The sequence below is a fragment of the Xyrauchen texanus genome, chromosome 3 (assembly GCF_025860055.1).
Source record: "Xyrauchen texanus isolate HMW12.3.18 chromosome 3, RBS_HiC_50CHRs, whole genome shotgun sequence".
Taxonomy (NCBI): domain Eukaryota; kingdom Metazoa; phylum Chordata; class Actinopteri; order Cypriniformes; family Catostomidae; genus Xyrauchen; species Xyrauchen texanus.
In genome coordinates this window covers 36,645,975-36,718,063 of record NC_068278.1, presented here as the reverse complement: position 1 = coordinate 36,718,063, position 72,089 = coordinate 36,645,975, and the positions used below count along the sequence as shown (strand labels likewise).

Sequence of the window (72,089 nt, the reverse complement as noted above, 5' to 3'; positions counted from 1 at the left end):
GGAGGGAGGGAGGGAGGGCGGTCATCGACAAAATCTCATCTACCGACCTGATGTTTGATTTTTTATTTAATAAATATATTTGTTTGACAGGGAAGCTGTGCATAAACAGGAATATATATATTAATTTATTTATAAAAAAATACAAATAAACACCCCAGAAAAAAGGGCACTTTCTCTCGAGGAAGAAAAAGGGCAGGTGCTCAAGCCCCTTTGATGTCTATGTGTGCACGTGCCTGAGGGTGAGTAAATGATGAGAGAAATATCTTTTTGGGGTAAACTCATTTTATTTGAAAGACTATCTAGGTACATAATAACACTGCATTGCTGTGACTGTTTATAAATTTCAAAATGTACAAACTCACACTTTAAATGGTCAGTGCTTTGATTTTTAAATCATTAAAATAGCAACAGATCAGAGAAAAAAATGGAGATTGAGTGATTATTTTTACATTTTACATGCCATTCAAAAACGTGACATTTTACAGCGTAAGAGAGAAATTAAAAAACTTAAAATAATACCATTTGTACTTTTCAATGACTTGGGATGTCTATGTTCAGGGCTGAAGGCTAAATTGTTACTGTCTCTTTAAGAGGGTTTTATCGCATGTTACGATATTCAAGGCACAGTTCAGTTTAATCTTTTGAGAACTGAGAAGTATCATTATTTTCGTTTTGTGCCGTGCTTGTTGCATCTGTATTCATTGTGAGATGATAAAATACAGACTGCGTGAATGGCTGATTTTGTTCACTTGAATTTTGTGACGTGTTTCAGAAAGATTATCGCGAAGACAGAGACAGCGCAGCCGGTTTATTTTATTTATTTTACAAAAGCACAAGGTTTTGTTGTTATTTTAAGTGTACACAAATAAAAGTACGACTTTCATAGTTTGTGATGATGTATTAAATGTATTAGTATGGGCACAAATAACGCAGTATTTTGTTTAAGTTGTTTCCGCTGTTTCGAGAGAAAAATATAGCAGGACGTCATCTGGAATAATGCCAGAATTTAATATAATTATACCAGATTTCTTTCTCAACTGTTTGTTCACTTGAGACATAACAGACTCCTCAATATATCATGTATTTTTACAATTTGTTGTATGAAACTGTCCGTTCAGACGCTAAGCAGCAGCGAAGCGAAATCTCATCGGCGTTCGAGCGAGCGTTAGACACGACGCTGCTCGATCGCTGTGTCACTCAATCTGCTCGCAAACATGTATTTGAGTTGTTTTCACATTTGTTGAGTTGAATAGTGTAAAATCGCTTGAATGTTCAAACAGGCAAACATTGTATACAACCGACAAACCTTCGTGGAAGATGCGAGCAAAGTTGAAAAGGCAACTTTAAATCGCAACGTTAATTAGCTCTCCTCTCTCGTTCGGCTTAAAGCCAAAATGTTCCCACACCGGAGCTGAAGATTGCGGCTTTGAAATCAATTCCATGTTGGACTCGTTCTTCCTAACTGGCTCGCTGAAGATGTCACGAAACAGAACACTTTAAAATGCAGTTGGTTCACGCCTTCTCTTCACCTGACGGTGTCCGCTCTCTCTCTCTGTGTGTGTGTGGACACGCTGCCTGAGCCCCGCCTCCGACACAGAGTGCAGACAAGATGACAGAGGCAGCGCGATCAACTAAAATGTTGGTGACATTCATTTTAATGTAAAAATGAATCTGATTATTATTTTTAATAATAAAACAAATTATCAGTTGCAATATATCGCGGCACCAAAAATGATCGCGCTCATTTCCATATATCGTGTGATAAGTCGATATATTGACTATCGCGACAGCTCTAGTCAGACAACCCTAAAACAACATCATACTCGGAAGTTTTGATACGTTAGGATCGATAAGCCCATCCCTACTTTCTTTAGACATATGTTTCATAAAGACTCGGAGTACTCATAAAACTCACAGAACGAAATATGCGTCACACTTTACTGCGTTCTCAACAACATGTAAGTCTTCTTCATACGTTAAAACAACGAGAATACAGAAAATAGGCTTAGAACTCCACCTAGTGGTTATATTATAGAATTAAAGGAGAAATTACATGAGACAGCTTTATAACTTAAATGGCTTTAACTGAAATAGACTAAAGTTTAATATAACTATTCTGATAAGTGAATATTTCCAACATCATGTTTGTGTTATCCGTTTCTGTAAGTTTTTGTGACGTGTTTCAGAAAGATAATCGCTTAGAGATGGCGCAGCCAGTTTATTTTCATCTTAACCGGACATCACAGTTGATCACTGCAATAATTCATAATTCAATATATTGATACCCGATTTCTTTATCAACTGTTTGTTCAATTGAGACATAAGGGGGTGATTTCAAAGCATTTTGAAAGTGACACACTTCCTTCTGCCAGTTGGTGGCGTTATAACTTTGACTCACAATAGTCACATCCATGCGACCGGCCTCTTCCCTGCAACACACTGCTGAAGTTTCAGCGAGATCAGTTAATGTATGCAGAAGTTATAACAAAACTTCCTTGCTTTAATGCACCCTTTATGTGCTTTTTGGAGCTTCAAAGTTCATTTGCAATGTGTTCCACATTCAAACCAAAATATCTGACTTTCTGTTGCTCTGTTTGTTCACTTGAGACATAAGAGGGTGATTTCAAAGCATTTTGAAAGTGACACACTTCCTTCTGCCAGTTGGTGGCGCTATAACTTTGACTCACAATAGTCACATCCATGTGACACACTGCTGAAGTTTCATCGAGATCAGTTAATGTATGCAGAAGTTATAACACACTTCCTTGCTATTTGCTCCCTTGATATGCTACCTTTATGGGGTTTTTGGAGCTTCAAAGTTTCCTTTGCAATGTGTTCCACATTCAAACCAAAATATCTGACTCTCTGTTGGTCTGTTTGTTCACTTGAGACATAAGAGGGTGATTTCAAAGCATTTTGAAAGTGACACACTTCCTTCTGCCAGTTGGTGGCGCTATAACTTTGTCTCACAATAGTCACATCCATGTGACACACTGCTGAAGTTTCATCGAGATCAGTTAATGTATGCAGAAGTTATATCACACTTCCTTGCTTTAATGCTACCTTTATGTGCTTTTTGGAGCTTCAAAGTTCATTTGCTATGTGTTCCACATTCAAACCAAAATATCTGACTGTCTGTTGGTCGGAGCTAATGACTGTAAATTAGAAAGTTGTTCGGCTTGACGAGAACAATATACACGCAGAGTTTTGTAACTGTAGATAGAACTAAGTTATAACACATTTTGTGTCCTTTTTTAGTCATAAATTAATTTCCTCGCCACGGCCAAAACGTTCGAGATATCAAAAATCCATCCGGTATGTAGCATCCTCAATGTCTTGACTTCATGCCGACCGAGTTTGGTGGCGATTGGATTCATTCTCTAGGAGGAATATATATAATTCCAGAGCATGTGTTTCCAAACAACCCATAATAGCCGACTTCCTGTTGGGCTGGCGTAAAACTTAGAGCACAAAAGTTGTTCGGCCCGATGAGATCTACAGGTGTACCAAGTTTCATATTATTACATGCAAGCATGTTTGATATATGGACAAGTGTTCGAATCCCATTCCAGGGGGCGCTGTCGAGCCCCCCTGCGACGCCCGGGTACCATCTTCTGCCCGGCCCTGATGGTCGCGGGTTCCGACCCGTGTGCAAAGTTTCAAGAGTTTTCGAGCACGTTAAGGGCCCCAAAACCTTGAAAAACCAAAATAAAAGCATTCTCATTCAACAGCCAAATCACCCCCCTCCCCCCAGACACAGAGAGACGTAGGGTCAGTGAGAGAGGCAGAGAAAATTCTCCAAAACATCCACATTCAAACCAAAATAGCTGACTTTCTGTTGGTCTGAGCTAATGACTGTAAATTAGAAAGTTGTCCGGCTCGATGAGAACAATATAATTACTGAGTTTTGTGACTTTGGGTCAAAGTGTAAAGCAACCCCCCCACTTTTGTCAAAAGGTGGCGCTACTGAGCCCCTGCACCACGCCCGTTTCTGAAACTTTGCACATGTCTACTGGCTAATAAATGTGATGTGTCTGTCGAGTTTCATGCAATTTCAAGTATGCTAAGAGTCTCAAAAGCATCAAAAAATAATATTCGAGTTTGAAGCATTGCCGCGGCAACAGTATCGAAGATATCAATAATCCTTTCACATGTCTACATCTGCCGTGTGTTTACATTATACACCTAAAGTTTTAAGTCAATCGGGTAAAAATAAGAGGGTGATTTCAAAGCATTTTGAAAGTGACACACTTCCTACTGCCAGTTGGTGGCGCTATAACTTTGACTCACAATAGTCACATCCATGCGATTGGCCTCTTACAGCGAACACACTGCTGAAGTTTCATCGAGATCAATTAATGTATGCAGAAGTTATAACACACTTCCTGTTTCTCTTTTCGCGCCATCATTTCGTTTCCTCGCCACGGCCAAACCGTTCGAGATATCAAAAATCCGCTAACTATTTTTCATGCTCAATGTCTTGACTTCATGCTGACCGAGTTTCGTGGCGATTGGTGGAATTCTCTAGGAGGAGTATTTCACATTCCATTGCATGCGTTTTCCAAAAAACCTAAATAGACGATTTCCTGTTGGGCTGAGGTAAAAAGTAAAAGTATGAAGGATATATGAAACGATGAGATCTATATGTGTACCAAGTTTCATATTATTACATGCAAGCGTGTTTGATTTATGGACCAAGATTTCGGACCCTGTTCCAGGGGGCGCTGTCGAGCCCCCCTGCCACACCCGGGTACCAGCTTCAGCCCGGCCCTAATGGCCGCGGGTTCTGACCCGTGTGCAAAGTTTCAAGAGTTTTTGAGCACGTTAAGAGCCCCAAAAGTGCCCCAATAGTCGTAAAAAAAAAAATAATAATAATAATAATAATAATAATAATTCTAACGAAAACAATAGGGCCTTGCCTTTTCAAGGCTTGGGCCCTAAATATTAATCCTAACGAAAACAATAGGGCCTTGCCTTTTCAAGGCTTGGGCCCTAAATATAGCTGCAAGCAGCGATGGCGGGCCCAAGCCGGTGGCACCGCCACCCCTGTGCCTTTAGGGTTGCTGTGCACGATGGGCAATAACGTAACCTCGCTTTGACTGTCGAGAAGATGTGTGCTGTAGAGCTCCAACGAACATTCGCAACGACAGCTCTCGACCTAGTTAGAAGCATTTCTTGTTTGCATGACATGTGGACTTAATAAATCTTGAGCCAAATAAACAAGCTGACATTCAGTACAACCTGTGTCTTTTGTTTAGAACACATACAAATGTTATTTATGTTTTTTAGTTTGTCAAGAGATTTAAAGCACCGTTTTTGAAGACTGCGCATGATGCTGAACGTGCTCTACTATGTAAGAACGAGCCAATTATTGAATCTGGAAATGGGTGGGGCCTGTAACACCTTTAGGAACCAAACGTGCAACACTCATAAATACCGGTTGTAAATCACATTCCCTCACTCGTCTTTGAGATGGCTTCACGTGTTTGGATCGTCGGCAGTTCCATCATCCGCACACTGCATACTCGCTTCTGTGAGCAGCGCCTGGACGGAAACCTCGGTCTTCAGTGTGAGATCACCTGGGACGGCAGAGGAGGCAGACTCTGGGAGCAGCTGTTTCCAGCTCTGCGCTCTCTCAGGGCCTAAGCTACAGCTCCAGATATTCTCATTATTCACCTGGGAGGGAACAGTTTGTGTCGGGTGGGCGCAACCGCCTCGATTTTCTTCGGAAATAAAGAGTGACCTGACCGAAGTCTTACAAATGTTTCCCAGAACCAGGCTGGTGTTTTCTGGCATTTTACCCCGTCTAAATTGGAGAGGACAGACTGGCAGGACTGGCTATGGCATTGAACGAATCCGGCGGTGGATCAACGGCGCCATGTCTGGCTTCTTGGCAGAGAGGCAGATGCGCTGCATTCACCACAGAAACATCGGCTTGTTCCATCTGTGCAGAGACGGAGTCCACCTGAGACCAGAGGGAAACCAGCTTCTGCTGAGCAACCTCCGAGAAGCTCTGCAGGTGGAACTCAGAAGATGAAGCAACAAATGTCCTTTTAAGGGCAGCAACAATGGCTCTTTTAAGAGTCACATTCACTCATTCAAATAAAAAGCATTTTCCAAGTGTGTGAAATTCGTTGTTCCTCACCTTACTTGATGTCAGGTTTCAGATGACTTGTTTTTAAATAAAAATGTCGATTCCTCTTATCCATTCCTTTGTAAGCATTTCAATATAACTTTCAAACCATTTAAGAATCGTGCGCTGTTTTCTGTGCTGACCACAATCCAAAACATGCCATAAAGCAGCGGTTCTCAAACTTTTTGTTTTGGTTTATTTATATAAAGACACAGAGAATATTACTTGCCTTACCTGATTAGAATTATAAAAAGAATAACTAGGGAATCACTAAAACGAGAGAATTATTCTTATTTGATGATACTCTCAAAACATTCCACAACAAATCCTTGAAATTGAATGATATTCAGAACAGAACACGAATAAAAAAAACGCTCTCTTTACAATCAAAATGTTTTTACATTTGCGATGTATTTGGATGCTAAACTATTCTTTATTATAGGCTTTGTACTTTACTCACGCTCCAATACCAACGTAGAGAATCATCCGCTTTACATGCTAAAAATATGCTTGGAAACATTACAGTGGAGCGGTGCTTACTGTGAATGATACTGAATTGTACTACTGACTATTTAAACTAGGGCTGGGCGATATGGCAAAATATATTATCACGATATTTTTTTCCATATTGATCGATATCGATATTTGTTACTGATATATAATTTAATAATGCTGCCCGCTTGAAAAGTATACTGATAATGATGCCTGAAGAAACCAGAAGGTTCAATAGTTGAACTATATAGTTTATTAACATAAATAACAATGCAAACATTTAACTGTGCAAACATGGATTGGTTGAGAATATATTTTGTTATAAAAGAATATTGATAAACTTTAAATCTAAATGTTAACATTTTACTTTTAGCAAACATGCTTTATCTGCCTTGACAAAACAATGCAAGTTAGCTTGCCTTGTAACTGATTATAAAATATCAAACTAAAAGCTGTGACTACAGTACTATCACATCAAATTTCTTTGGCAGGGCAGCAAACATTTCAAAATGTTTGCAGAGGTACAACCAAGACAACAAATGTAAACAAGTGAACCACAAAGTCCCTGGCAGATTTAAGTACTTAACTGTCAGATAAATAAAATATTAATTGTGTACTGGTTTTAAATATCTCAAATGTTTTAGAGGTAGCAATCTGAGTAAAAAGTGCAAAATGTAAACATTGTAAACCAGTCACTATGCTACACCTTTTAGGTAGTGCTCGGTCATATGTAACCCTAATTACCCTATTATAGGTTTTTTGCCAGAAAGACTAGTCTGCAAAACTTTTGGACGGAGTAACATTAACATGGGCCCGCGATTTTCATACTCTCGGTGTGGTCGCTGGGATGGTACCTTTTCAGGTGACCGAAAAGGTTTTATTTGTTGTGTTTCCCGTCTTGGTTATCACCGACCGACGGCATATTTCGCGAGACCGTCTTTATTTGCGCTGTCGTCGCTTTTCAGATATCCAAACCACTTCCATATAATTGACGCCTTGTTACCTTTTTTGTCAACAATTTCCTCAGCTTTGGAAGATAGTTCGAGTTCGTCGCTTTCCACTCATTTTTTCTTTACACTCACTTTCTTCACTGCCGGTAGCTCAAACAGTGCTCTGCTAGCAAATGGGTGTGTACTTAGACGCTACAAGCCAAAATCTGCGTTCTGACTGGCTGTTGTCCGCTTATTTCTGCTTTGTAATAGGCTGTTAGGTCTATCCATATCGAGTAAACATGTCAAAAGTTTATCATCAGTAGTCTAAATAAATATTATCGCGATGCCATATCGAGATCGTTTTATCGGCCAGCCCTAATTTAAATAGAATAATTTTTATATGTTAGGTTTACTATTTTATTATTATATTTTATTGCGGATATAATGAACAGGCTGCGATGTCAAGATTGCAATGCTGGAGTGTGTGTGTGTGTGTGTATTTGTAACCTTAAGTAATCATGGTTTATTTATTCATTTATTTATTCATTTGTTCTTTTATTTATTTATTATTTAACATGCATGTGTGCATTATTAAAAGTACCATTGCAGCAACGAGAACGGGTCTGAGCCAAATTATGTTAAAGATGTGTTCTGGTGACTGGCGTGTTTTAAACCAATCAGATAAGAGTAAATCGAGAGTTAGCGATTAGCTCATCTGATTGGCTACATGAAGAAGGTGGACCCGCCCTCCACTTCGCACTCCCGTTGGAACTACGTCATTTCAACAACAAATGGTAGATTTATCAGAAAATTAATCAGAAAGAAAATCAATCGCAAAGATCGCAAAACAATAATTATAAAAGTGGTTGTTTGATGCCATCTTTTTTTTGTTTTCTTAAAAATGTAAAACACAAGCATCGATGTTTTATCACAGGTTTACAATAAAAATAAGAGTGTGATTTCAAAGCATTTTGAAATTTGATCATCATTCTCGGACGTTTTGATACTTTCGGATCGATCAGCCCATCCCTACTTTCTTTAGACATATGTTTCATGTGTTGGTTTTAATAAAGACTCGGAGTACTCATAAAACTCACAGAACGAAATATGCGTCACACTTTACTGCGTTCTCAACAACATGTAAGTCTTCTTCATACGTTAAAACAACGAGAATACAGAAAATACGCTTAGAACTCCACCTAGTGGTTATATTATAGAATTAAAGGAGAAATTACATGAGACAGCTTTATAACTGAAATGGCTTTAACTGAAATAGACTAAAGTTTAATATAACTATTCTGATAAGTGTATATTTCCAACATCATGTTTGTGTTATCAGTTTCTGTAAGTTTTTGTGACGTGTTTCAGAAAGATAATCGCTTAGACAGAGCAATAGTTTATTTTCATCTTAACCGGACATCACAGTTGATCACTGCAATAATTCATAATTCAATATATTGATACCCGATTTCTTTATCAACTGTTTGTTCAATTGAGACATAAGGGGGTGATTTCAAAGCATTTTGAAAGTGACACACTTCTGCCAGTTGGTGGCGCTATAACTTTGACTCACAGTAGTCACATCCATGTGACATACTGCTGAAGTTTCATCGAGATCAGTTAATGTATGCAAAAGTTATAACACACTTCCTTGCTTTTATGCTTCCTTTGTGTGCTTTTTGGAGCTTCAAAGTTCATTTGCAATTTGTTCCACATTCAAACCAAAATATCTGACTTTCTGTTGGTCTGTTTGTTCACTTGAGACATAAGGGGGTGATTTCAAAGCATTTTGAAAGTGACACACTTCCTTCTGCCAGTTGGTGGCGCTATAACTTTGACTCACAATAGTCACATCCATGTGACACACTACTGAATTTTCATCGAGATCAGTTAATGTATGCAGAAGTTATAACACACTTCCTTGCTATTTGCTCCCTTTATATGCTACCTTTATGGGGTTTTTGGAGCTTCAAAGTTTCCTTTGCAATGTGTTCCACATTCAAACCAAAATATCTGACTTTCTGTTGGTCTGAGCTAATGACTGTAAATTAGAAAGTTGTCCGGCTCGATGAGAACAATATAATTCCTGAGTTTTGTGACTCTAGGTCGAAGTATAAAACCAATACCCCACTTTTGTCAACAGGTGGCACTACTGAGCCCCTGCAAAACGCATCAAAAAAGAATATTCAACTTTGAAGCGCTGCCACGACCACAGTATTTAAGATATCAATAATCCTTTCACACGTCTACATCTGCCGTGTGTTTACATTATACACATAAAGTTTTAAGTAAATCGGGTAAAAATAAGAGTGTGATTTCAAAGCATTTTGAAAGTGACACACTTCCTTCTGCCAGTTGGTGGCGCTATAACTTTGACTCACAATAGTCACATCCATGCGATCGGACTCTTCCAGCGATCACGCTGCTGCGGTTTCATCGAGATCAGTTAATGTACGCAGAAGTCATAACACACTTCCTTGCTTTTATGCGCCCTTTATGTGCTTTTTGGGGCTTCAAAGTTCATTTGCAATGTGTTCCACATTCAAACCCAAATATCTGACTTTCTGTTGGTCTGTTTGTTCACTTGAGACATAAGAGGGTGATTGAAAAGCATTTTGAAAGTGACACACTTCCTTCTGCCATATATTTTTGGGGTAAACTCGTTTTATTTGAAAGACTATCTAGGTACATAATAACACTGCATTGCTGTGACTGTTTATACATTTCAAAATGTACAAGCTCACACTTTAAATGGTCAGTGCTTTGATTTTTAAATCATTAAAATAGCAACAGATCAGAGAAAAAAATGGAGATTGAGTGATTATTTTTACATTTTACATGCCATTCAAAAACGTGGCATTTTACAGCGTAAGAGAGAAATTAAAAAACTTAAAATAATACCATTTGTACTTTTCAATGACTTGGGATGTCTATGTTCAGGGCGAAGGCTAAATTGTTACTTTAGGGTTTTCTACATTTCAAGGCACAGTTCAGTTTAATCTTTTGAGAACTGAGAAGTATCATTATTTTCGTTTTGTGCCGTGCTTGTTGCATCTGTATTCATTGTGAGATGATAAAATACAGACTGCGTGAATGGCTGATTTTGTTCACTTGAATTTTGTGACGTGTTTCAGAAAGATTATCGCGAAGACAGAGACAGCGCAGCCGGTTTATTTTCTTTATTTTACAAAAGCACAAGGTTTTGTTGTTATTTTAAGTGTACACAAATAAAAGTACGACTTTCATAGTTTGTGATGATGTATTAAATGTATCAGTATGGGCACAAATAACGCAGTATTTTGTTTAAGTTGTTTCCGCTGTTTCGAGAGAAAAATATAGCAGGACGTCATCTGGAATAATGCCAGAATTTAATATAATTATACCAGATTTCTTTCTCAACTGTTTGTTCACTTGAGACATAACAGACTCCTCAATATATCATGTATTTTTACAATTTGTTGTATGAAATTGTCCGTTCAGACGCAAGCAGCAGCGAAAGCGAAATCTCATCGGCGTTCGAGCGAGCGTTAGACACGACGCGGCTCGATCGCTGTGTCACTCAATCTGCTCGCAAACATGTATTTGAGTTGTTTTCACATTTGTTGAGTTGAATAGTGTAAAATCGCTTGAATGTTCAAACAGGCAAACATTGTATACAACCGACAAACCTTCGTGAAGATGCGAGCAAAGTTGAAAAGGCAACTTTAAACCGCAACGTTAATTAGCTCTCCTCTCTCGTTCGGCCTAAAGCCAAAATGTTCCCACACCGGAGCTGAAGATTGCGGCTTTGAAATCAATTCCATGTTGGACTCGTTCTTCCTAACTGGCTCTCTGAAGATGTCACGAAACAGAACACTTTAAAATGCAGTTGGTTCACGCCTTCTCTTCACCTGACGGTGTCCGCTCTCTCTCTCTCTGTGTGTGTGTGTGTGTGTGTGGACACGCTGCCTGAGCCCCGCCTCCGACACAGAGTGCAGACAAGATGACAGAGGCAGCGCGATCAACTAAAATGTTGGTGACATTCATTTTAATGTAAAAATGAATCTGATTATTATTTTTAATAATAAAACAAATTATCAGTTGCAATATATCGCGGCACCAAAAATGATCGCGCTCATTTCCATATATCGTGCGATAAGTCGATATATTGACAGTCTATCGCGACAGCTCTAGTCAGACAACCCTAAAACAACATCATACTCTGAAGTTTTGATACGTTAGGATCGATAAGCCCATCCCTACTATCTTTAGACATATGTTTCATGTGTTGGTTTTAATAAAGACTCGGAGTACTCATAAAACTCACAGAACGAAATATGCGTCACACTTTACTGCGTTCTCAACAACATGCAAGTCTTCTTCATACGTTAAAACAACGAGAATACAGAAAATAGGCTTAGAACTCCACCTAGTGGTTATATTATAGAATTAAAGGAGAAATTACATGAGACAGCTTTATAACTTAAATGGCTTTAACTGAAATAGACTAAAGTTTAATATAACTATTCTGATAAGTGAATATTTCCAACATCATGTTTGTCTTATCCGTTTCTGTAAGTTTTTGTGACGTGTTTCAGAAAGATAATCGCTTAGAGATGGCGCAGCCGGTTTATTTTCATCTTAACCGGACATCACAGTTGATCACTGCAATAATTCATAATTCAATATATTGATACCCGATTTCTTTATCAACTGTTTGTTCAATTGAGACATAAAGGGGTGATTTCAAAGCATTTTGAAAGTGACACACTTCCTTCTGCCAGTTGGTGGCGCTATAACTTTGACTCACAATAGTCACATCCATGCGACCGGCCTCTTCCCGCGAACACACTGCTGAAGTTTCACCGAGATCAGTTAATGTACGCAGAAGTCATAACACACTTCCTTGCTTTTATGCGCCCTTTATGTGCTTTTTGGGGCTTCAAAGTTCATTTGCAATGTGTTCCACATTCAAACCAAAATATCTGACTTTCTGTTGGTCTGTTTGTTCACTTGAGACATAAGAGGGTGATTGAAAAGCATTTTGAAAGTGACACACTTCCTTCTGCCAGTTGGTGGCGCTATAACTTTGACTCACAGTAGTCACATCCATGTGACACACTGCTGAAGTTTCATCGAGATCAGTTAATATATGCAAAAGTTATAACACACTTCCTTGCTTTTATGCTTCCTTTGTGTGCTTTTTGGAGCTTCAAAGTTCATTTGCAATGTGTTCCACATTCAAACCCAAATATCTGACTTTCTGTTGGTCTGTTTGTTCACTTGAGACATAAGAGGATGATTGAAAAGCATTTTGAAAGTGACACACTTCCTTCTGCCAGTTGGTGGCGCTATAACTTTGACTCACAGTAGTCACATCCATGTGACACACTGCTGAAGTTTCATCGAGATCAGTTAATATATGCAAAAGATATAACACACTTCCTTGCTTTTATGCTTCCTTTGTGTGCTTTTTGGAGCTTCAAATTTCATTTGCAATGTGTTCCACATTCAAACCAAAATATCTGACTGTCTGGTGGTCGGAGCTAATGACTGTAAATTAGAAAGTTGTTCGGCTTGACGAGAACAATATACACGCCTAGTTTTGTAACTGTAGATAGAACTAAGTAATAACACACTTCATGTGTCCTTTTTTAGTCATAAATTAATTTCCTCGCCACGGCCAAAACGTTAGAGATATCAAAAATCCGTCGGCAATGTAGCATCCTCAATGTCTTGACTTCATGCTGACCGAGTTTGGTGGCGATTGGATTAATTCTCTAGGAGGAATATATATAATTCCAGAGCATGTGTTTCCAAACAACCCATAATAGCCGACTTCCTGTTGGGCTGGCGTAAAACTTAGAGCACGAAAGTTGTTCGGCCCAATGAGATATAGAAGTGTACCGAGTTTCATATTATTACATGCAAGCATGTTTGATATATGGACAAGTGTTCGAATCCCATTCCAGGGGGCGCTGTCGAGCCCCCCTGCCACGCCCGGGTACCAGATTCAGCCCGGCCCTGATGGCCGCGGGTTCTGACCTGTGTGCAAAGTTTCAAGAGTTTTTGAGTACGTTAAGGGCCCCAAAAGTCCCGGAAACCTTGAAAAACAATATCTTAATGCAAATCTCACCCAACAGAGAAATCCCCTCTCCCTCCCCTTCCCCTCCACTCCCCACACACAGAGAATTGGCAGGGGCACGTTGTCAGAGAGAGACAGAGAGAGAGAAAAACATAGAATGGGAGCGGTCACTCTGTCAGTCAGACAGAGAAAAATTCCAAGAAATCCACATTCAAACCACAATATCTGACTTTCTGTTGGTCGGAGCTAATGACTGTAAACTAGAAAGTTGTTCGGCTCGACGAGAACAATATACACGCCGAGTTTTGTAACTGTAGATAGAACTAACTAAGTTATAACACACTTCCTGTGTCCTTTTTTAGTCCTAAATGAATTTCCTCGCCACGGCCAAACCGTTCAAGATATCAAAAATCCATCCGGTATGTAGCATCCTCAATGTCTTGACTTCATGCCGACCGAGTTTGTTGGTGATTGGATTCATTCTCTAGGAGGAATATATATAATTCCAGAGCATGTGTTTCCAAACAACCCATAATAGCCGACTTCCTGTTGGGCTGGCGTAAAACTTAGAGCACGAAAGTTGTTCGGCCCGATGAGATCTACAAGTGTACCGAGTTTCATATTATTACATGCAAGCATGTTTGATATATGGACAAGTGTTCGAATCCCATTCCAGGGGGCGCTGTCGAGCCCCCCTGCCACGCCCGGGTACCATCTTCGGCCCGGCCCTGATGGCCGCGGGTTCCGACCCGTGTGCAAAGTTTCAAGAGTTTTCGAGCATGTTAAGGGCCCCAAAACCTTGAAAAACCAAAATAAAAGCATTCTCATTCAACAGCCAAATCACCCCCCTCCCCCCATACACAGAGAGACGTAGGGTCAGTGAGAGAGGCAGAGAAAATTCTCCAAAACATCCACATTCAAACCAAAATATCTGACTTTCTGTTGGTCTGAGCTAATGACTGTAAATTAGAAAGTTGTCCGGCTCGATGAGAACAATATAATTACTGAGTTTTGTGACTGTGGGTCATAGTGTAAAGCAACCCCCCCACTTTTGTCAAAAGGTGGCGCTACTGAGCCCCTGCACCACGCCCGTTTCTGAAACTTTGCACATGTCTACTGGCTAATAAATGTGATGTGTCTGTCGAGTTTCATGCAATTTCAAGTATGCTAAGAGTCTCAAAAGCATCAAAAAGAATATTCGAGTTTGAAGCGTTGCGCGGCAACAGTATCGAAGATATCAATAATCCTTTCACATGTCTACATCTGCCGTGTGTTTACATTATACACCTAAAGTTTTAAGTAAATCGGGTAAAAATAAGAGGGTGATTTCAAAGCATTGTGAAAGTGCCACACTTCCTTCTGCCAGTTGGTGGCGCTATAACTTTGACTCACAATAGTCACATCCATGCGATCGGCCTCTTACAGCGAACACACTGCTGAAGTTTCATCGACATCAATTAATGTATGCAGAAGTTATAACACACTTCCTGTTTCTCTTTTCGCGCCATCATTTCGTTTCCTCGCCACGGCCAAACCGTTCGACATATCAAAAATCCGCCGGCAATTTTTCATCCTCAATGTCTTGACTTCATGCTGACCGAGTTTCGTGGTGATAGGTGGAATTCTCTAGGAGGAGTATTTCAAATTCCATTGCATGCGTTTTCCAAAAAACCCTAAATAGACGATTTCCTGTTGGGCTGAGGTAAAAAGTAAAAGTATGAAGGATATATGAAACGATGAGATCTATATGTGTACCAAGTTTCATATTATTACATGCAAGCGTGTTTGATTTATGGACCAAGATTTCGGACCCCGTTCCAGGGGGCGCCGTCGAGCCCCCCTGCCACGCCCGGGTACCAGCTTCAGCCCGGCCCTAATGGCCGCGGGTTCTGACCCGCGTGCAAAGTTTCAAGAGTTTTCGAGCACGTTAAGAGCCCCAAAAGTGCCCCAATAGTCGTAAAAAAAATAATAATATAGCTGCAAGCAGCGATGGCGGGCCCAAGCCGGTGGCACCGCCACCCCCGTGCCTTTAGGGTCGCTGTGCACGATGGGCAATAACATAACCTCGCTTTGACTGTCGAGAAGATGTGTGCTGTAGAGCTTGCATCAGTGTGGGCTCTGCAAAATTGCGCATCGAGGGCACATATCAACCACAAAGTATGCAAGAATATGTAACGAGGCACACGTGCCAGGTCTTGTGTGTCACACTTGTATAAGGTTCAGTATAATTCGATATGGGCCAACTGATCAGAAGATAAGGAGCGGCTACTGGAGAGAGGGAAACAACACAGCAGGTAGGTGAAAACCAAGAGCTTTTTTTTACTGGTTGGAATCTTGTATTCGTTGAAGAAATTCCTAATTGCAATTTGTCTGGAGCATGTAAATCTCAATACTGTAATTTGACAACATACAATGTATGATAATGCTTACAATCAAATCTCTTTTTTGAAATTCCAGGAAGTTGGACTCATTAACTCAAACAAATCAACTCAATTGACAACAGTTGTCATATACTTTGTATGAAAATGAAATAATAAAATGAAACTTGGAAAACTCAGACTCAGTTTGGTTATGACCCAATAACATTTTTAGAAACAATAAACAATGTTCTTAAAACAACATATTGCAACTTAATAACTCAAATCACTCTTTCAATTTAAAATGTAACAGTCTTTTCAGCCAAATGAATCAAATGTTCAAAATCCACTGAATTGATTCAGTTAGTGTCAGTTCAGAGTCAAATGACTCGGATCAAAAGAGTTTTTGACTCTTTAGAATCGTTCAGTTCAGAATCGATGTCTCTCCGTTCAAAGCTCGAGGAAAAATATGCAAAAACAAAGTCTCGGTCCAATTTGTCCGAAAACAAAAAGGTTTCTCATACCAGTTTCGATGAGTTCAAGATCAAAGTTCAATCAAATGGTCTCCGTGGGTGGCTCGCCTTTTACATACGCTCATATGCGTTGCACGTATCCAGGATGTTGATCACAATTTCTCGGAAGAAACAAACATACAACAAAAAAAAACAGCCTTGCAAAAACACAAGGCAGAACAATAATTAATCTTCCATTCAAACACTTTCATCAACAAATATCATGTATACACTTCAAACAACGCATTAACTCAATATCTTGACACTTACACACAACATTGTCACATTTCATCGACTCGTTTGCATCTTCACATGTGATTAGCTTTAGCCCAACGTGCAAATTAACACTAGCTCACACACTATGCACAAGCGGCCTATATGAACTCTAATGTCACACTACTGATTTGCCGCTGCGTCTGCAACAGTTTCTTGTAAAATGTCAAGTCAATAAACAAAAAAACAACTCACCAAGGCAAGAATTTCACATCTTATTTTGCAAGAAGATAATTTGCGGTGCTTTTTGGCGCTCCGTGTATCTACATCGGTTTTTATTCTCGACTTCGGCGTCAGCTCTTCAAAGTTATCACTTTCACTCAAATGTAATATTTTGATTGCATTCAAGTTTCTTTTCCTCAATATCTACTTTTTAATGAGGAGTATCTGCTTCGATCAGACTCGCTCGCTCTCTCCCAATGTTTTTTGACAACAGCAGTGTGGCCCAGCGCAGTCTCAGTGCGCTGCTACCATTGGCTCATTGGAGTGTCAGTCAATGCAGCACGATCCATAAGTGGATGAAACACTTTCGCTTCTAAAGCACTCGTTGTTCTCTCTTATTCAGCATTTTCTTAATTTTCCCATCTTTTACACATCTCTCAACTCTTCTACTGGTAGCCTGGATCATCTGGGTTACAAATATCTCAGCTCTGTTGGTCCTTTCAATGTAAGTAAATGAGAAGTGGTGTGAAACAGATCAATAATTAAGTCATTTTTTACTATAAATCTCTACTTTCACTTTCACAAGCTCTTCTCTCTTAAGAGTTCCGTTTCAGTTGTTTTTTGTTTTTTTGGGTGATTTACTTAAGCATATCACCCCTCCTGAGCAGGGTGGACAATTTATAGTAAAAAATATAAAAATACTATATATACTACATACAATATATACTATTTATCTTTTTCACACCCACACCTATAATATCCCTTCTGAAAGTATGGATTAAACCACTGGAGTGTTATGGGTTACTGTTATGTTGCATTTATGTGATTTTTGGAGCTTCAAAGTTCCAACAGAGAAATTCCCTCCCCCTCCCCTCCCCTCCCCACACACACGCACACACAAAAAAAATGGCAGGCCATTCTGTCTGTCAGAGAGAGAGACACAGAGAGAAAAAACACAGAATGGGAGGGGTCACTCTGTTTGTCAGGAATTCCAAGAAATCCACATTCAAACCACAATATCTGACTTTCTGTTGGTCGGAGCTAATGACTGTAAATTAGAAAGTTGTTCGGCTTGACGAGAACAATATACACGCCGAATTTTGTAACTGTAGATAGAACTAACTAAGTTATAACACACTTCATGTGTCCATTTTTAGTCCTAAATCAATTTCCACGCCACGGCCAAAACGTTCGAGATATCAAAAATCCGTCCGGAATGTAGCATCCTCAATGTCTTGACTTCATGCCGACCGAGTTTGGTGGCGATTGGATTCATTCTCTAGGAGGAATATATATAATTCCAGAGCACGTGTTTCCAAACAACCCATAATAGCCGACTTCCTGTTGGGCTGGCATAAAACTTAGAGCACGAAAGTTGTTCGGCCCGATGAGATCTACAAGTGTACCGAGTTTCATATTATTACATGCAAGCATGTTTGATATACTGGACAAGTGTTCGAATCCCATTCCAGGGGGCGCTGTCGAGCCCCCCTGCCACGCCCGGGTACCATCTTCGGCCCGGCCCTGTTGGCCGCGGGTTCCGACCCGTGTGCAAAGTTTCAAGAGTTTTCGAGCACGTTAAGGGCCTCAAAACCTTGAAAAACAAAAATAAAAGCATTTTCACTCATCAGCAAAATCAGCACCCTCCCCACAGACACAGAGACACGTAGGGTCAGTGAGAGAGGCAGAGAAAATTCTCCAAAACATCCACATTCAAACCAAAATATCTGACTTTCTGTTGATCTGAGCTAATGACTGTAAATTAGAAAGTTGTCCGGCTCGATGAGAACAATATAATTTTTGAGTTTTGTGACTGTGGGTCAAAGTGTAAAGCAACCCCCCCCACTTTTGTCAAAAGGTGGCGCTACTGAGCCCCTGCACCACGCCCGTTTCTGAAACTTTGCACATGTCTACTGGCTAATAAATGTGATGTGTCTGTCGAGTTTCATGCAATTTCAAGTATGCTAAGAGTCTCAAAAGCATCAAAAAGAATATTCGAGTTTGAAGCGTTGCCGCGGCGACAGTATCGAAGATATCAATAATCCTTTCACATGTCTACATCTGCCGTGTGTTTACATTATACACCTAAAGTTTTAAGTAAATCGGGTAAAAATAAGAGGGTGATTTCAAAGCATTTTGAAAGTGACACACTTCCTTCTGCCAGTTGGTGGCGCTATAAATTTGACTCACAATACTCACATCCATGCGATCGGCCTGTTACAGCGAACCCACTGCTGAAGTTTCATCGAGATCAATTAATGTATGCAGAAGTTATAACACACTTCCTGTTTCTCTTTTCGCGCCATCATTTCGTTTCCTCGCCACGGCCAAACCGTTCAACATATCAAAAATCCGCTGTCAATATTTCATCCTCAATGTCTTGACTTCATGCTGACCGAGTTTCAGTGGCGATTGGTGGAATTCTCTAGGAGGAGTATTTCACATTCCATTGCATGTGTTTTCCAAAGAACCCTAAATAGACGATTTCCTGTTGGGCTGAGGTAAAAAGTAAAAGTATGAAGGATATATGAAACGATGAGATCTATATGTGTACCAAGTTTCATATTATTACATGCAAGCGTGTTTGATTTATGGACCAAGTTTTCGGACCCCGTTCCAGGGGGCGCCGTCGAGCCCCCCTGCCACGCCCCGGTACCAGCTTCAGCCCGGCCCTAATGGCCGCGGGTTCTGACCAGTGTGCAAAGTTTCAAGAGTTTTTGAGCATGTTAAGAGCCCCAAAAGTGCCCCAATAGTCGTAAAAAAAATAATAATAATAATAATAAATATAGCTGCAAGCAGCGATGGCGGGCCCAAGCCGGTGGCACCGCCACCCCCGTGCCTTTAGGGTTGCTGTGCACGATGGGCAATAACGTAACCTCGCTTTGACTGTCGAGAAGATGTGTGCTGTAGAGCTTGCCTCAGTGTGGGCTCTGTAAAAGTGCGCATCAAGGGCACATATCAACCACAAAGTATGCGTGAGCACCCTTCTGATACCTAAAATGAAAAATGAGACACCATACGGTCTCATGGAGTTAATGGACACATGAAATAAGTACACAAGACTGAAAATTCATATGAAGTGTGCCATTTGGGACAGGGCCTATGACCGTGAACCACAATAGTCACATCTATGAGGTAATTCAAATGTAGAATCATTTTAATGTCATAGGATGTCATAGGTCAATATCTTTTGCAGCACTTAAATGTGTTAATCCAGAAGGCCAGTATTTATCTGGAGGTCTTTGTACAGGTTTATTAATGTAATTATAATTAAATGCACTGCTGAAGTTTCATCGAGATCAGTTAATGTATGCAGAAGTCTGACAGATTTTGACAGACTACCTTGCTTTTAAGCTCCCTTTATGTGCTTTTTGGAGCTTCAAAGTTCATTTGCAATGTGTTCCACATTCAAACCAAAATATCTGACTTTCTGTTGGTCTGTTTGTTCACTTGAGACATAAGAGTGTGATTTGACTCACAATAGTCACATCCATGTGACACACTGCTGAAGTTTCATCGAGATCAGTTAATGTATGCAGAAGTTATAACAAACTTCCTTGCTATTTGCTCTCTTTATATGCTACCTTTATGAGGTTTTTGGAGCTTCAAAGTTTCATTTGCAATGTGTTCCACATTCAAACCAAAATATCTGACCTTCTGTTGGTCTGAGCTAATGACTGTAAATTTGGAAAGTTGTCCGGCTCCCTCCCCTCCCTCCCTCCCCCACACACACACACACACACACACAGAGAGAATTGGCAGGGGGCACTTTGTCAGAGAGAGACAGAGAGAGAGAAAAACACAGAACGGGAGGGGCCACTCTGTCTGTCAGAGAGAGAAAAATTCCAAGAAATCCACATTCAAACCACAATATCTGACTTTCTGTTGGTCGGAGCTAATGACTGTAAATTAGAAAGTTGTTCGGCTCGACGAGAACAATATACACGCCGAGTTTTGTAACTGTAGATAGAACTAACTAAGTTATAACACACTTTATGTGTCCTTTTTTAGTCCTAAATTAATTTCCTCGCCACGGCCAAACCGTTCGAGATATCAAAAATCCGTCCGCAATGTAGCTTCCTCAATATCTTGACTTCATGCCGACCGAGTTTGGTGGCGATTGGATTCATTCTCTAGGAGGAATATATATAATTCCAGAGCATGTGTTTCCAAACAACCCATAATAGCCGACTTCCTGTTGGGCTGGCGTAAAACTTAGAGCACGAAAGTTGTTCGGCCCGATGAGATCTTCAAGTGTACCGAGTTTCATATTACATGCAAGCATGTTTGATATATGGACAAGTGTTCGAATCCCATTCCAGGGGGCGCTGTCGAGCCCCCCTGCCACACCCGGGTACCATCTTCGGCCCGGCCCTGTTGGCCGCGGGTTCCGACCTGTGTGCAAAGTTTCAAGAGTTTTCGAGCACGTTAAGGGCCCCAAAACCTTGAAAAACAAAAATAAAAGCATTCTCACTCATCAGCCAAATCAGCACCCTCCCCACAGACACAGAGAGACGTAGGGTCAGTGAGAGAGGGAGAGAAAATTCTCCAAAACATCCACATTCAAACCAAAATATCTGACTTTCTGTTGGTCTGAGCTAAAGACTGTAAATTAGAAAGTTGTCCGGCTCGATGAGAACAATAAAATGACTGAGTTTTGTGACTGTGGGTCAAAGTGTAAACCAACCCCTCACTTTTGTCAAAAGGTGGCACTACTGAGCCCCTGCACCACGCCCGTTTCTGAAACTTTGCACATGTGTACTGGCTAATAAATGTGATGTGTCTATCGAGTTTCATGCAATTTCAAGTATGCTAAGAGTCTCAAAAGCATCAAAAAGAATATTCAAGTTTGAAGCGTTGCGCGGCAACAGGTATCGAAGATATCAATAATCCTTACACATGTCTACATCTGCCGTGTGTTTACATTATACACCTAAAGTTTTAATTAAATCGAGTAAAAATAAGAGGGTGATTTCAAAGCATTTTGAAAGTGACACACTTCCTTCTGCCAGTTGGTGGCGCTATAACTTTGACTCACAATAGTCACATCCATGCGATCGGCCTGTTACAGTGAACACACTGCTGAAGTTTCATCGAGATCAATTAATGTTTGCAGAAGTTATAACACACTTCCTGTTTCTCTTTTCGTGCCATCATTTCGTTTCCTCGCCATGGCCAAACCGTTCGAGATATCAAAAATCCGCCAGCAATTTTTCATCCTCAATGTCTTGACTTCATGCTGACCGAGTTTTGTGGCGATTGGTGGAATTCACTAGGAGGAGTATTTCAAATTCCATTGCATGCGTTTTCCAAACAACCCTAAATAGACGATTTCCTGTTGGGCTGGGGTAAAAAGTAAAAGTATGAAGGATATATGAAACGATGAGATCTATATGTGTACCAAGTTTCATATTATTACATGCAAGCGTGTTTGATTTATGGACCAAGTTTTCGGACCTCGTTCCAGGGGCCGTCGAGCCCCCTGCCACGCCCGGTACCAGCTTCAGCCCGGCCCTAATGGCCGCGGGTTCTGACCCTTGTGCAAAGTTTCAAGAGTTTTAGAGCACGTTAAGAGCCCCAAAAGTGCCCGAATAGTCGTAAGAAAAATAATATTCTAACGAAAACAATAGGGCCTTGCCTTTTCAAGGCTTGGGCCCTAATAATCCTAACGAAAACAATAGGGTCCTACGCACTTTGTGCTTGGGCCCTAAATATTAATCCTAACGAAAACAATAGGGCCTTGCCTTTTCAAGGCTTGGGCCCTAATAATAATAATAATCCTAACGAAAACAATAGGGCCTTGCCTTTTCAAGGCTTGGGCCCTAATAATAATAATTCTAACGAAAACAATAGGGCCTTGCCTTTTCAAGGCTTGGGCCCTAATAATAATTCTAACGAAAACAATAGGGCCTTGCCTTTTCAAGGCTTGGGCCCTAATAATAATCCTAACGAAAACAATAGGGCCTTGCCTTTTCAAGGCTTGGGCCCTAATAATAATCCTAACGAAAACAATAGGGCCTTGCCTTTTCAAGGTTTGGGCCCTAATAATTCTAACGTAAACAATAGGGCCTTGCCTTTTCAAGGCTTGGGCCCTAATAATCCTAACGAAAACAATAGGGCCTTGCCTTTTCTAGGCTTGGGCCCTAATAATAAGTTTAAATAGAATTTCAGTAAGTTGGCTCTCACAAGCCAACTTAATAATAATAAGTTTAAATAGGATTTCAGTAAGTTGGCTCTCACAAGCCAACTTAATAATAATAAGTTTAAATAGAATTTCAGTAAGTTGCTCTCACAAGCCAACTTAACTAGAATGTACATTTCCTGAAGAAAATGTGAGTGGTGCTTGCCGTGGCAAAACTCATCAAATAGCATTTTATAACTGCTGAGATATGTTTTTTTTACTCGGTTGCTAGGGTACCCCCATCTGGTTGCTAGGCAGTTACCATAGTGATATTTATCAAGTCTCCTTGCTATCCTGAGTAAAATCAGTCAACCAGGAAGTCTCTATGATGTTCTGATCCAGAGATATGTGATTTGTTATTTGGTTGCTAGGGTAACCCCTCCTTGTTGCTAGGCAGTTACCATAGTGATTCTAATCAAGTGTCTTTGCCATCCTGATTGAAATAAACCAACCCAGAAGTCTGTACGATTTTCTGGTGCAGAAATATGTGATTTGTTACTCGGTTGCTAGGGTAACCCCATCTGGTTGCTAGGCAGTTAACATAGTGATAGTAATCAAGTCTCCTTGCCATCCTGAGTGAAATAAGTCAACCTTGAAGTCTCTACTGTTTTCTGGTGCAAAGATATGTGATTTGTTACTCGGTTGCTAGGGTAACCCCATCTGGTTGCTAGGCAGTTACCATAGTGATACTAATCAAGTCTCCTTGCCATCCTGATTGAAATAAGTCAACCCGAAGTCTGTACTATTTTCTGGTGCAGAGATATGTGATTTGTTACTCGGTTGCTAGGGTAACCCCATCTAGTTGCTAGGCAGTTACCATATTGATAGTAATCAAGTGTCCTTGCCATCCTGAGTGAAATAAATCAACCCAGAAGTCTGTACTATTTTCTGGTGCAGAGATATGTGATTTGTTACTCGGTTGCTAGGGTAACCCCATCTGGTTGCTAGGCAGTTACCATAGTGATACTAATCAAGTCTCCTTGCCATCCTGATTGAAATAAGTCAACCTGGATGTCTCTACGTTTTTCTGATGCAGAGATATGTGATTTGTTACTCGGTTGCTAGGGTAACCCCATCTGGTTGCTAGACAGTTACCATAGTGATACTAATCAAGTCTCCTTGCCATCCTGATTGAAATAAGTCAACCCGGAAGTCTGTACGTTTTTGTGATGCAGAGATATGTGATTTGTTACTTGGTTGCTAGGGTAACCCCATCTGGTTGCTAGGCAGTTACCATAGTGATACTAATTAAGTCTCCTTGCCATCCTGATTGAAATAAGTCAACCCTGAAGTCTCTACGTTTTTCTGATGCAGAGATATGTGATTTGTTACTCGGTTGCTAAGGTAACCCCATCTGGTTGCTAGGCAGTTACCATAGTGATACTAATGAAGTGTCCTTGCCATCCTCATTGAAATAAGTCAACCCGGAAGTCTCTACGGTTTTCTGATGCAGAGATATGTGATTTGTTACTCTGTTGCTAGGGTAACCCCATGTCGTTGCTAGGCAGTTACTATAGTGATACTTATCAAGTCTCCCTGCCATCCTGATTGAAATAAATCAACCCAGAAGTCTCTCTGATTTTCTGGTGCAGAGATATAGTTATTGCTAAACGGTTGCTAGGGTACTCTGTTTAGTTGCTAGGGAGTGGCTTGGCAGCTGCCAATCATGAAACTCCAAAGGCTGCTTGTCAGTATGAATGATATAAACCAACTCCCATGCCTTTGTGACATTCAGAATGGAAGATATCCCTCTATGGATTTTGGTTGCTAAGGTGCTCTACAATGGTTGCTAGTGAGGGGCTAGGAAGTGTTGAGGTGATTCATGATTGGCTGTTTGTTGTCCCGAGTAAAACGAGACCACCCTTGTGTTTCTATGACACTTCTATCTGGAGATATCCCTTTGATGTCTTTCATTAGAAGTCTATAGGACTTGTTGCTAAGGTGCCTTAAATTGTTGCTAGGGCGTGGCTTGATAGCTTCACAATGATCCCGAGAGACTGATTGGTCATCTGAGTGAAATGAGCCCGCCCCCTTGTCTCTATGACACTGTGATCCAGAGCTATGTTCAATACAATATCCCTATGCAATGTCATTTCATGGGCCGTCCTACACCATTGTAAGTCAATGGGGCAACTTTGGGCAGCTCCTGCCCCCCAGGGGTGCAACTTTTACCCCATATTGAGGTATGCTCTTACAGAGCCTGCCAGCCTCTTCAAATGTGGCAAATCACAAGTTTCTGTGAAATTCTCGCTCGGAGCTGTGACTCGTCAAAGTTTGTCGCAATGTTAAGTCTATGGGATTTTTTCGGCCGCTTTTTTGCCCCTGGGGCAAATACCGTACCCCCGATCGCTTATAAAAGTCATTCCACACCTCTCCTCAATAGGCCGCATAATTTGACGCCTCACTCAGGGGTGTGTGACAAAAGCTGCGGGACAAGTTACGTGCCAATTTTTTGTGTGGAAGAATAATTATTATTATTATAATAATAATAATAACTAGATGGGTACATTTCCTGAAGAAAATGTGAGTGGTGCTTGCCGTGGCAAAACTCGTCAAACAGCATGCTGTAACTCGAAAAGAACAAAAATCACGGTCGTAAATAAATCAACCCGGAAGTCTGTACGATTTTCTGATGCAGAGATATGTGATTTGTTACTCTGTTGCTAGGGTAACCCCATGTGGTTGCTAGGCAGTTACCGTAGTGATACTTATCAAGTGTCCTTGCCATCCTGATTGGAATAAATCAACCCAGAAGTCTCTCTGATTTTCTGGTGCAGAGATATAGTTATAGCTAAACGGTTGCTAGGGTACTCTGTTTAGTTGCTAGAGAGTGGCTTGGCAGCTGCCAATCGTGAAACTTCAAAGGCTGCTTGTCAGTATGAATGATATAAACCAACTCCCATGCCTCTGTGACATTCAGAATGGAAGATATGCCTCTATGGATTTTGGTTGCTAAGGTGCTCGACAATGGTTGGTAGGGAGGGGCTAGGAAGTGTTGAGGTGATTCATGATTGGCTGTTTGCTGCCCCGAGTCAAACGAGACCACCCTTGTGTTTCTATGACACTTCTATCCGGAGATATCCCTTTGATGTCTTTCATTAGAAGTCTATGGGACTTGTTGCTAAGGTGCTTTAAATTGTTGTTAGGGCGTGGCTTGATAGCTTCACAATGATCCCGAGAGACTGATTGGTCATCTGAGTAAAATGAGCCCGCCCCCTCTATGACACTGTGATCCAGAGCTATGTTCAATACAAAATGCCTATTGCATGGTCTGTCCTACACCATTGTATGTCAATGGGGGCAACTTTGGGCAGCTCCTGCCCCCCAGGGGTGCAACTTTTACCCCATATTGAGGCTTACAGAGCCTGCCAGCCTCTTCAAATGTAGCAAATGACACGTTTCTGCGAAATCCTGGCTCGGAGCTGTGATGCGTCAAAGTTTGTCGCAATGTTAAGTCTATGGGATTTTTCGGCCGCTTTTTTGCCCCTGGGGCAAATACCGTACCCGATAAGCTTATAAAAGTCATAGCACACGTGTCCTCAATAGGCCGTTCGATTTGACACCTCATTCGTGGGTCTACGCTAAGCGGTGCTTGGGACCAGTTAGGTGCCAAAGTTTTGTACGGAGATATAAAAATACAAATAAAAATAAAAATAATAAGTATGTGAGATTACAATAGTGATGCTTTGCAAGCACCACTAATAATAATAATAAGTATGGCGAATAACAATAGTGATGTCTTGCCTTTGGCAAGCACCACTAATAATAATAATAATAATAAGTTTAAATAGAATTTCAGTAAGTTGGCTCTCACAAGCCAACTTAATAATAATAAGTTTAAATAGAATTTCAGTAAGTTGGCTCTCACAAGCCAACTTAATAATAATAATAATAATAAGTTTAAATAGGATTTCAGTAAGTTGGCTCTCACAAGCCAACTTAATAATAATAATAATAATAAGTTTAAGTACAATATCAGTAAGCTGGCTCTCACAAGCCAACTTAATAAGTATGTGAGATTACAATAGTGATGCTTTGCAAGCACCACTAATAATAAGTATGTGAGATTACAATAGTGATGCTTTGCAAGCACCACTAAAAAAATAAAAATAATAATAAGTATGTGAGATTACAATAGTGATGCTTTGCAAGCACCACTAATAAAAATTAAAATAAAAATAATAAGTATGTGAGATTACAATAGTGATGCTTTGCAAGCACCACTAATAAGTATGTGAGATTACAATAGTGATGCTTTGCAAGCACCACTAATAATAAAAATAAGTATGTGAGATTACAATAGTGATGCTTTGCAAGCACCACTAATAATAAAAATAAGTATGTGAGATTACAATAGTGATGCTTTGCAAGCACCACTAATAAGTATGTGAGATTACAATAGTGATGCTTTGCAAGCACCACTAATAATAAAAATAAGTATGTGAGATTACAATAGTGATGCTTTGCAAGCACCACTAATAAGTATGTGAGATTACAATAGTGATGCTTTGCAAGCACCACTAATAAAAAGAAGAATAATAAGTATGTGAGATTACAATAGTGATGCTTTGCAAGCACCACTAATAATAAAAATAAGTATGTGAGATTACAATAGTGATGCTTTGCAAGCACCACTAATAAGTATGTGAGATTACAATAGTGATGCTTTGCAAGCACCACTAATAATAAAAATAAGTATGTGAGATTACAATAGTGATGCTTTGCAAGCACCACTAATAAGTATGTGAGATTACAATAGTGATGCTTTGCAAGCACCACTAATAAAAAGAAGAATAATAAGTATGTGAGATTACAATAGTGATGCTTTGCAAGCACCACTAATAATAATAATAATAAGTATGGCGAATAACAATAGTGATGCCTTGCCTTTGGCAAGCACCACTAAAAATAACAAGTATGTGAGATTACAATAGTGATGCTTTGCAAGCACCACTAATAAAAAGAATAATAAGTATGTGAGATTACATAGTGATGCTTTGCAAGCACCACTAATAATAAGTTTAAGTAGGATTTCAGTAAGTTGGCTCTCACAAGCCAACTTAATTACCATTCTCTGTTTGAAGTATTGCTCTTTGAGTACTGAGTACTGCTTTGTCCTGAGCAGTGAAGATTTTTCTTAAGAAAAAATCCAAACTGGTGATGCCATGCGAGAAGCAGGCGTCTAAAGACGAGCTCTACTAGTACTTTACTAGTTTTTAAATTATTTTCATATTATAATCCGGTGAGATTCGATACACCCAGTTTCATACTTACTCTTTGAGGTAAACATGGCCAAGAAGTCAAAATCCTCAGACTCTGGAGACATTAAAAGACACTTATGTGTTCAAGCCGAGGCCTCTGAAGGCCCTACAAGCCGGGGACTCAATTTGTAAGGTACGTAGGGAGAAGAAATTCAGCCTCAGCTGTCCAACATCTCGGTGATGCTGATGAAGGTTGTTGATGACTTGGAGGATCTCGCTGTAATACGTTGATCGATTACACCGATGGAAACAATATTTCCTGAGTTGGTTACAACAGTGGCATACATTGAGAAACTGATTGATTATCTGGAGTCATCGTAAAGGGAATTATCTGCTAATCAGCCCGCGTCCAAAACAGACTTGGAACACATTTAGTAAAAACTGGAATATTTCAAAAATATGAGCCAAAGGAATAACATATGGATTGTTGGAATTCCTGAGCATGATGTTTGTTTGTTTTCAATGCCATGCCAGCATCTATGGCTATTTCCATTGCGAGAAATGTGTAAGGAATTCTATAAAAGCTTTTTTAAATAATTTTCTCCTAAAAACTCTAAAATTGCATTCGGTTTGACTTTGTTAAAAATTCTTCCAGAGTGCTGACTGAATAAAAAAGGTTTCTTATGGGACTAAGAGCAGTACAGGCTAATAAAACATGTTTCAGGTATAATGTATTCTGGCAGAAGGTACATGTTGGTGAATTTTCTCCTAATATTAAAAACATGGATGTCAACCTGGAGTGACCAATACTACAGCGGGTGTAGAGAATCTGGTCCCAGCAATTTGAAAACAGAGGGGAACTTCTTTTGACAACAATAGGGAGTTTGTTCATGATGCATTTATCTCACTCAGTTTGCCATTTGTTTTTAATATGAGAATTTATTATGGGTTTTAGGTCAGTGGGAGGTATAGGAAACTTTTGGAAATCTGCTGATAAACCTCTTTTGCTGCAGTATCTGCTTCCTCATTTCCTGGGATTCCACAGTTTCCAGGTACCCAGATATTGAAATTGTGGGCCTCCAAATCCAAAAGATGGACATTCCTTTTTTTATGGTTGATCACAAATGAAGATGCTACATGATCCTCAGATTTTGATCCATCTGTATATATAGGGATATGTGATGGGAATATTTCTCTAATGAAAAGCAGTTGTTGTTGAAAGTCATTTGGGTGGGTTTCAGATTTTTAGTTTCTTGTTAATATTTTTGGTTTTCTAAAGTTCCAGGGGGGAATTTTACTGAAGTGTGTCTGTTCCAGTATGCTCAGATCTACTTTGATCAATAGTCCAAAAGGACAGATATGTCTTGTTTTTTGTTCGTATAGGCTTGAAGAAGGGGTTGAGAAAACAGGATGGTAGGCTGAGTTTTCTATGTTGGTCTTCAGATTTGCTGTAAACTGTAGGGCTAGTTTGAGGTGTCTGTTCTCCAGAGAAAGTTTATTTGCTTCTACATGCAAACTTTGAATTGCCGATGTCCTAAAGATCCCTAAAGCCAGACGTATGCCTTGATGATGTACTGCGTCCAAGAGTTGGATATATGATTTCCTGGCTGATCCATACACTATACTTCCATAATGCAGGCGTGATCGAATTAGTCCTCTGTAACTATTTAAAAGAATGGAACTTTCTGCACCCCATTTTGTTTTAGCTAAAACTTTAAAATGTTGAAGTCTTTAACACATTTATCTTTTAAAATCTTTATGTGAGGGATAAAATTCAGTTTACAATCAAGAGTTACTACTAGGAATTTGGTTTCCTTAGCAACTCTGTGTTCACCATCCATGAATATCTCTGGGTCAAGATGGAGAGAGTGTAGCTGGCAAAAATGCATACAAACAGTTTTAGTCTTCGAAAACTTATAACCATTTGATACTGACCAGGACTGCATTCTGTTAATTGTCAGCTGGATTTTTTGTTCAATGTTATTCGCAATGTTAAGTCTATGGGATTTTTTCGGCCGCTTTTTTGCCCCTGGGGCAAATACCGTACCCCCGATCGCTTATAAAAGTCATTCCACACCTCTCCTCAATAGGCCGCATAATTTGACGCCTCACTCAGGGGTGTGTGACAAAAGCTGCGGGACAAGTTACGCGCCAAACTTTTGTGTGGAAGAATAATTATTATTATTATAATAATAATAATAACTAGATGGGTACATTTCCTGAAGAAAATGTGAGTGGTGCTTGCCGTGGCAAAACTCGTCAAACAGCATGCTGTAACTCGAAAAGAACAAAAATCACGGTCGTAAATAAATCAACCCGGAAGTCTGTACGATTTTCTGATGCAGAGATATGTGATTTGTTACTCTGTTGCTAGGGTAACCCCATGTGGTTGCTAGGCAGTTACCGTAGTGATACTTATCAAGTGTCCTTGCCATCCTGATTGGAATAAATCAACCCAGAAGTCTCTCTGATTTTCTGGTGCAGAGATATAGTTATAGCTAAACGGTTGCTAGGGTACTCTGTTTAGTTGCTAGGGAGTGGCTTGGCAGCTGCCAATCGTGAAACTTCAAAGGCTGCTTGTCAGTATGAATGATATAAACCAACTCCCATGCCTCTGTGACATTCAGAATGGAAGATATGCCTCTATGGATTTTGGTTGCTAAGGTGCTCGACAATGGTTGGTATGGAGGGGCTAGGAAGTGTTGAGGTGATTCATGATTGGCTGTTTGCTGCCCCGAGTCAAACGAGACCACCCTTGTGTTTCTATGACACTTCTATCCGGAGATATCCCTTTGATGTCTTTCATTAGAAGTCTATGGGACTTGTTGCTAAGGTGCTTTAAATTGTTGTTAGGGCGTGGCTTGATAGCTTCACAATGATCCCGAGAGACTGATTGGTCATCTGAGTAAAATGAGCCCGCCCCCTCTATGACACTGTGATCCAGAGCTATGTTCAATACAAATCCCTATGCCTTTTCATTTCAGGGGCCGTCCTACACCATTATAAGTCAATTGGGGCATTTTTGGGCAGCTCCTGCCCCCCAGGGGTGCAGCTTTTACCCCATATTGAGGTATGCTCTTACAGAGCCTGCCAGCCTCTTCAAATGTGGCAAATCACACGTTTCTACGAAATCCTCGCTTGGAGCTGTGACGCGTCAAAGTTTGTCTCAATGTTAAGTCTATGGGATTTTTCGGCTGCTTTTTTGCCCCTGGGGCAAGTACCGTACCCCCGATCGCTTATAAAAGTCATAGCACACGTGTCCTCAATAGGCCGTTCGATTTGACACCTCATTCGTGGGTCTACGCCAAACGGTGCGGGACGAGTTAGGTGCCGAAGTTTTGTACGGAGATATAAAAATACAAATAAAAATAAAAACTAGATAGGTACATTTCCTGAAGAAAATGTGAGTGGTGCTTGCCGTGGCAAAACTCGTCAAATAGCCTGCTTGAAAAGAACAGAAATTGTGGTCATAAATAAATCAACCCAGAAGTCTGTATAATGTTCTGGTGCAGAAATATGTGATTTGTTAGTAGGTTGCTAGGGTAACCCCATGTGGTTGCTAGGCAGTTACCATAGTGATACTAATCAAGTGTCCTTGCCATCCTGATTGAAATAAGTCAAACCGGAAGTCTGTATGTTTTTGTGATGCAGAGATATGTGATTTGTTACTCGGTTGCTAGGGTAAGCCCATCTGGTTGCTAGGCAGTTACCATAGTGATACTAATGAAGTCTCCTTTCCATCCTGATTGAAATAAGTCAACCCGGAAGTCTCTACGCTTTTCTGATGCAGAGATATGTGATTTGTTACTCGGTTGCTAGGGTAACCCCATCTGGTTGCTAGGCAGTTACCATAGTGATACTAATCAAGTGTCCTTGCCATCCTGATTGAAATAAATCAACCCAGAAGTCTCTCTGATTTTCTGGTGCAGAGATATAGTTACTGCTAAACGGTTGCTAGGGTACTCTGTTTAGTTGCTAGGGAGTGGCTTGGCAGCTGCCAATCATGAATCTCCAAAGGCTGCTTGTCAGTATGAATGATATAAACCAACTCCCATGCCTCTGTGACATTCAGAATGGAAGATATCCCTCTATGGATTTTGGTTGTTAAGGTGCTCGACAATGGTTGCTAGGGAGGGGCTAGGAAGTGTTGATTTGATGCATGATTGGCTGTTTGCTGTCCCGAGTAAAACGAGACCACCCTTGTGTTTCTATGACACTTCTATCCGGAGATATCCCTTTGATCTGTTTCAATAGAAGTCTATGGGACTTGTTGCTAAGGTGCTCTTAATGGTTGCTAGGGCGTGGCTTGATAGATTCACAATGATCCTGAGAGACTGATTGGTCATCTGAGTAAAATGAGCCCACCCCCTCGTCTCTATGACACTGTGATCCAGAGCTATGTTCAATACAAATTCCTATGCCTTTTCATTTCAGGGGCCGTCCTACACCATTATAAGTCAATTGGGGCATTTTTGGGCAGCTCCTGCCCCCCAGGGGTGCAGCTTTTACCCCATATTGAGGTATGCTCTTACAGAGCCTGCCAGCCTCTTCAAATGTGGCAAATCACACGTTTCTACGAAATCCTCGCTTGGAGCTGTGACGCGTCAAAGTTTGTCTCAATGTTAAGTCTATGGGATTTTTCGGCTGCTTTTTTGCCCCTGGGGCAAGTACCGTACCCCGATCAGCTTATAAAAGTCATAGCACACGTGTCCTCAATAGGCCGTTCGATTTGACACCTCATTCGTGGGTCTACGCCAAACGGTGCGGGACGAGTTAGGTGCCGAAGTTTTGTTAAGAGATATAAAAAATAAGAAAAATAAAAATAATAAAAATAACTAGATGGGTACATTTCCTGAAGAAAATGTGAGTGGTGCTTGCCGTGGCGAAACTCATCAAACAGCATGTTATAACTTGATAAGAACAAAAATTATGTTCATAAATAAATCAACCCAGAAGTCTGTACGATTTTCTGGTGAAAAAATATATGATTTGTTACTCTGTTGCTAGGGTAAGCCCATGTGGTTGCTATGCAGTTACCAAGGTAATACAATACATGGCTCCTTTCCATCCTGAGTGAAATAAGTCAACCCGGAAGTCTGTAGTGTTTTCTGGTGCAGAGATATGTGATTTGTTACTCGGTTGCTAGGGTAACCCCATCTGGTTGCTAGGCAGTTACCATAGTGATACTAATCAAGTCTCCTTGCCATCGTGATTGAAATAAGTCAACCCGGAAGTCTCTACGTTTTTCTGATGCAGAGATATGTGATTTGTTACTCGGTTGCTAGGGTAACCCGATCTGGTTGCTAGGCAGTTACCATAGTGATACTAATGAAGTGTCCTTGCCATCCTGATTGAAATAAGTCAACCCGGATGTCTCTACGTTTTTGTGATGCAGAGATATGTGATTTGTTACTCTGTTGCTAGGGTAACCCCATCTGGTTGCTAGGCAGTTACCATAGTGATACTAATCAAGTCTCCTTGCCATCCTGATTGAAATAAATCAACCCAGAAGTCTCTCTGATTTTCTGGTGCAGAGATATGTGATTTGTTACTCGGTTGCTAGGGTAACCCCATGTGGTTGCTAGGCAGTTACAATAGTGATACTAATCAAGTCTCTTTGCCATCCTGATTGAAATAAGTCAACCCGGAAGTCTCTACGTTTTTGTGATGCAGAGATATGTGATTTGTTAGTTGGTTGCTAGGGTAACCCCATCTGGTTGCTAGGCAATTACCATAGTGATACTAATGAAGTGTCCTTGCCATCCGGGTTGACTTATTTCAATCAGGAAGTCTCTACGTTTTTGTGATGCAGAGATATGTGATTTGTTACTCGGTTGCTAGGGTAACCCCATCTGGTTGCTAGGCAGTTACCATAGTGATACTAATCAAGTGTCCTTGCCATCATGATTGAAATAAGTCAACCCGGAAGTCTCTACGTTTTTCTGATGCAGAGATATGTGATTTGTTACTAGGTTGCTAGGGTAAGCCCATCTGGTTGCTAGGCAGTTACCATAGTGATACTAATGACGTCTCCTTTCCATCCTGATTGAAATAAGTCAACCCGGAACTCTCTACGTTTTTCTGATGCAGAGATATGTGATTTGTTACTCGGTTGCTAGGGTAACCCCATCTGGTTGCTAGGCAGTTACCATAGTGATACTAATCAAGTGTCCTTGCCATCCTGATTGAAATAAATCAACCCAGAAGTCTCTCTGATTTTCTGGTGCAGAGATATAGTTACTGCTAAACGGTTGCTAGGGTAGTCTGTTTAGTTGCTAGGGAGTGGCTTGGCAGCTGCCAATCATGAATCTCCAAAGGCTGCTTGTCAGTATGAATGATATAAACCAACTCCCATGCCTCTGTGACATTCAGAATGGAAGATATCCCTCTATGGATTTTGGTTGTTAAGGTGCTCGACAATGGTTGCTAGGGAGGGGCTAGGAAGTGTTGATTTGATGCATGATTGGCTGTTTGCTGTCCCGAGTAAAACGAGACCACCCTTGTGTTTCTATGACACTTCTATCCGGAGATATCCCTTTGATCTGTTTCAATAGAAGTCTATGGGACTTGTTGCTAAGGTGCTCTTAATGGTTGCTAGGGCGTGGCTTGATAGCTTCACAATGATCCTGAGAGACTGATTGGTCGTCTGAGTAAAATGAGCCCACCCCTCGTCTCTATGACACTGTGATCCAGAGCTATGTTCAATACAAATCCCTATGCCTTTTCATTTCAGGGGCCGTCCTACACCATTATAAGTCAATTGGGGCATTTTTGGGCAGCTCCTGCCCCCCAGGGGTGCAGCTTTTACCCCATATTGAGGTATGCTCTTACAGAGCCTGCCAGCCTCTTCAAATGTGGCAAATCACACGTTTCTACGAAATCCTCGCTTGGAGCTGTGACGCGTCAAAGTTTGTCTCAATGTTAAGTCTATGGGATTTTTCGGCTGCTTTTTTGCCCCTGGGGCAAGTACCGTACCCCGATCGCTTATAAAAGTCATAGCACACGTGTCCTCAATAGGCTGTTCGATTTGACACCTCATTCGTGGGTCTACGCCAAACGGTGCGGGACGAGTTAGGTGCCGAAGTTTTGTTAAGAGATATAAAAAATAAGAAAAATAAAAATAACTAGATGGGTACATTTCCTGAAGAAAATGTGAGTGGTGCTTGCCGTGGCAAAACTCGTGAAACAGCATGTTGTAACTTGAAAAGAACAAAAATTATGGTCATAAATAAATCAACCCAGAAGTCTGTACGATTTTCTGGTGCAGAAATATGTGATTTGTTACTCGGTTGCTAGGGTAAGCCCATGTGGTTGCTATGCAGTTACCAAGGTAATACAATAAATGGCTCCTTTCCATCCTGAGTGAAATAAGTCAACCCGGAAGTCTGTAGTGTTTTCTGGTGCAGAGATATGTGATTTGTTGCTCGGTTGCTAGGGTAACCCCATCTGGTTGCTAGGCAGTTACCATAGTGATACTTATGAAGTGTCCTTGCCATCCTGATTGAAATAAATCAACCCAGAAGTCTGTACGTTTTTCTGATGCAGAGATATGTGATTTGTTATTCGGTTGCTAGGGTAACCCCATGTGGTTGTTAGGCAGTTACCATAGTGATACTAATCAAGTGTCCTTGCCATCCTGATTGAAATAAACCAACCCAGAAGTCTCTACGTTTTTCTGATGCAGAGATATGTGATTTGTTACTTGGTTGCTAGGGTAACCCCATATGGTTGCTAGGCAGTTACCATAGTGATACTAATGAAGTCTCCTTGCCATCCTGAGTAAAATAAGTCAACCCGGAAGTCTCTACTGTTTTCTAGTGCAGAGATATGTGATTTGTTACTCGGTTGCTAGGGTAACCCCATCTGGTTGCTAGGCAGTTACCATAGTGATACTAATCAAGTCTCCTTGCCATCCTGATTGAAATAAATCAACCCAGAAGTCTCTCTGATGTTCTGGTGCAGAGATATAGTTACTGCTAAACGGTTGCTAGGGTACTCTGTGTAGTTGCTAGGGAGTGGCTTGGCAGCTGCCAATCATGAATCTCCAAAGGCTGCTTGTCAGTATGAATGATATAAACCAACTCCCATGCCTCTGTGACATTCAGAATGGAAGATATCCCTCTATGGATTTTGGTTGTTAAGGTGCTTCGACAATGGTTGCTAGGGAGGGGCTAGGAAGTGTTGATTTGATGCATGATTGGCTGTTTGCTGTCCCGAGTCAAACGAGACCACCCTTGTGTTTCTATGACACTTCTATCCGGAGATATCCCTTTGATCTGTTTCAATAGAAGTCTATGGGACTTGTTGCTAAGGTGCTCTTAATGGTTGCTAGGGCGTGGCTTGATAGCTTCACAATGATCCTGAGAGACTGATTGGTCGTCTGAGTAAAATGAGCCCACCCCCTCGTCTCTATGACACTGTGATCCAGAGCTATGTTCAATACAAATCCCTATGCCTTTTCATTTCATGGGCCGTCCTACACCATTATAAGTCAATTGGGGCATTTTTGGGCAGCTCCTGCCCCCAGGGGTGCAACTTGTACCCCATATTGAGGTATGCTCTTACAGAGCCTGCCAGCCTCTTCAAATGTGGCAAATCACACGTTTCTGCGAAATCCTCGCTCGGAGCTGTGACGCGTCAAAGTTTGTCGTAATGTTAAGTCTATGGGATTTTTCGGCCGCTTTTTGCCCCTGGGGCAAATACCGTACTCCGATACGCTTATAAAAGTCATAGCACACGTGTCGTCAATAGGCCGTTCGATTTGACACCTCATTCGTGGGTCTACGCCAAACGGTGCGGGACGAGTTAGGTGCCGAAGTTTTGTTAAGAGATATAAAAATAAAAATAAAAAGTATAATAAGTATGTGAGATTACAATAGTGATGCTTTGCAAGCACCACTAAAAATAAAAAGTATAATAAGTATGTGAGATTACAATAGTGATGCTTTGCAAGCACCACTAATAATAAAAATAATAAGTATGTGAGATTACAATAGTGATGCTTTGCAAGCACCACTAATAAGTATGTGAGATTACAATAGTGATGCTTTGCAAGCACCACTAATAATAAGTATGTGAGATTACAATAGTGATGCTTTGCAAGCACCACTAATAATAATAATAATAAGTATGGCGAATAACAATAGTGATGCCTTGCCTTTGGCAAGCACCACTAATAATAATAATAATAATAAGTTTAAATCAAAAGAGGTTTATCAGCAGATTTCCAAAAGTTTCCTATACCTCCCACTGACCTAAAACCCATAATAAATTCTCATAGAAGCCATGAGGCGTGATTGTCCAGGAAATCTATCCTCTTCCCCTTGGTGTCACAATTGGTATTTCCCTATAGAGTCTCCCATGAGTATGTATGGAGAAGGGAGTTGGGCTACTAGGCCATCCAGGTCCTTGTGTGTTACAGCAAGATTTGGAAGAATGTATAATGAACATATTGTAACGGTTCTCTACAGGGTCAAACGCACTGCTGTTACCTGTAAATTACTGTTCACATTGACGTGACTATGAATCACATTGTTTCTGATTAAAATGGCTGTACCACCAGAATTCTGTCCATTAGTAGGACCAAAAGTATTTAAAATTTTAAAATTTTCCACGAAAGTTCAATTGGATAAAAACATTTTCCCTTCTCACGTAGGAAAAATATGAACATTTCCCCTGATTTTTCTTTTTGGGGATGGACTTCTACTCCGACTATCCCTTTCTTTCATTTCGACATCTTTGGTTTGTTTTGTCTTTGCCATTTCATCTTTTGCTTGTGAACAACTCAATCTTCTTGTATTTCTATTTGTAGTTTGATTTTCTATTGAGTTCCGATTAGACTGACGTAGATTCACTTTGGGTTCCTGTATTCTTGGTCCTTGGGAGAGATTTCGTGCTGTTTTCATTTTGAGGTTTATCTTTGTGCATCCAGGTGAAGTCTGTCTGGCATTCTGTGGTCTTCACAGATTTCTTGACAACAGAAGCATATGTTTTACTCAGTGTAAAAGAAGGGACCCTGTCTACCATTTTCCTTGCCTCAGGGTAGCTGATCTTTGTGCATATGATTCTCTGTATTTCCTTCTTCTTGATCCATGTAGGATATTCTTTTGATGCAGCTGAATGGTCTCCCGTACAATCACAGCATTTTGGTGATTTTTGACAGCTCTCCATGTTGTGGTTTTCACCACACTTGCAACAGATGCTTTTATTTTTGCAACTGTTTGACCCATGTCCATATTTTTTACATTTAAACATCGTAATGGATTGGACAAAAAAGAAATCCACTGTGACACTCAGATATCCGGGGGGAAGAGGCTTATTAAAAGTGAGGATGTATGTACCAGTTTTGATAACTCGGTCCTCTCTTTTGATTATTATTCTTTTAACATTTACTACTCCTTGGGGTTTGAGCTCACAGGTAATTTCATCTTCATCTACATCATCCAATTCTTTGGTGTGAATCACTCCTTTGCTGTAATGTTGGATGAGGTAATGCCTTTATTTGAACTCCTGAGAGAATTGTGGCTTGTAGTAAATTCTCTGCATTTGCCTTTTTTTACAGGATTCCATTAGAATTTGTCCAGATCTTAACTTTTTCACTTCTTTCACTGTTCATGCTATTCCTGTGATACCCTTGTGTATAGCAAATGGAGAAAGTTTAGTGATTGGCAAATTCCCCAGATAGCAATAAGTCGGCGGGCCGCTGGCGGTGCGCGGGCGGCAGTAGAAGCGGCAGAATGGCGATATCGCAAACACGTTTGACGGCGCACGTTTGACAAGCTATATTTAACAATAGAATAACAGTTAAGCACTGTGAAGGAATGAAAGTAGAATTTTTGGTACTAGTTAATGTGCAATATCAAATATCAGGCATGAAATAGGATTTACAAACTATAATAGAATCGTTAAGCACTGACGGAATGAAATAAGCCAATACTAAAGTCACGGTAAGTAGAATATTTGATACCAGATAATGTGCAAATATCAAGTATTAGATGTATAATCTAGGATTTACAAGCTATATTTAAAAATAGAATAGTTAAGCACTGTAACAATGAAATAAGCAGCAAATTGTATATGAAATAATGGAGATCTTTGGTATCAAGGAATGTGCAGGATAACAGGTATAATATACATTTTGACATTCAACTTACACATGACAACAAGTGGGAATAAATATAATTAACAGCAGAATATCTGGCTGTAGAGAACACAGCCAATCAGAACGTCTGGAGAGGTTGGGGTCTGCGTGGCGGGCTAAGAATCACCGGTTTTCCCCGACCTCCAGAATGAGGCAGTGCAAATTGGCATATCTTCAGTGATTCCTCGTGCGCCTGTATAAAAGGACAAACCATCCCATATTCATCCAAGGAGCTGCCCTCAAAGCAGGGTCACGAGAAAAAAAAAAAAAAAAAAAGAGCAATTTCCACAGTGAACAGTGTGGATTGGGTGAGTGTAGTCTGACACTTTTAGCAGGCTTTTTTTAGGGGTCTTGATGTTACTGACTGCAGGATAAAGAAAGGGTTCCAGTTGTCAGTGATGCTGGAGTGTCAGTAGTCAGCCTAGGTTTAAGGTGTCGGCTGTGGGTCCCTCTCAGCTGTGCGGCGCCTTTTTCCACCTTCATGTTCAGATGCTCCTTTCAGGTAACGCGTAACGTTAACCTGGATCGCCTCATCAGTGGCATCCTGGGTTGCCGGGTTCTACCGGATGGCTCCTGTAGAAAATAATGATCTGTCATTCCATTTGAATGGCATAAGGTCATACACATCTACTTAAATATAAAAAAAATATCCAACTTACTTTGAACAATGGTCTTCAGGAACATGTCTCTAAAACATGCTTTATCCACTACACCAGTCCAGGTTGTATTGATGTAAAGGTGATTAGAGAAGATACTCTGAAGCATTCACCACACGGTTGTCTTTAGGTCCCTCCCACATTTGATTGCCAAAAACCGAAGCTGAAAATACAAAAAAAACATGTTACAAATTACATTTCTCTGAAGCTTCTCATAAATTTAAAATGTGACAGGCTGTGGATTCAGACTGTAGAATATGCAGTGTACAATCTTAATTTTACTTTTTAGATTACCCTGTGGCGTTATAAACGAAATCGGCACACTTACAAATCGTTGCTGGAGCTCTTTATCCTGCCTCAAACTGTTGTCAAGCAACGGCAAATCTTCCTGGGTGTCTAGGGGGGAGTAACGGATCCCCTGGCAGGGATAACTCTCCAACAGACACATTGGCACTGAAATGTTGCAGCATAGCATTTTGTTGTCCATGCTACGCACAACATCGCCAAACTCCAAGACGTCGCAGCATTAGGGTTTGATCTGCACCTACAGGGGTTCCCAGAATAAAAGAATAAAGTAGTCAGTCCTGGTCCTTCAACTACTAAACTATGACATTTATATCTAGGTCTACTACATGTACAGGTGGCCCCAGTGGGAATTAAACCAACAACCACAGGTGTTGTTTGCAAGTTGTACCTGATTGCCCAGTGCGAGCAAATGTCTTCAACATTGGCCCAACTTGCTTCACCTGCTCTTGAAGTGAGCCGCTGTCACCTGGGAAGTAACAATATATTGATTAGCAATACACTAAATATAATAGTAATATAATATAACCACAATTATCATACCAGTAACTTTCCCTGTAATTTCTATCCACAGTATGTTATGCATGGCATACAAGTTCATAATGAAGAACCCTTATGGTAACATCAATTTCATTTTTTTTTCTTTGAAGCAGAATATTTGTTTGTAAAAGGGGAGGAAAAAGAAAATAATGAAATATTGGTATACAGATTTTGGTTGATATATCATACTGTACAGTGAAATTTGCTATTGTTATATCCCTACTCACCTGAAGGACGGATAGGTCAGGCAAATCTCCAGTCAGGCCTTTGTAGAGAGTGTGCTCCTTTAATAACATAAAACTTTCATGAGTGGGAAGTTGCATATCCACAGGTATTTCAAATCAAACATGCAACATATTGTAATAAATCTACAATATTCAGCCTTTACCTTACACCCTCGGTTGTTGCTCTACACTTTCATTATATTAAATACTTATTTATATAGCTTGCTCACTGTATAATCATGATAGCCTAATACTTATAACACAAGATTGCATCTTAAACGAATGACTGAGTTGAAAACTTGAATAAGAACGCATTTTACCCGGAGGGGACTAGCTAGGGAAACTTACCTGCCTACAATAACTGTTTTCATTTGATTTGAGTTACATTAAACATGAATAACCTTAGCCGAGTCCCCAGGAACATCGGGCTATTAAAGTAACAAGCCTATAACTGTGGTCTTATCATTTCTAGCTTCACCATACACTCAAACTGTGAGGTTTATCTGCTTTCCTCGTGGACCTGTAGCACAATGCCCTGACAGTGACTTCACCTGTGCCCTGATCTTTATTAGAAACTGAGAGGAGAGCAAGTTAATATAATTTATATTACAATTATCACAAAAGTTAACAAACAGTCTGCTTTAAAACTAAGAAAAAACAAGCTTCTATACTAACCTTACATTAAAAATGAACACGTGGCGAACTAGCTTAGCCGCTATCTGCCGGCACACCACATTAGATTAAAATACTTACCCTTATAGTTGTGCAGATAACTCGATATGTAGAGTTTAAAGCCCTTGTCCCTCTTGCTTGTCGGAGCAGGGGACCAGGCATCAACAATGCGATGAACATCGCTGACGCGTATTTTCAGAAGATTCTGGAGACATCGAGTAAAAACAGACATTTTGGGCGACGCTCAAGTAAACCGGAAACAGATATGGCGACAGCGGAACTTCACAGTTCAGTCTTTGTAATGTGTTTTAACAATACATTTTTAACATTTATAATGCGTTTAGATTTATTTTTATTGCCTTTACAGGGACTTTAACGCTTTCTTAAACATTTGTACAGGTCATAATTGCAAAACCTGTAGACATAAACGAAATTTCTGCGCAACTGTGAAACCAGAGGATAATTCCGCTTTTTCATTGAGTTTATCCTTCACGTCAAAACAGGGATTTTCATGTTTATGATAGATATCACTATGGTTGCAAATTAATAAAAAAAATTACAGTATACCCGAGATTTTGGCCATGTTGCAGATGTCTTTCACTGTTCACTGATAGTCAGGCATTCGTGAAAAGTCTAACTTCATCAATTTATTCTGCTAAATTGTTCATACCATGAATTAAGTATCTATTTTAAAACCTAATCAGAATCATAAAGATATTTATTGCCAAGTAAGTTTTACAAAAGGAATTATTTTTGGTTTATTGGTGCATGTCTCAAATGCGCAGCAATCAAAGAAATGTAAACAATTTTCAAATGCATAAAATAATTCAGTATATTTTACATATATTACTGTATAATCGCTTCAGAGTTTCAAAGTAATTTAAATGTCATTTCCTAAACCTTACCTTATCATGGAATCAAGAGTCAAGACTTAGAAACCCTGATGGCTTTGGAGCAAAAAATAATAATAGCCAACATGGCTGGTCGATTTTGAGAGTAGAAATCCTTGTATTTCAAAGCGGCTTGCCGCCAGCCGCCCGCGGTCGATCAGCCCGAGGCAACCGCCAGCTTTTCGCGGGCGGCATCTCGCAAGAAATGGGAGTGACGAATTCGGCGGCAAATGTTTCATCCCCGCCAGTGGGACGCACCTATAGCCGACAGCTTAGGGACTGCGGCAAAAAGAAGCCGTGCGGATATTTTTTGCTATCTGGGTGGTTCTCTCTTTAAAATCAAAGGCAATCATTTTAATAATTGTTTTATGAAAACTAAAATCCAGAATTCCACAAAATCAGAATCAGCTTGTAAATCTAGATCTTTAAGCATGAACTGATTGTCAGAGACAGTGAAGGGGTGGAGCCTCCATACACTTTTTGCCTCTGTAGGCTGACTTCACTTCTGCATCATACACTGGGAATCACTTGTATGGGATCACAGTAGCACAGAAAAGTCCAGAGTATGTCTGAAATAAGCAGAGAAGTTGTCGGATTACAGCATCACAGTCAAAATTATACATGTAATCCAGCAAATATTCAATTTATCAAGACTGTGTAAATTATTTGAATGGGATGAGCATTCACTTTTCATGAAATGTGTAAATCCACCTCCTTAGTGTCAAGCACAATAACGATGACTTTGCCACCATCTTTGATCTTGATTGTTCCTTTGACATACAACTCCTTGGGAAAAATCACATAGCAGGCAGTCTTAGCATCAAAGGGCTTGCTCTGAGCCTCAGTTCTCTTCTTTTCAGGCTTATGGAGGTAAATGGCAGGGTTGCAATAACGGCCAACTCTGTAAGCTACAATTTATTAGCTGAAAGTTATTCTTGAAAATTATCAGTTTTTATTTAATTTTATTATAATTGAACATTTAAAAAAAATTCTCCATAGGAACTCCTAACAGCCTAGTGTAACAACAATTTGAATAATCTGCATTATTATATAATTGATATGATAACAAATTTGACAAGAAAGCAACATCCCAGATAGATCTGTTGAATATATATATATATATATATAACTCAGCAAAAAAGAAATGTGCCTTTTCCATGACACTGTATTTTAAAGATAATTTTGTAAAAGTCCAAAACACTTTACAGATCTTTATAGTAAAAAGAGATTCCATGCTTGTTCAATGAACCATAAGCAATTAATGAACATGTACCTGTGGAATGGTTGTTAAGACACTAACAGCTTACAGGTGGTGGGCAATTAAGGTCACAGTTTTAAAAACTTAGGACACTTAAGAGACCTTTCTACTGACCCAGGGTCCCTGCTCATCTGCATGAAAGTGCCTTAGGCATGCTTCAGGGAGGCATGAGGACTGCAGATGTGGCCAGTGCAATAAATTCCATACTGTGAGATTCCTAAGACAGCGCTACAGGGAGACATGAAGGACAGCTAATCGTCCTTGAAGTGGTAGACCACGTGTAACAACACCTTCACAGGATTGGTACATCTGAATATCACACCTGCGAGACAGGAACAGGATGGCAACAACAACTGCCTGAGTAGACCAGGAATGCACAATCCCTCCATCAGTGCTCAGACTGTCCGCAATAGGCTGAGAGAGGCTGGACTGAGGGCTTGTAGGCCTGTTGTAAGGCAGGTCCTTACCAGACATCACTGGCAACAATGTCGCCTTTGGGCACAAACCCACCTTTGCTGGACCAGACAGGACTGGCAAAAAGTGCTCTTCACTGTCGAGTCACGGTTTTGTCTCACCAGGGGTGATGGTCGGACTCTCATTTATCGTCAAAGGAATGAGTGTTACACCGAGGCCTGTACTCTGGAGCAGGATCCATTTGGAGGTGGAGGGTCCACCATGGTCTGGGGCCGTGTGTCACAGCATCATCGGACTGAGCTTGTTGTCATTGCAGGCAAACTCAATGCTGTGTATTACAGGGAAGACTCCTCCCTCATTTGGTACCCTTCCTGCAGGCTCATCCTGACATGACCCTCCAGCATGACAATGCCACCAGCCATACTGCTCGTTCTGTGTGTGATTTCCTGCAAGACAGGAACGTCAGTGTTCTGCCATGGCCAGCAAAGAGCCCAGACCTCAATCCCATTGAGCATGTCTGAGACCTGTTGGATCAGAGGGTGAGTGCTATGGCCATTCCCACCAGAAATGTCTGGGAACTTGCAAGTGTCTTGGTGGAAGAGTGGGGTAACATCTCACAGAAAGAACTGGCAAATCTGGTGCAGTCCATGAGGAGTGTATGTATATATATATATATATATATATATATATATATATATATATATATATTATATATATAAATTAGTTTAATCTTTTTAACAGCAACAAGGAATAATACTGTAATGACAATTTTTACATCTCCATCTCCTTTCTGCAATATTCCACATTCTTCCACTCAAACTAATATGAGTTTTATGGGGTTGGGGTTTGTAAGTGTCTTGAGATTCAGAGCTATATGTTCACTCTTTGGTGGTCAAAGGCTGCTAGCCATACTACATAAAACACAGGGAACATTTTGAATGCCATTATCTAATTTGATACCGATAGTGGCCATCAATCAGTGACAAACATTTTGGAATGATAAGAGTAATGGAGCTGAATATTTTTTCCAGGATTAGGCTAGATGAGTGAAAGTGCTGGACTGATACATCAAATTAGAAATCTAGGCCCCTCGGTTAAATGAAAGGCAATTAACATTTGCAATGATGACAACTGAATGAACCTCACATCAAGCTTAATGATTGACAATTTTTTTCCACAGCAAAAATAGGCCAGGATTTGCCTGTATGCTACATTCATCTCAGTACTATTGTTCTACTAAAAACAGTGCTTCAAAGAGTAAGCATAAGCCTGCAATGTGAGAGAAACATCATGATTACTGTCGTAACCTCCGTTCCCTGAGGGAGGGAACGAGATATTGTGTCGAATGAAGTTACACAGTGGGTCTTCCTTGGGAGCCTTGCATACCTCTGAACTTGATAAAAGGCCAATGTGAAATTGGCAGGCAGAATTTGCATGACCCGCCCCCGGACATACGGGTATAAAGGGAAGCGGGCATGCGTCTGTCAGTCAGAATTTGCTCTGAGGAGCCGAGAAATAAGGCGTGGCCATTTACAGCGGCAGGAGGGACACAACGTCTCGTTCCCTCCCTCAGAGAACCATGACGTTCCTCTTCGGTCAGAAGGGGTCCCATTCAAAAGCATCACGCACTAGTCCGTGTTATGTGAACTGATGAGACTGGTGCAAGCAGGCTGCTGCATACTAGAGACAACTGTGTCGGCTGCACGTAGCCCTCCCCAAAAGAGATGTCATATACAAACCTTAGGTTCCTGGTACCCCTGAGGGGGGAACAGGTGCTACTGACTAACAGGTGAGCAAGCCCGGCAGCCGCGGCCCTTTCTCTCTCTATGTCTCTCGCATAGGATGTGAAGCAGCTGGGGGTATCTTAGCGCTATGAAAGCGTCGGGGAATGGTAATGGTCTGCACTTATATAGGGCTTTTTTCTAACCTCAGAGGTTACCAAAGCGCTTTACACTGTGTCCCAATCACCCATTCACACACACACATTCATACACCAATGGCCAAGGACACTTCGGCATGTGGAGTCATGTGGGCTGGGATTCGAACCACCAACCCTGCGATTAGCAGCTGACCCTCTCTTCCACCTGAGCCACAGCCGCCCAAGGCAGTCTGGGAAGGCAGTCTTTCCCAGTCCAATTCTTTCAGGGGGAAAAGACCCTGCGGAGGCCACATACTGCAGCACGTAGCTCAGGCACGTAGCCTAATCACGGCCTCAGGATAACGTGAGTATTTGCTGGACCGAACTCCAGGCAGGTTTTGCTGACAGAGAAAGCTTGCAGGTTCCCAACCCCCTTGACTGCCTGGGTCGCCCATCTCAGGGGTGCCTAGGAGCTTCATGGGTCCTAGAGGGGGTCCTGAAGACAGGGGCGTACACCGCCTGCAGGGAGCTCGATGCTGGGTCTGAGAGCTGGGCCCTTTTGAAGCAGAGCTGCCTGGTTTAGTCGCAGGGGTGCGCCCTTGGTGGCAGACGGGGCGCGGGCTGCGTTTAGGTGGCGGCGCAGCAATGTGAGTTATAGCTTCCATCTGCCTCTTCACTGCCGAAAACTGCTTGGCGAAGTCGTCGACGGTGTCTCCGAAAAGGCAGAACTGGGAGACGGGCCGCTGAGAAAGCGTACCTTGTCAATGTCGCGCATCTCGACCAATTCAGCCACAAATGGCGTTCCTGAACCACGAGAGTGGCCATCGCCCACCCGAGTGCTTGTACTCTGACCCGCAAAGCTCAAAGAGTGAGGTTGGATTCAGGGCGCAGTTCCTGCAGCACACCAGGATCGGGAATACCCAGGTGCAGATCTTTAATTGCCTTGGCTTGGTGAACTTGCAGGAGAGAAACGGTATGCAGGGCAGAGGCGGTCTGTCCAGTGGCACTGTAGGCTTCGCAGTCAGTGACAACGTTTTCCTACAGGCCTTGGAGGGGAATTCCAGGCGGTCCCACCAGTTGGTGGTGTTCTCGGGACACAAGTGGATCGTAACCACCTTGCCCACCTGAGGGACCTCCGTGTATCCGTGGACCGCCCCCACTGTCCAAGGTAGTGAGAGCGGACGAGCGAGGAGGTCGGTTCCGGGCAGAAAAGTTGGCCTCCACGAACTTGTTGGCTCGTTATGCACTTCTGGGAAGAAAGTTACCTATTGCATGGCTTTGAGTGTCACCCTGGCCCGAGGAACTGATCAAAGGGTTGGAGGTTTCCAGTGGGCGGCCCGGGAAAGCATAGCGGACATCTGTGCGTCAGGCTCAGACTGGGTAAGCAGACCAGAAGATGGCAGCCCAGACGAGTCATCAGATGCCGCTGTGACGCTCACTGATGCAGCGGCGAAATCGTCATCCAATTCCGGGTGCTCGAATGAGAAAGCCTGTTGGCCACGAGGCGAGCTGCACTCATCCCGAGCTTGGACGGAAGCAAGCAAACGTGCCGGGGTGGCTGGTGGTTCATGGGGTTTTACCCGTTGAAACCGAGCCCGTGGTCATCCCCGAATCGCCTTCAGTGCCAGCCGGGTCGTCCTCAATCCCAAAGGAAGAAGGAACAATGTGGGGGGCGTTCTCTCGTGAGAAAAGAAATCCGTGACCGCAATGTTGCCATGGCTATGTTGTCGCACTGAGAACATGAACCATTCATGAAACGCTGCCTGCGTGTGTTCGCAGCCCAGGCACATGAGACAGCTTTTTATCACCGTAAGAAGTGGAGAGAAATCGACCGCATCCAGGAACTACATATAGGCGTAAAAAAGTATTTAAAAAGACACTTCCTGAAAAGTACATTCAACGCCTGCTGTGTATTGCTCTTTTATGAGTGGAAACTCTTTTAGAGGAAATAAACTCTTTTTAGGAGGAGAAACACTCTTTCAGGCAATGAAAGCGCTGTCGAAGCCCCCAGGGGAGTGGACTGCACAGCGTGCATAGAGGAGAAATCTGCTGGAATGAGCCATAGATCCAACAGCAGTGCTTATCGCCAGTAGAGGTGAGTGGAACAGTGGTGAACTCAGCTTTGGTATTGCACAACCACTTGGCTCCGAAGAAAAAATCTGTCTGACATTTGCTCCTCCGCTCCCCTTTATTCCCATATGTCTGGGGGCGGGGCATGCAAATTCTGTCTGCCAACTTGACATTGGCCTTTTCTCAAGTTCAGAGGTACGCGAGGCTCTCAGAGGAGACCCCTTGTATCTCTACAATCAACACAACGTTGAGTGAGTGACAGAAGGGGAACTCCAAAATGTTATTATATAAACAACTTTTCAGTGTACAGCTTCAGTTTGTGTGTGTGTGTGTGTGAGTGCACGCATCTCAGACTCTCTCTCACAGTCTTCTTTACTGTTCTTTGGTGGTTGGCAAACAAGCAATTGGTGCATTTTCCGCCACCTACTGGTATGGAGTGTGGAGCATTGATGTTATGGTATATAAAATATAAATAAATAAACATATTCTTAAATCCTGTTTTTCAAATTTATGTCCTTCAAATATATTAGTAAAATGTATATACTCTTCTGTCCTTATTTAGCTTATTTAGGCTTTTCACTGAAAGCTGAGATATATCTATAGATTTCATTGCTTCTATAAGCTGTGATCTTTCATTCTTATATGCCAAACATTTTATTAGGACTTGTTCAGCTGTTTCAGGGAGACCACATCTTACGCAATAACCAGATTCATGTTTGCCAATACTTAAATGTGATTGATTTAATGAGGAATGCCCAATACTGAGTCAAGATATTATAGGATCTTCTCTTCTGTTTCCATAACTATTCCTCTCAACTCCAACAGCCCTTTGGATATTAAATAAATGATGCCCCTTTATCTCTCAATCCCATTGACCTTGCCACAATCTATTTACAGCTGTTTTGATTATTCCTTTTACTTCCATTTTGCTCAATGATACACTTAAGTCTATATGATGAGGTCTTACAGCTTGTTTAGCTATCTGATTAACTTCCACATTTCCTTCTACCCCCACATGAGCAGGTACACACACTGTAAAAAGAATCCTGTTGTTTTTACATAAAAATAAAAAATAAAAACTGGCAGCTGTGGTTGCCAGAATAATTATGTACAAAATACAGTAAAAATGTACTTTGATAATATGTTAGACATAGGTTTGTATTACTCTAGATCTTTATTAAGATTGCAGAATTGTTAAACTTGACAAAATGAAATCATTGACGATTACAATGTGGAATATTCAGGGTATTAATTCATCCAGTTTTGGTAACAAAACCCAAAACTTAGATTTTAAGAAAAACATATCAAACATGGACATAATCATACTACAGGAAACTTGAGCAGAACTGATAAAGTCACTCTTTGTCCCTCAGGATACTGTGAAACATCTCTGTCCTCTAGAAAGCACGAAAGAATCACACGTGGGAGAGATTCAGGGGGCATCATAATCTGGCACAAACAAGAAATTGATAATTACATCCAAACAATTAAAAAAGAAGAATCACACATCTGGCTCAAAATCAACAAGCACCTTCTCCAAACATCAAAAGACATGTTCTTATGTGCTCTTTATATTCCTCCCCCTGAATCTCCCTACTATAATGAGAACATCTTTGAATCTCTCCAGAGTCAAGTCAACCACTTCCAGGCCCAGGGAAGTGTGTTGATCTGTGGGGATCTAAATGCCAGAACAGGATCCCTACCCGACTACACTACAGAAAATGGGAATAACCATATTTTTGGACAAAACTTCCCACAAAACACCGTAAATTTCCCAAGGTTTAATTCCGATGCCCAAGTGAATAAAAACGGGAAGCTTCTGATTGAGCTCTGTCAAAGCCTCGGTCTGTACCTCGTCAATGGCAGGGTGAGAGGGGATTCTCTATGGAGGTACACCTACAGTTCATTTCATGGTTGCTCAACAGTAGATTACATGATCACAGATTTAGATCTATTCTCTTTCAGAGCATTCACGGTCAGACCACTAACACCCCTATCAGATCACACCCAAATTACTGTGTATCTAAAAAGGACAAAACATTTGAACATAACTTCACAGCCCAGTAAGCTGTTCAACATCAGAAAGAAATACAGATGGGCGCAAAACAGCACAGAAAAATATGTGACAGCAATGGACCACCCAAAAGTATGCTCACTTATAAACGACTTCCTGTGCAGAGTTTATCCTCATGATGGAGATGGTGTAAATCTGGCCGTGGAGAACATCAATTATATATTTGATTATTTGGCAACTATATCTAACCTCAAATCCTCCAAGAAATACCATAAAACCAAACAAGAGAATGAAAAATGGTTTGCTTTAGACTGTAAAACAATGAGGAAAAAATTAAGACAATTATCAAATGAAAAACACAGAAAACCAAATGATGCAGATCTGCGCCATCAATATTGTGAGGAACTTAAACAGTATAAAAATACACTCAGAACAAAGAGAGAACAGTGCACGCAAAATCAGCTCAAAACTATTGAAGAATCGATACATTCAAACAGTTTCTGGGACAATTGGAATTTTCTGAATAAAAAACATCATGAACAAACAGCCATACAAAATGGAGACATCTGGAAAAATCACTTTGAACAACTTTATAGTGAAATAAAAATGAACCCAGAACAAACTCAAATATATGAAAAAATGATCAATATGGAACATACAAGTGGTAAATACCAAAACCTATTAGACTACCCCATCACAGAAAATGAACTGATTGACAAAATCCAGGCCCTAAAAATCAAAAAAGCAAACGGACCAGATGGCATCCTCAGTGAAATGCTGAAGAACACACAGCACACATTAAGATTGGCCTTACTGAAACTGTTCAACTTGGTTCTGAGTGTTGGTCATTTCCCTGACAGCAGTAATCTGGGGAAGATGTTCTGCAGCATCATCAACACAAGACTCGTTCACTTCCTTACAGAGCACAATGTCCTGAGCAAAAGTCAGATTGGATTCTTACCAAATTTTAGAACATCAGACCATATCTTCACCCTACATACCCTGACTGACAAATACATCAACCAAAACAAAACAAAAATATTTGCTTGCTTCGTAGATTTCCAGAAGGCCTTTGATTCAATTTGGCACCAAGGACTTCTGTCTAAACTTTCAGAAATTGGTGTAGGGGGCAAAACATACAACATCATAAAAACGATGTATTCAAACAATCAGTGTGCTATTAAAATTGTCAATAAACAAACAGAGTTCTTCACTCAAGGGCGGGGTGTGAGACAGGGCTGCCCACTATCACCGACCCTCTTCAATATTTACATTAATGAATTGGCGAAACTCCTAGAACAATCCGCAGCTCCTGGCCTCACACTACATGACTCCAGTATAAAGTTCCTGCTGTATGCAGATGATCTGGTCCTGCTGTCTCCAACAGAAGAGGGTCTACAGCAGAACCTGGACCTCCTGCATCAGTTCTGTCAGACCTGGGCCCTGACCATTAACCCAACTAAAACCAAAGTAATAACGTTCCAGAAAAGACCCAGATGTCAGGGAAAGAGACACAATTTCACCCTTGGTACGACCAAAATTGATCATACCACAAACTACACTTACCTCGGGCTGAAATTCAGTGCAAACGGAAACCTCAACTTGGCCGTGAATGAACTGAAAGCGAAAGCAAGAAGGGCCTTCTACGCCATTAAAAAATCTATCCAATTTGAAATACCAATCAGAATCTGGCTCAAAATATTCCAGTCAGTCATTGAACCTATTGCACTATATGGCAGTGAAGTTTGGGGTCCTCTCCTAAATCACCAATTTGACAAATGGGACAAAAATCCGATTGAAGCCCTGCATACAGAGTTCTGTAATAGTGTCCTGAGAGTACAGAGGAACACACCGAACAATGCATGCAGGGCAGAATTAGGCCAATACCCTCTATTAATCCACATTGAGAAACGAGCCATCAAATTTTGGAAACATCTAAAACTGAGTGACCCCAAACTCTTATCATTTTAAAGCCCTTAAAAACCATGAAATGAACACTGAGAAGTGTCCCATCATCCAGCTGGTCCTGAGGCTCCACACACAGACTAACACGACTAACAATAATCAGCCTCAGGACACGGACACCCTCATCCACACAATCCGGCCCAACCAAATGATTAACACACAAAAAGAAAAGTACCGAACTTATTGGAATGAAACAACACAAAAACAAAGTAAACTACAATGTTATTTGACCCTAAACAGAGACTACACGACAGCAGAATACCTGAGTACAGTCAGAGACCACAAACTGAGGAAAAACATGACGAGATACAGACTGAGCGACCACAGCCTGATGATAGAGAAGGGCAGATACAGGCAGAGCTGGATGCCCAGAGAGGGCAGGTTATGCCCGTACTGTAACCAAGGACAAATAGAAACAGAGCTGCACTTCTTAACCACCTGCCCTAATTATAATAACATTCGAAAACACTTCTTTCCCAAATTTGAAATGATTTGTCCCAACTTCAAAAAGAATGATGCACAAGCTCAATATTTACTTGGTGAACAAAGAGACTGCATTTCACTAGCAGCAAAATACATCAATTCCTGCCACAAAAAGAGGGAAGAGTTGACCAAACAGTGATGCGCCCATTTACACACACACTACACACCACACACACACACACACACACACACACACGCTCACTCACACTCACTCACACTCACACACCAATGAAAGTATATACACTGTATATATATATATATATATATATATATATATATATATATATATATATATATATATATATATATATATATTATAATTTTAATTTTAATTTTTTACCACATTTGTTCAATACAGAATTTATTCTACTGTTATTTTTCATGCTCATATAAATGCTTTGGCAATACAATGTACAATTTGTCATGCCAATAAAGCTCATTTGAATTTGAATTTGAAATTGAGAGAGAGAGAGAGAGTGAGTGAGTGAGAGAGTGAGAGTCCCAAATCACACAGACCTGACATTCCATGAAGCTAAATGCTGCAAAGCTGCTGAACTTAGATATTTAGGAGTTTATGCTGTCCCTTATGACTAAAGCTAAAGTAGATACCTTGTAGTGAAGCTGAAGTCAAAAGTCAAAGACTGTTTGTTGGACAGAGAAAAACCATTAACGCTTGATTTACTTGGACTACCACCCTGCTTCCTTATTGCTTATTCCTTCTCCGCTCTACAAACATTTACCTTATTAATCGATGATTTGCATGCTTTGCATTTATTAAATGTCTATCCCTGCCAAACATCTTAACACATTTATACCTTTCTTGCATTTGTCTATTATTATTTGGATGTGTGTGGCAAATGTTAATTTAGAATCCACCTAAATCCCTAGAAATCTGATAACTGATGTTTGCTCTTTGTCTTTATCATACTGCTTCAATTTAACAGAGGGAGTTTTCTTCTATTTAGAGAAACACACCACTTTGGCCTTTTCCACTGACAGCTTAAAACTCACAATTAAAACAATTATTTACCCAGTCCTCTACTTCTTTAATTGTTGTCTGCTTCATTTTCACCACATGTGATATATTTTGTCCTCTTTTCCATAAGGCACTATCACTAGCATATAATGATTTTCCTATTCCTAGATCAACTTTGGCAAATACATAATTTATCATTATACTGGAAAAAAATGGGATTGCAAACACTACCTTGAGGAGTTCCAGTGCCAACATTGTATATCTTAGAAAAGGAGGACCCCACTTTAACTTGAATACCTAAAAAAATCCATTATCCAATTGTACATTTTACCATTAATACCTATTCAATCTAGTTTAATTAAAACCCATCCTTCCTCATCATGTCATATGCCTTCTCTATGTCTAAATACACTCCCACCAGTACTTCTTTATTAGTCTGAGCTTTTCTAATATCTGCTTCTAAACTTAATACTGCATCCATTGTGTTTTTCATTGTGTCCTCTTCTAAATCCACTCTGATGTTGAATTAAAAATAAACTTAATTCTAAAACATACATCAGTCTTAACATAATCATTCACTCCATCAGGGCTGGGGTGAGAAGAGAAATCGGCACATAATTTTACATGGCAATGTAGAAATGCAGTCCATTTTTCTCTATTTCTGATATACTGATCACTTTACATCTTCCACTTTTGCCATTTCTGCTGTCACATCCGTTGGAACCCCTGTAATAACTTCTTTCACTCATTTCTTTTCATCCAACATAGCACACACAAACTTCTGTCCTAGTAATGACTTTAAACCTAACGCCTCTTTTTGTTGTCTGCTGTCCTTACAAAAGACCAACACATTTCTATTTCTTAACATTATTTTGCCTTCAATTTTCCATATTGCATCCTTCAACGCTTTGGTCACAGGTTTCAATACATTTGTACTATATGACAAGAATTTTATCATTACCTTGAATTCCTCCTATTTATTTTTCTCCTGTTGCTTTTCCTTTTCACTATCCGATCCTGAAGACTTTTTCGGCTTTCTACTATTGTACTTTTACTATTAACACTATTCACTCTTTTTCCCCTGCCACAACATTCATTCTCCATTTCCTGCTCACTTCCCATCATCAATGCTCCAGTCACAAACTAGTGCCACAAACTCTCCCGGTCTGGCGTTCCGATGGCCTTTTAAAGCCCGTCTCCACCGTCTGTGGAGATGGGCTCTTACCGCTTCCTCTCTCCCCACTGACAGACATACAGTAACTACGTCCCCCTCCACACCCATATTTTTGCTTTTTTTTAAAGGAATGGAGGGCCATGTCAAAAAATTTTTTTTTGGTAATAAATATTATGACACATGCTGTTGATTGAGCTTAACTTGTATTGAACACAGAATATTCGTTAAACTTATATCATACAAGAAAAGAAGTTGTTGGTCTTGTGTTTTTTTTTTTTTTGTCTTTTTGGTAGTTGGTAGGACATTTGTCTTTCATGCATATTGAGGGTTTGCTGTTGTTTGGAGTTTCTGATGAATTATTGCAGAATGTAAATACCAGTCATTGTTGTGAAAGGTCATCACTTTAGACCATGCTTGGTCTCATTCAACAGTTAATAATATTTTTTATTTGCATTGAGATCAAAGAAGGTGTCCGAGCATCCTTATTGGTTAGTATTTTGTTTATTGCCTCCATCACAACTAGGTACCATGCATGATTATTAGCAACTTTACTAAAAATATCCTGCCCAGTGGTGCATATGGTTAGCAATGGAATTAGAATTTAAATGAAAATTATTTTGACTGGGGAAAAGAAAAGTGCATTGACTTGATGGAAAAAGAATGTGCTAAGTAGGAAAACCACAAAGTGTCCTTAAAAATCAGAGGCTCAAAGTCTCAAAGGAATACCAGTGAGATCCAAAGTACAGTTATATCTTGCTGGCTTTGTAAAACTACTGTAGCTTCATCATTGTGCATCTCTGCTGAAGCTTTCCTGCCTCCGAATGTGAAAAGAATTTCAAGCAAGGCAGAACACAATACTGATAATGGATGAAAATATTGCTTATGATGTATTCAAACTTGGTTGAAACTGCAATGAACAAACTCTTACTACCAAAACAAAAGTGTAAACTTTGAGACTTTACTATCTACAGTAACCAATTTGGTATTTATACCTATAGTGTGACAAAGCATAATAAAACATTTAAAAACAACTTGGTTTGATCATATTGGTTTGTTTTGTTTCCACCCAATTTCTTTAATCTGCATTTGTGTTCTAATTTTAATTTACTGTTTTCTGAAACAACAAAAATAAAAGAAGAAAAAAAAAACCTGACACTGTGTTTTTCACTAGTGTTACTTCCTCAGCGCACTGTATCTAGTGGTTTTAGAGTAACAGGATTGTGGTTTTAAGAGCAATGATCTGTACCCTGCCCCAGCACCACAGACAACAGAGTTATTTATAAACATTTAGTTGGCTCAGAAACAGAAGTATAAAATTACAACTTAAAAAGGAAGCATCAATTCCAGGAGGGGAAAAGGCAAAAAACACAAACATAAGAGAGATCTGCCTAGCAGGAGTAAAACCATAAACTGTTCAAAGAAAAACAACTTAACAACAGAAATGTACACCAAATCATTGACTGTCCAAAAACAGGAGAAAACAATGTAATACAAACAGAAATGGCTCCCACCTCCCTACAGCTTCTATAGAAAAGTTAAACATGAACAACTGAACAGGGTTTTAAGCTGTGCAACAGGTTTATATGTTGGTTTAAATGTTGGAAAATAAAGGAAACAATAAATAAGCCAAGTATAGGCTACAGCAAGCTTAGACATTGGAGTCACCTAGTATTAAAGTAATAATAACTGTGGAAGCTACAACTAAGCTTTCCAGCTACTCAATCAACAAAGTACTAAATAATACAGTATAGCAAAACACAACAAAACAAAACACAACACCCTGAGCTGGGACAGGACAAAGAACACCTCTCTGGAGAACTCTCTGAAGGAAAGGTTCTCACACTCTGTGAGTTTCCCCTCTGCTTTTAAGCTGCCTCCCTCTTGATTAATGAGCAGCTACCTGCTGGAGAGTGTGTGAGAGGAGCAAAAGAGGAAAAGGGGGAGAAAGCGCAAGAAAATACACCACAGTAACTCAAATCACAATTCTTAAACAATATCCAGAACTAGTGACAGTGACAACTATACACAATAACAACAATACAAATAAATGTAATTGGATTTAACAAGGTACTTGTGAAGTTGTATATTGTGTACAATATTGTACATTTTTTGTTGTGTAAATTGTGGTTAAATATCTGTCAATTCACCACTACATTTGTATTTCCTATTCATGATACCTTGTATTACCTGTGGATTTGTAAGATGGAAGTAAATACTTGTATTTCTTTAAATTCTAGAATGTTTTAGTATTTATGTAGACTCACGATTAACATAGTCTGGAGGGAGGAATCAGCAAAGAATTAGGTTTCATTTGCATGAAATGATACAATGATGATTTGTAATCAGTCAAATTACAGTATGTTGTGAGTCACTGATCAAATAAATTATGGATAGCCTGCCTACTTAAAATATTTATCATTCATTTAATGAACATTTAAAACAGAAACCAGAAGAACAACACCTAAAAACACACACACACTTGGCAAAGATCCAGTTTTTTATGGCCCCCTTCTGATTTGACTGGGTACTGCAGACTGAAATCACATCCTCTATTACTGTTTCTCTCTCGATCTGTCTCCTAGAGGCAATGACATCTGATTCTTCTGTATTAAGTAAACAGATATAAGTAGTGCTTAAATATATCTACTTCTGTTAACAACTGTAAAGTTGAAAATAATGATAAAAGTTTAAAGCATAAAGTTTGTAAGTGTAAGAGAAGGTTAAAGGAATATTTCAGGTTCAATACAATTTAAGCTCAATTGACAGCATTTGTGGAATAATGTTGATCGTTCAACCTTTTCTTTAAAAAAAAAGAAGAAGCAAAAATCGAGGTTTCAGTGAGGCACTTACAATGGAAGTAAATTGGGCCAGTTTTTGAAGAGTTTAAAGGCAGAAATGTGAAGATTATAATTTTATTAAAGCACTTATATTAATTCATCTTCTAAAAATCATATATTATTTGAGCTGTTAAGTTGTTTAAATCATAATTTTTACAGTCGTTTGTTGACATTAAACGTCATGTTTTCACATGTTATTTTGCATAGACTTTTATGTTGAAATTCTTGATTAGTTCCTCGTTCCAGTTTCCTTTTATTTTTGTAGTGCTTTTGTATTTTTTTTTTTTTTTTTATGATTGGTTTCCACTGATTGTTTTCCCCAGGTACATACATAATATAATAACATATAATGCAGAATACAGTTTCATATTATTAATAGAAACATTTATAGCTGTTAATCAAGCATCAGTGTTTAACACATTGGTCTGTCAGACTGAATTAAAGGTCATTGATCATCATTGTTGAAATGTTCCAACACCTGAAATATGAATCATTTTGATAATATTACACTAGGAAAATACCTGATAAAACTTAAAATAAGTGGCCAGAATGTACTTGCTGTCTTATATTTCTTGCGATCTTGTAAATGTTCTCAGTGTGGGGGCTTACTGTCCAAGACTTTGAAAACCCCTGCGATATGACATATGTAATGCATACATTTTAGGTAGGGCTGGGCGATATGGCCAAAAACACTTATCACAATAGTTTTTTCATATCATTCGATATCAATATTTATCACGATATGTACTGTACAGTTCATATCATTAATGGAGGCAGAACTGCATTCCACATGTTTGGTAGACCTCAAGAATGAATTAAACATAACTTGTTTGTTTACAAGTAAATTCCAGTGTAAGCTATCTTTAAAGTACACTCAGTTTAGGATGTAATCCTACATAAGGTGTGTGACCTCTTTTTGATAAAATTTAGCTAATGTCATTATCTTCAGCTGATGTTTGACTCCACTGAGGTGGGTTGGTCGGCCCCTTTCTGCACCGTTCACGGCCAGTGTCCTGAAAAAAATATGCTACCTTTCAGGATGTGCTACCAAAACTATATTTGCATAGTTTTAGGGTTGGGCTTTGGGTTAGGGCTTATGCAGCATCACACCATATCACGCTATCTGATAGTTATGGTAGTAGCACATCCTGATAGGTATTATCTGCCTGACAAGATGTGCTAGTGCTACCTAGTTTTTAACACATTTCATGCTGTTGTTGTACATAACAACTGCCATGCCTCCTGACATGTGTTACCCATGTTTTAATTTTACATAATGCTGTTTTTACTGCTGGAAGCACATCCTGAGCAGTTAGATCAGATTTTTAGAACACTGACCCACTGGGAAAAGTCCTGGTTCTCCCTATGGCAAGTGCATCCCTGAATGTAAATAATCGTTGAGAATGTGTTCTTCCTGAAATTTCTGCTTCTAATGGCACAACCAAATGTAAGCAGAAATGACATGGCAGGTGCCGTCGTGTTTAGTGGGACTCTTATAACATTTCGGGCTTTACGCTTAAAACATCATCAAATTCTATGTAAAGGGCCCGATCGATCATGACAAATGGGGATATGGGAAACATCCATCCATCCATCCATCCATCGTCAACCGCTTATCCTGTGTACAGGGTCGCGGGGGGCTGGAGCCTATCCCAGCTAACATTGGGCGAGAAATGGGAAACAAATGCAATAAAATCATACAAATGAAACACAAATTATTCCTTTAAGATATTAAGGTTAAAAGACTCCAGGGCTCGACGCTAACATTTGTGTGTAGATGCGCTCATGCTCCTAAGATATTTTTTTAGGAGCACAGTGAAAAATGTAGGAGCACAGTCGGAGATTAATATTAGAAATTAATTGTCACGGGCACTTGGAGCTCAAAGCACAAGCAGAGCGCATGGACACGAGTGGTTTTGTGGCGGCTCTCGCGAACACCGGGATTGAGTAGTGCTTGTTTCAGACGAGGAAGCATATTTAGCGCATATAAAGCACCAAACGAATATAATTACATTTGCAGGAATAGCGCAGCAGTAACCAACATATTAACTCCCACTTCAGTTAGGCCTACACATTCGGGACTGGACATAATGGTTTGACCTTATGACGCACATATAAAATACCCCACGCTCTTATTTCAAAATGCCTGTTTTCGTACACGCTGTTGTGTAATTATTTTTCTATCTAAAACTTGTAACTTTAGTATCTAAAACTAATAGCTTGTCGGCCGTCTTTGATCATTGCACCGACCGATTTCGATATGTTTTCCAAATCTATGCACAAGCGCCGTTTTAAGTCATCGTAATTTACCGAATTTAAAAACATTGGCGGATAATTAATACGGTGACTGTCCGTCATATTGACAGATAAAACAAGCAAGGAAGTCCGCTTAAACCATCTTTAACTCTTTCCCCGCCAAACACGGAATTTTCCGTGTTTTATGAAAAAACGCTTCCCCGCCAAACACGGAATTTTCCGGGTTTCCGTGTTTTAGGTGTTATACGGTAAGGAAGACCCCTCCGCATGTTTTGAAAGAGTACGCAACTCTTTGATCAAAGAAACAGACTGCGATCGTCTCAAACATGAAGAAGTGGTGTATTGAGAAGCTCAAAATATCAGACATAAACATGCCTTTTTATCAGCTTTTTGTCTGAAATGTAGTTTTTTGACAAAACCGACCTCTGTTCAAGTCGCAATAAAAAAAGAACAAATGAAGATAAAATAAAATCGTTTTTTTTTTGCCTAAAAGCAGAGGCTCAGATCTTTATTGTGATATATAGCATCTTCATATATTCATGGAAGAAAATATTCTGCGGGCCATTAAAGTTTAGCGAAAATCGTCAAAAACCCTGGCGGTGTCTGGCAACTTTTTTTTAAAAACGCTGGCGGGGAAAGAGTTAAATGGTATATCTGCCTATGTGCATTTCATAGGTGAGGAAAAAGAGAGGGAGGAATAGAGAGCGTGCCAGCACGCGCTTTGGCGAATAAGGAGCTGAATTCAGCCTCGTCTGTCTCAGCTAAATTAGAGTGAGAAAACAGCACTTTTGCTGCAAAATAACTAGTATAAAAACACTTTAAAAGTGTTTTGTTATATAATGTTACATGCATACGTGAGTATTTGTTCTGTTGGTACTATACAAGATCAAAATTAAGGTGTCAAATGTCAGTCACACCAGTGCACCCAAATAATTGTCCATGGTCCCACGCATTTTCACTCGTCAAACCCTGGGCTCGAGTAATTTTTTTAACATTCTCCAGTCCTTTGTGTGGAGGAGTGTCTAACTCGAGTCATTATTTGTGAGCTCTTTTGAATGTACAAATCAAGTTGTATGTTACTATTTCCATGTTTACTGTTTCATAAATTGTTTCATGTTTCAAAACCCAATATAATACTTTTTTTTTTTTTTTTTTACTTTTTGCTTAAGATATTTCATATAAAAAAGAAGATATTTTTCTTCAATCAGTGTCAGTAAACAGCAGTTTGATGTGAAGCTTCCTTACCACATAGATAATATGGGGCATGATGTCGCAAAAGGTCACCATTTGCTATATTAACTGTATCTTTTTCCTGTGTAGTGGAAATAACCTTTTTGTTGCCGAGACTTAGGTATGTCGTATGTGTCTAACAGAAATTAACTACCCTGAAAAATATTTACTGGAGTAAAAAGTGTAATATCTTTCCTCTGTCTCCCCATATAATTTTCAATATTTACAGCAAAATATTTTTTAATAATATTTTTTTCTTGTAAATGCAATACTAATGCAATGGTTACAATTAGACTACAATCATCACATTCATTACATGCAAAAGTTGACAAAACATTATTGAAGAAATTAAAGCATTAAGCTCTTTACCGCATTCAAAGCTATTTCCTTAAATCTTGTGGCAGAACAGTTCTTAACATGCACAAAACTTGCTTGGCATCCTATTTGCACCTTCTTGTAAATGTTGCTAACCTTAGGGCCATAATCTGCTGCGACTTTCCTGTGCCCTGTAGCTCAGTCTTGTACGAGCCAAACAGTCAACAGAAACATACACTATTTATATACAAGCTATCTGGCCAGTATCTCTTACGGGATCTCCATGTAAAATGCATGTGATGCAAGTGCCCCAAAAGGGTGGGAGGGTGGAGTGAATTCTTGTTGATTTATTATCAATAGTACTACAACCATAAAATAGTTTTGACCAATAGATAGGACAAATTTTGCACAGATGTGTGCACTGAAGAACTGCATATGTATATTTGTGAAGGTAGAGCCCTTGTTAACAATGTGACCACTATTTTGAATATTGCCAAATATCTGTAGTGATTACAGCCCTACCTGAAACAAACAAACCAAAAAAACTTTGCAATTGTTTTGATTGAGACTATAAAGTTAGTGAAGAGGTCTAAAAGCAGGCACACCTGTGGCCTAACATGCCAAAATCTTTGGAGAAGTGTCCAGTCTGTCAACTTGGCTTTATGGACTCTTAAAGTTTAATAAACACATTTGACAAATTCCCACCTATTATGTTTATCTCTAATTTGGAATAGCTTTGATTCTGAAACTACTTAGAGATTAGCAGCTCTTCTGGGCTTCCTCACAAAAATAATTTATAGCCATAAAACCAGCCAGCAGCTATAAAGCTACTCATCACTCACTGTACTAAATACTGTCAGGGGGAATTTTGTCCTTAGAACAGACAGTCCTTCAACATGAACAGCTTATTTATTATTATGATTTCTATAGAGTTTTATCGAACCATTTTCATGTTTAAAACAAGAAGTTAAATTCAGAAACTGCACTCACTTGGAGTTGATATATACTGTATATACATGAACATTACCATGTTAAAGTTATGTAAATGTTTAAAATGGTCTATATTTTTTGTTTATCTTATTCTGCTGCATGTTTGAAGGGAAAGTTTGTATATGTTTTTATTCAACACAGTCCTTAAGATGTCCAGGGCTTGTATTGGTAATTTTCCATACAAGGTATTAAATTAGCACTGCACCCAGTGACCCATATAATCAAAAAGCCTGTGAACCTGACACCCAGCTGTGAACCTGACACCCATCACATTTTCGCTGTCAAAGCTAAATTTATTTCCGACCATGTCAACTGTTAACATCTAAAACAACCATAAGGAGACCGAACAAACAGCTGCAAGCTTAGTTCAGCACCAACTGATTGCCATACATGCGCACAGCACAACTTAGTTAACTGCAGGATTGAACGGTGTAAATTTAGCTAATCTTTAATCAAAATTATTAATAGCTGCACATGTATGACATGTTTACTTGTCTGATGCCCTTGAAGTGCAAATGTTTACTTGTCTGATGCCCTTGAAGTGCAAACTTCTAGATGTTGAAGACTATAACTTCAATACTTTTTAGAGGTACTAAGTGGACTGCCTGAAGTGGACTACATTTTGATGGTTCACAGATCCATCATATATATTTTCTATAACAAGAGCCATCACCTTGATCACTGACTTAAAAAAGTATGATAGTATGATAGCCGAGATGTATGTATTGAATTTAATCACAGTTTCAATAAAGGGCAGAAATGAAAGGATTTAAGAGCTTCTGGCATTCATTTTTAAATCATGCATGTGATAACACAATTACACATGTAGTGCACCAACATATTCAGTCATTTATGCATGATAGGGGCTTCAAGAGTGTATCTCTCATGTACCGGTGCTTGAAAATGCAAAGATGAGCATACAGTAACTTTTGGACAATGCTATTAAATAACTTTTCCAACACTTCTTATTCCTTGATCAGTTTCCATTTAAGTTTTCATTCTTAATTTCCTGAATCTTAATTTGTTCCCCTTAGTAGCACCCTTTTGCCTTGATAACACTCTTTGAATTCTGTCAACCAACTTCATGATGCTGTCTTTTTTATTATTATTAATTAATTAAAATATTATTTAAAAACTTAAAATAATAGTGTTTATGCAAATTCAGGAATTTAAGCAGAAGATTAAAACATTTTAAGTTCACGTGAAATCAGTTGTACAAACTTTTTACTGGTACTGTACAGCATTTTGTCCGATAGTAAATTAAAATAAGCAATATTATTTTTATTTCTTAATATTTCTATGCATGTATGTACTGTTTGGTCAAACAGCTAAACCTGCTCTCTCGTGCAGTCAAATTATTTAACTGCATGATAAGTTATTCTATCAGGATGGGTTCATTGCATTTAGATGAAAAGTTATTAAAGATCACAAGACTCCTGCATTCAGTTGTGTCCAAACTTTTGACTGGTACCTTATACAGGCCAATAGTAAATTCAAATAATCATTATTATTATTATTATTATTATTATTGTGTGTGTGTGTGTGTGTGTGTGTGTGTGTGTGTGTGTGTGAGCGTGTATTTATCACTTTGTGGGGACCAAATGTCCCCATAAGGATAGTAAAACCCGAAATTTTTGACCTTGTGGGGACATTTTGTCAGTCCCCATGAGGAAAACAGCTTATAAATCATACTAAATTATGTTTTTTGAAAATGTAAAAATGCAGAAAGTTTTCTGTGAGGGTTAGGTTTAGGGGTAGGGTTAGGTTTAGGGGATAGAATATAAAGTTTGTACAGTATAAAAACCATTATGTCTATGGAAAGTCCCCATAAAACATGGAAACACAACATGTGTGTGTGTATGTGTGTGTGTGTGTGTGTGTGTGTGTGTGTGTGTTTTAAAAGCTTACATCCTGCTCCCTCGTGTGGGGGATAAGTGTAACTGCTTGAGAACTCACGGAGTCCATCTTACTGGGTGGCAAAAGTTACTCACTTATAACTATTTCTTATGGGACACAAAGTTGTCCATGGAGTGCATGGGGGCTCCGAAAAATGAATTCTCCATTGTTTTTGTGATGTGATTTAAAAAAAATAAATAAGGTCTAGTCTGACTAACCCTGAGAAAAGAAGCAGGAACCATGTCACAACATCCGAATATGCCTACTTCCATTCTATAATGTATGCCAAAATATAAGCTTTCAAACTTTCAGGACAGTTTGACTACTATGGGACATCTCTCAACCTAAAATCAACTGCAAAAGAATTGCTATCACAATTTAAACACACTAATAGACCTTAGCTTACCGTATTGTTTCTGACTCTTTATGGCGGAAGTCAACCGTCTTATCTATGAACAGGAATGTTTGGTTTTTCTTATAAGTTTCACATGTTTTAAATTGTCAGTTGCAAGCACATCAGAACATACAACACATTGGACGTGGTTCATTATTTAGCAAGTGAACTAATAATTTTTGTTCAATTTCATTCTCACGGCCGTGAACAAATCGCTTTTTGTTATGAATCAGTTTACTCAATGTTGAACCCTTAAAGGAATAGTACCTCCAAAAATGTTTATTCTCTCATCATGTATCCACTCATGCCATCCCAGATGTGTATGACTTACAGGTGAAACTCGAAAAATTAGAATATCGTGCAAATGTTCATTAATTTCAGTAATAATAATACTGAACCTTTTCACAATATTCTAATTTTCTGAGATTCTGAACTTGGGGTTTTCATAAGCTGTAAGCCATAATCATAAAAATTAAATCAAATAAAGGCTTGAAATATCTTACTTTGCTTGTAATGAGTCTATATAATATATTAGTTTCACCTTTTAAGTTGAATTACTGAAATTAATGAACTTTTGCACGATATTCTAATTTTTCGAGTTTCACCTGTACTTTTTCTGCAGAACACAAATTGAGGTTTTTAGAAGAATATCTCAGCTCTGTAGGTCCATACAATGCAAGTGAATGGGTGCCAACATTGTGGCGCTCCAAAAAGCACATACAGGCAGCATAAATGTAATACATAAGACTCCAGTGGTTAAATCCATATCTTAAGAAGTAATATGATAGGTGTGGGTGAGAAACCTATCAATTTATATGTCTATTTCAGCTAGAAATTCTTCTTCCTGCCAGTCTCCATGCATGAAGAATTGTGAATCACCAAAAACACAAGAAGGATATGAAAGTGAAAGTTGAAGTGGAGGTTGACTGAGCAGGGAGAAGAATTTATAGTGAATAGTAATAATATAGTAAATTGACAAAAATATTAATCTGTCTCTCAACTACTCCTATCAAATCGCTTCTGAAGACATTGATTTAACCACTGGAGTAATATTAATTACTTTTATGTGGACATACAGTATGTGATTTTTGGAGCTTCAAAATGTTGGCACGCATTCACTTGCATTATATGGACCTACCGAGATGAGAATTTCTTCTAAAAATCTTAATTTCTGTTCTGCTAAAGAAAGAAAGTCATTCACATCCATGATGGCATAAGGGTAAGATGAGCAAACGATGAGAGAATTTTCCTTTTTGGGTGAACTATTCCTTTAAAAGCATACAGTGACAGTGCCCTTCTACATTGGCGAGCCTACAAGCTTAGCATAATATAACATAATACGGCGGTCCCATAAATATTCAATAGTTCTTAAACTGGCAAGAGACCAGAGGCCACTCTTTTTGAATGGGTGTCTATGGAGGAGATGCTTCCTGACGCTAAATAAACTGCTTTTGTGAGGAAACAGTTCATCGCAGTTCATGAATTGACCCCCTGACCATCTCCGCTAATCTTCAACATGTTTTACTATAAACAATCCATTTAGAATGAAATATGTGTAGAGTTTACTACGATAAATTGCTGTAATAAAAGAAGTCAAGGACAATTTTGCGACAGTTAGTTATCAGATTATGGCTCTCCCTATTCATTTGTATGGTATCTGCAAACAGTGACTTACTGTAGTAACACGCTAGTTGACCGTTATGCTCTCTTCTATGGTCAAAATGTGGAGGTTGTTATCTTTTTTAGTAGATCACTGCCTTTGGTCTTTAGTGACCCCGGACCTCATTCCAACCCCTGTAAAATTGCACAAAAAATAATAAATGAAAATAAAATGTTTATACCAATGTTTATAGGGTCATTAGAGACCGTAGGTATGTAAGAGTGTCGTTTTATTTATTTATTTTTATATTTATCACTTCTATAAATTATATTTTTATGATTATTTCATATCTATATAAGTTTACTATCACAGGATATCTATTTCTTTGTTTATTACAAGAGGAATGAGTACTATATTCATACAAATAAACATATCATGTTGAATTTCTGTGCAACAATGAATTATCAAAAATAGTGAATTATAATTATTTCATATTTTATTTATTTCTCAAGGTGGCTATGTTGTTTTAGTGATTGACTCGATTTACTTTTGACATTGCTATTTGATGAAGAAACAACATGAAAGTAAACTATAGCAAGTGTAACAAATGAACAGTATGATTTGGCTATTGTCATTTGGGGTTAACTTTTGAAATTATGTAAGTTGTGCATCTATTTAGACTCAATAAGTGCCTGAAAAAAATACTTATGTGTAGCTTATGTGTATCTTATATGTTATATGTAGCTTAATATGTGTTTGTTAGCCAGTTGCGTCTCATGAAATTTCAGTGTTAAAAGTATTGATTCCTGTTTCTGATTTGTTGCATTTTCTCATTGATAAGTAAAGCATCAACATATATTCAAAACATATTTTATTATATTATTTTCTAAAAGTATTGAAAATACATTGACACTATCTGGACAATTTGTATATCCATTTGTGATAGATAACAACTGATTGGTAAGTGCTGGGTCTCTAAAGACTCAAATAAAAAAAAGAGTGTTTGGTGAAATTCCCATGTATTTAAGGGTTAAACTCACGTAACACATAAAAGCATTCATTTTTATTCACATACTGACATAAAAGATGTAATTTGCAGAAATGGTGACTGAACTAATTTATTTGTTGAATGGGTTCAAAAGACTCGGCTCAAAGAGCCATGCTTGTTGAAGTTTAAAAAGTAAAGTGTTAATTTGATTAAACATATGCAATTTAATGACATGATTAACTATTTATATGCAAAAGTTCAACACCCTTTTAATTTAGTATATCCTACCAAGTGTCACCAATGCATCTTCTGCAATTAGTTGAACCCAGTGGAGGGAAAATAGTAAAATTTCTGAACTCTTGCAGATCCTTTCAAGCTCTGTTAGGTTTGATGGGGACGGTGGTCGGTGGACTCTCCATATATGTTTGAGGTCTCTCCATATATGTTTGATTGTATTCAAGTCCAGATTCTGGCTGGGCCACTCAAGAACATTCACAGAGTTATCCCAAGACACACTTGCGTTGTCTTGTCTTTGTGCTTAGGGTCATTGTCCTTTGGCCCAGTCTGAGGTCCTGAGAGCTCTGGACTAGGTTTTCATGAAGGATATCTCTGTATTTTGCTGCATTCAGCTTTAATTCAACCCTGACCAGTCCCCCAGTCCCTGCCGCTGAAAAACACCCCCATACCATGATGCTACCACCACCACCGTTGGAATGGTATTGCTCAGATGATGAGTGGTGTCTGATTTCCTCCAGACATGATGCTTGGAATTGAGGCCAAACAGTTTGATCTTCGTCTCATCGAGTCAGTTCAATCTTCGAGTCCTTTAGTTGCTTTTTTCATGTTTCTTGCAATGAGGAGAGGCTTCCATCTGGCCACTATGCCATAAAGCCCAGATAGGTGGAGTGTTGCAGTGATGGTTGTCCTTCTGCAAGTTTCTCCCATCTCCACACATGATCTCTGGAGCTCAACCAGAGTGATCAAGGTCCTTCTCTCCTGATTTCTCAGTTTGGCCCAGTGGCCAGCTCTAGGAAGAGTCGTGGTTGTTACAAACTTCTTCCATTTAAGAATTATGGAGGCCACTGTGCTCTTGGAACCTTCAATGCAGCCAAAAATGTTTTGTAGCCTTCCCCAGATCTGTGCCTCAACACAATCCTGTTTCTGAGCTCTGCAGGAGATTTCTTTTGACCTCATGGCTTGGTTTTTGCTCTGAGATGCATTTTCAGCTGTGAGACCTTATATAGACTGGTATATGCCTTTCCAGATCATGTTCAATCAATTGAATTTGCCACAGGTGGACTCCAGTCAAAGTGTAGAAACATCTCAGAGATGAGCCAGAGAAATGGGATGCACCTGAGCAAAATGTGAAGTGTTATAGCAAAGGGTCTGAAAATGTATGTCAATGTGATATTTCAGTTTTTTCTTTTTAATAGATTTGCAAAGTTATCAAAAATCTGGATTTTGCTTTGTCATTATGGGGTATGGAGTGTAGATTGATGTGAAAAAAAATAAATAAATAAATAAATATACACTCACCTAAAGGATTATTAGGAACACCATACTAATACTGTGTTTGACCCCCTTTCGCCTTCAGAACTGCCTTAATTCTACGTGGCATTGATTCAACAAGGTGCTGAAAGCATTCTTTAGAAATGTTGGCCCATATTGATAGGATAGCATCTTGCAGTTGATGGAGATTTGTGGGATGCACATCCAGGGCACGAAGCTTCCACCACATCCCAAAGATGCTCTATTGGGTTGAGATCTGGTGACTGTGGGGGCCATTTTAGAACAGTGAACTCATTGCCATGTTCAAGAAACCAAATTGAAATGATTCAAGCTTTGTGACATGGTGCATTATCCTGCTGGAAGTAGCCATCAGAGGATGGGTACATGGTGGCCATAAAAGGATGGACATGGTCAGAAACAATGCTCAGGTAGGCCGTGGCATTAAACGATGCCCAATTGGCACTAAGGGGCCTAAAGTGTGCCAAGAAAACATCCCCCACACCATTACACCACCACCACCAGCCTGCACAGTGGTAACAAGGCATGATGGATCCATGTTCTCATTCTGTTTACGCCAAATTCTGACTCTACCATCTGAATGTCTCAACAGAAATCGAGACGCATCAGACCAGGCAACATTTTTCCAGTCTTCAACTGTCCAATTTTGATGAGCTCTTGCAAATTGTAGCCTCTTTTTCCTATTTGTAGTGGAGATGGGTGGTACCCGGTGGGGTCTTCTGCTGTTGTAGCCCATCAGCCTCAAGGTTGTGCGTGTTGTGGTTTCACAAATGCTTTGCTGCATACCTCGGTTGTAACGAGTGGTTATTTCAGGCAAAGTTGCTCTTCTATCAGCTTGAATCAGTCGGCCCATTCTCCTCTGACCTCTAGCATCAACAAGGCATTTTCGCCCACAGGACTGCCGCATACTGGATGCTTTTCCCTTTTCACACCAGTCTTTGTAAACCCTAGAAATTGTTGTGCGTGAAAATCCCAGTAACTGAGCAGATTGTGAAATACTCAGACCGGCCCGTCCGGCACCAACAAACATGCCACGCTCAAAATTGCTTAAATCACCTTACTTTCCCATTCTGACATTCAGTTTGGAGTTCAGGAGATTGTCTTGACCAGGACCACACCCCTAAATGCATTGAAGAAACTGCCATGTGATTGGTTGATTAGATAATTGCATTAATGTGAAATTGAACAGGTGTTCCTAATAATCCTTTAGGTGAGTGTATATATATATATATATATATATATATATATATATATATATATATATATATATATATATATATATATTTAAAGCATTTTAGCATAAGGCTGAAACAAAAAAAAATGAAGAGGTCTTAATACTTTCTGAATGCACTCTATGTTTATATAAGGCGGTGGTTCTCAACCAGGCCACCTAGACTTACTGGGGGTCTCAGTAGACATCAAAGGGGGGTCCAAGATGACTTAATAATAATTTAACTTTATTAAACTGTAAAAATTTGTTCGCTGTCCTTTTCTGCATATCGCAGTGCCGTTTTGTGGCACATTCTGCATAACGCGGCGGCTCGTTTGAGCTTATCGCGGCCCATTCGGACCTTTTCACGGCCGACTCACTGGCCCGCTCGGTTCTCTCGATGGTCAGTCCTCCCCTGATCAGCCCCAAAGTGCGTCGGCCCACCGGGGAAATGCCCTGTATGCCAGATTACCAGTCCAGCCCTGAGTGGATTTTAGTAGTCTTGAAAATTGGGGGACTTTGGAGTCAAGAAGGATGAGAACCACTGAAGGAATGTCACTATCTTGTGGTCAATAGAGGGAATAATTGGTTCACACGTTAATAAATTAGAAGAAGAAAAAAAAAATAGATGGTCACGACTTCTTATAAGGTTTCTAATATGTTTAAGGTTCAACTAATTAAACCCTAGAAGATGCTAAAATGTGTACAGTGATTTGGACTCTTAGTTCTTAGTGAGCTTAGTTCCTCAACAACAATGACAACATGGACAAATATGTGGGGAAAACAGAGGTAAAAGATACATTTCTCAGTTGTTTCCAAGTATTCACTTAATGATTATTAGATACATCGCTGTATGGTTGCTACGGGTTGGACGTGTCCTCACAACTTTTTGAAATAGCTTTTTGTCAGGTATGTGTATAATCCAGACGAAACTTCTGTACTTTTCTGTACAGTAAAAATGTCTGTACAATTTATTTTTATTTTGACCTAACTTTGTGTAATCTTCACTTTCAGATGGCTTATTCCAGCTGTATCAAAGGTGATGGGCCTACAGGGCTTTATTAGCAGAATAGCATGGGATATGCATGCATTTTCCATCCTTGGGTACACTTAACAAAATAATAATCATAAAAATGTCTGCATAAGGTGGTTACCAGTGGAGTAAAGGTGTCTGAAGAGCTTGACATACTGTGAAATTATGAAGGACCCCTACTATGAAAATTGTTAATACTTTAAAACTAATAAACTAATACATAATAATGCAATAAACTGTTGCATTGTATAGCTAATATGAGTGTGGTAATGTTCACTTTAACAAGTTATCTAGGATTACAATATAGCCTACATAAGAATTCATGTTTTTTATTTTTTTATTTGTGTACTATAATGTGCTTTTCTGAGCATAGTAAAATTGGTTTACTACCTAGAAATATAAATATAAATGATTTGATATCACAAGAAAAAATCACCACTGATGGCAGTAAAAGGCCCCAAAAAATAGTATATATATATATATATATATATATATATATATATATATATATATATATATATGTATACACATACACTGGCATCCAAAAGTTTAGAAAAATTTACCGATTTTGGTGTTTGGAAGGAAATTGGTATGTAAATTTACCAAAGTGACATACAACTGATCACAAAGTATAGTCAGGACCTTACTGATGAAAAAAACAGCATCATCACTATTTGAAAAAAGTCATTTTCTAGACAGGCCCCATTTCCAGCAGCCATCACTCCAACACCTTATCCTTGAGTAAGGGAACTTAGAGGTGTTGTATTACAAATTTATTAAATGTTTAATTTAGGTTCCAATACATTAGTTTATAAACTGAGAAAGTTTAGTAGATTGAATTTACTATTTGAGGTATAAATGAATGTCAT

At 39.6% G+C, this 72,089-nt stretch overlaps 1 long non-coding RNA gene across 6 annotated transcripts; it reads right to left on the bottom strand.

Annotated features, from left to right (window-relative positions):
* Positions 1–39,012: 39,012 nt before the first annotated feature.
* LOC127630382 (uncharacterized) lies at positions 39,013–61,790 on the bottom strand. 6 transcript variants are annotated; one of them, XR_007968853.1, is made up of 7 exons: positions 61,739–61,790; positions 43,420–43,518; positions 41,174–43,301; positions 40,798–40,875; positions 40,432–40,647; positions 40,107–40,266; positions 39,013–40,020 (listed from the first exon to the last, which is right to left on the bottom strand). It is a non-coding gene; the product is annotated as an uncharacterized LOC127630382 (long non-coding RNA). The 6 variants fall into 6 exon arrangements; XR_007968851.1 differs by having other exon boundaries at positions 41,174–43,518; XR_007968858.1 differs by lacking the exon at positions 43,420–43,518 and having other exon boundaries at positions 41,174–42,047; positions 61,739–61,784.
* Positions 61,791–72,089: the final 10,299 nt, after the last annotated feature.